This window comes from Quercus robur, chromosome 2, assembly GCF_932294415.1.
Source record: "Quercus robur chromosome 2, dhQueRobu3.1, whole genome shotgun sequence".
Lineage (NCBI taxonomy): Eukaryota > Viridiplantae > Streptophyta > Magnoliopsida > Fagales > Fagaceae > Quercus > Quercus robur.
This window is the reverse complement of record NC_065535.1, coordinates 80,960,830-81,022,614: the sequence shown is the minus strand read 5'-3', so window position 1 is coordinate 81,022,614 and position 61,785 is coordinate 80,960,830. Positions and strand designations below refer to the sequence as shown.

General features: G+C 34.0%; 3 protein-coding genes across 3 annotated transcripts; all 3 read right to left on the bottom strand.

Annotated features, from left to right (window-relative positions):
- Positions 1-27,673: 27,673 nt before the first annotated feature.
- LOC126715278 (uncharacterized) lies at positions 27,674-32,020 on the bottom strand. The gene is made up of 4 exons (XM_050415812.1): positions 30,744-32,020; positions 29,209-29,427; positions 28,943-29,034; positions 27,674-28,613 (listed from the first exon to the last, which is right to left on the bottom strand). Exons 1-4 carry the CDS (start codon positions 31,902-31,904, stop codon positions 27,929-27,931), a joined length of 2,157 nt encoding a protein of 718 aa, XP_050271769.1. The 5' UTR covers positions 31,905-32,020; the 3' UTR covers positions 27,674-27,928.
- A 3,743-nt stretch (positions 32,021-35,763) lies between these two features.
- LOC126715277 (glucan endo-1,3-beta-glucosidase 8) lies at positions 35,764-39,061 on the bottom strand. The gene is made up of 2 exons (XM_050415810.1): positions 38,554-39,061; positions 35,764-37,075 (listed from the first exon to the last, which is right to left on the bottom strand). The coding sequence occupies exons 1-2, from the start codon at positions 38,916-38,918 to the stop codon at positions 35,953-35,955; spliced, it is 1,488 nt and encodes a 495-aa protein (XP_050271767.1). The 5' UTR covers positions 38,919-39,061; the 3' UTR covers positions 35,764-35,952.
- Positions 39,062-51,875: 12,814 nt separating this feature from the next.
- Positions 51,876-57,098, bottom strand: LOC126715276 (tRNA (guanine(37)-N1)-methyltransferase 2). The gene is made up of 11 exons (XM_050415809.1): positions 56,762-57,098; positions 56,576-56,673; positions 55,903-56,007; positions 55,204-55,266; positions 54,947-55,020; positions 54,100-54,625; positions 53,892-54,011; positions 53,531-53,689; positions 53,118-53,224; positions 52,773-52,847; positions 51,876-52,385 (listed from the first exon to the last, which is right to left on the bottom strand). Exons 1-11 carry the CDS (start codon positions 56,854-56,856, stop codon positions 52,299-52,301), a joined length of 1,509 nt encoding a protein of 502 aa, XP_050271766.1. The 5' UTR covers positions 56,857-57,098; the 3' UTR covers positions 51,876-52,298.
- Positions 57,099-61,785: the final 4,687 nt, after the last annotated feature.

Below are 61,785 nucleotides of genomic sequence, written 5' to 3'. Positions count from 1 at the left end.
AAAATTTCCATCTTCCTTATATGAAAAGTGATTTTTTCATTTGATATTATTGTCATGGGAATTTTTGAACAATTGATTTGATTCATCATAATTTTTCTTCTTGATTTGATATATGAATATTTTCCTATTTTGGCTAAGCTATTGATTCATCTTAAATTAATGTGCCCCTTATTATGTAATGAGATATTATAAACCTTCTTGTGTATGTAATGATAATGCGTATTATTGGATTTTGAATTGATAATTTGATAAAACTATGCAATGAAGACTTAGGTATATTTATTATGTGTTATATATACAAGCTTGTAATCTCGTGCATATGCATGAATACACTTAAAGATATACAATAAGATGCATAGTATAGTTTCTATATCTATACTACTATTTAAATGGCTTCTCCTATTTGGACTGGACATTTTTTTGTTCCAAAATACCCCTACACCTGGACAAAATTGGAAGACAATCCAATAAAATTACATTTCTAACTTCATATCCGCTAAACCACTACTAAAATTCAAAATTGCTACAATCACTCATATTAAAATACAGCAACCAACACTCCTCTTCTTTTTTTCTTGTTTTTTTCTTCTTTTAAAAAAGCATATATTTCTTTTGCAAGATTTCCTTTTTTTTTTCCCCCTCTCCTTCACGTTAAGTTGGTTTCAAAAAAAAAAAATTAAAAAAAAAAAAAAACCTTACTTTTTTTTATGGGAAAAAACCCTTATCCTTATTCCTCTTTTTTTTTTCTTTATATATATATATATATATATATAATTAATTATTTTCTTTATCCCATCATACCAAAAAAAAAAAATCTTTTGCAAGATCTCCCTTTTTCCCCCTCTCCTTCACATTAAGTTGGTTTTTTTTTTTTTTTTAATGGGAAAAAACCCTTATCCTTATTCATTATCCCATCATCTCATGTAATTTTTTTTTAATAAGATTTTCCAATGTAGTTAAAAGAATATTCAATTATCCACCAACATTTCTCACTTATCTTAGTTAAAAAAAAAAATGTAAATCAAATCCCATGTTCACCCCATTTTCCTAAAATTTAGCATACCTCTTCAAAATTTAAAATTTATAATACTCACAACTTTTAAAATCTTTTCTTTTTACAATTTGTTTAGCAGAGGATTCTAATAGCCCAACCACAACTTCTCCTAAACTCTAATTATAGTTTTTTTTTTCTTTAGAAAAAACCCATGTATAAATAATAGCCTACTAACCACTTCTCCTAAACTCATTATCTCTAATTTATAGATTTCTCACACAATTTCTAAAAAGAAAAATATATCTCATACATGTTTGACACATCTTTTTCCTAAAAATTAGCATCACTATATCTATTTGAAAATATCTCATACGTTAGTTTCTCTGCATAGTTTTTTATATTGTCTCTCCATTTGTTCCCATCCTCATTTCTCTCTGTTGCCAAAATTGTGCTCTACAAAAGGAATCAAATTCTCTCTCTTTCTTTTTCTTTTTTTTTTTTTTTTTTTTCATGAAATTTACAATAGTGATTGCTGTATTTAATTATGGATTTTTTTCCTTCCTTTTTTAATTTAATTTTTATGAACAGGTTGTGAGTGGGATTGCATTGCCATTAGTTATTGTAGAATCGACGGAGAAGAGAAAGACGATCTACAAAGAGATGGTGATAGTGGTGGAACTGTTGTAGTGTTTGGATAGATGAACCAAATTGCTTCGTTTTGGTCACTGAGAAAAATATATAAGAGATTTTTTGATTCACTACGTAATCTATAATCTTCGTGAAGCTCTCTCTCTCAGGCAAAGGGTCCTACAACGCTCTCTTAGTTGTTGCGTTGTGTCTCTTTTTATTTGCGAGACTGTTGAGACTTGGGAGTTTGGGCTGGGCTTTGGCGAGTGAGTAAGCGTGCCACGTAGGTTGAGGGTAAATTTGGAATAATGAGACATTTCAAATAATAACAAAATTTCTCACCAAAATTTTCATATATATATATATTTTTTTTATTGAATGTGAATATTATCAAAATTTAATAAAAAGATAATTTTATGTCAAAGAAACTTAAATTATACAAAATCTAATAAAAAAAGAATATAAACACACACACACACACAAAATACATAAAGTCTTATAATTTTCTTTTATGAGTTTACTTATTTTGAAATTGTTACTTAATAGTCTTATTATTAATACTCCAAATTATATCTCTTTCAAAATTTTAATTAATAAATTTTTTCTTAGCTTTTTCATTTTGTTTGTAAGTGTCTATTATATTGTTAAGAAGACCAAAATTTAATGACAAAATTTAACTACAAACTTAAATTGCAACTCTCATTAAACAAATTAGCATTGTAAGGACTAAAATCGGATTGGACCCAAAATAGGATTGGGTTCCAGCCCAAGCAGCCCAAACAATAAATTTGTAGAGTGTGGATGAAAGAACTAGATCTACTCCAGAAAAAAAAAAAAACGATAAAATTTGATAATTTAAGACTGTTAGACACAAGTAGGATGAGAAAATCTGTCATCGGAGTAACTCGATGAGTTTATATTATTTTGTCTTGTTGAACAATAAAATTATATAAGAGTTCGCAGTCTCGTTCCCCAATTCTTTGATTTTTTTCCCCGATCCCTTTTTTAGTACATCTTCCCATATTATATACTACAATTTAAGTATCATCCCTACCACACACGTGTAGGTTAGATTCGGAGAACTCTTTCCTGTCCCATCCAGCACCTCCAGAACCATCAACCAGTAGCTGTAAGGCTGTTTGATCACTGTTCAGGCATCACTTCCACATTAATGCGGCCAGAGAGTTGGTTGAGAGACATTTAATGCGGAGGTAGTAGCTTTTGAAGATATTTGTTTGTCCTTTTCTTTTCTTACCCCTTGTGCAATGTCCAACCCTTAGTTGTGGTGTAACTTCGAAGAAGGTCCACGATGATATGACACTCTTACCGACCTCAGACACTTGTTACTGATATGGCTGTTCTCCTCGGACATTCGTTGGACTTATCTCTTATTATCTCTACTCTTCTCCTTACTCCGTTCCCCTTATAATTTCATCTGAACATCCTCGGATGGTTCAATGTCCTCGGATTGGGCCATAAGCCCAATTAGTACAGCCTAAACAGTACCTCCTAATTAAATGGCCCCTACAGGCATGACTACATATTTTGAAAATCTAACAGTTGAATCATGCCAATTATAAATTATTTGCTATTCAATCCATAAACTTATTTTTTATTTACAATTTTAGACTAAAAAACTCAAAATTTAAATATTTGATTGATGATATTGTTATTAATTTTTTATCTTCCTGAAACTTTGCAAATATGGAGGGTATAAAAAAAAAAATGTAATCCAAAGATGGATTTGTCAAAATTCAAATCCAATGAAAAAAAAAAAAAATATATATATATATATATATTGAGTGGACTTGTAGCTATAGTCCACAACAAAGTTTGATACAACCAAGTCTGTTGTCAGATTTTATTCAAAGTTTAATTATGTTGGACCTAAAAAAAAAATTAGGGTGGTCACAATTTTTTTTAAGGTTAAAAAAGTCATAAATTTTTTTATAATTAATATATAATAATTAATTTTTTCCAGGTTAGGGTGGACCACCCTAGCTACAATGTAGAGTCGCCCTGGTAGGAAAAATGAATTTTTGCACAACTTTATATTGGATGATGTAGGAGGTTTTCGGGGTTGGTTGGATAAAATGTGGAACGTCTTCTATTTTACATAGATGGGTGCAAATGCTCATTGTATTTTCTTATTATATCTTCTATACTTAAAAATTTTCAAGAAGATCAAAGATCAATTAACTATTTCATCAATTAAATGTTTAAATTTCAAATTTTTGTAATTTTAAATTATGATAAAACATAATAAGTTTATTAGTTGAATGGTAAATAACATCTAATTTAAATGAAATTTAACATGCATATTAAGAACTTGAAAAAAATACAATCCAATAATTATATTTTCAAAATATATAACTATGTTAATTTTTTAGTCCAATTTTTTAAAAAGTTTATTTTTAGTGAGAAGATTTCTCTCCAAACATTTTATATTTAAGATAATAGGTTAATCTTAAGAGGTTAGCTTAGTGGTTCCTAAGGTCTCATGATATTCATAAGATTTTAAGTTTGAAACATCTAGCCAATATCTTGGGGCTACTCATATAAGATTTTTTCTTGTAATAACCTAGTGCGTGTGAAACAAGAAGAACATACCCTCGTGGGAAGCGAAGATTTCTGGACACCTAATTTATTAAAAAAAAAAGAAAAGATAATGAGTTATAAAATTTTTTATTATAATAACCTAGTGCGTGTGAAACAAGAAAAGCATACCCTCAAGGGAACAAAGACTTCTGGACGCCTAGTTTGTTAAAAAAGAAAAGAATAGGATAATGGGTTGGATTTAGAATCTTAGATGGATCAGGATTCAGATGAGACAGAAAGGAGTGAGTATTTATGAGTGAGGGAAGGTGAGCCGTTGGATTTGATGGGAGCGTTACGATGTGGGGTTGGTTTGGTGTGGGTCCCATTAAGCTTGGTGGCAAGGCATTTTTATCGTGGTGGTGGCGGAGGTTACGTATGTATACAAAGAAAGTGGAATGAAAGTAAGGATTATTTGCGGGATGGGAGGACAATTGGCTAGCATGCCAAGCTTTGGACCCACCCTGACCCTGTGATATGAAACGCATGGTAACTGCCTCTTTTTTTCCATTTATGATTTGTTGGCCTCGTTGCGAAATTGGCAAATTTCCTGAAACGCTTTTCATCATTTTCCACGATATACAAACTAATTTATTTATTGAGATGACTCAAAAAAAATTTATTTATTGAGATCCTTTATTACATAAATAAATAATAACAAGCCTCATCATGAGTGCAACGAGGCTTTTGAATTTTTAGTGGTGGTAGAAAGAAAAATCTATGTTTATTTTTTTATTTTTTATATATAATTTTTATTTTGAGAATCTAATTTATAAGTGGATAAATAAATTTGAAAATTAACAAAAGAGTGACCCTATTTTTTAGGTAATGTTTTAGTGGAAGTTAAGGTTGTATTTTTACCGGATTGTCATTTAGTTTTGACTCTACTTAAACATAAGGATGTAGAGATATTTTAGCAAAAAAAAAAAAAAAAAATCTGGTCCAAACAGGAAAAACCCCTTAAATAGTAATATAGATAATAAAAGACTAAATCAAATACTACACCTCTATAGTTTTGAGTTGTTTTAATTTTATACTCTGAAGTTTTAAAATTTAAATTTTACCTCATCTATACTACTTTTTAAGGGGTTTCCCTTATTTGGACCAGATTTTTTTTATTCCAAAATACTCCATACACTCCTAGATTTAAGTAGAGACAAAACTAAAGGATAGTTTGGTAAAAATACATGTCTAACTTATACTAAAACATTGCCTACAAAATAAAAACACTCTCCCACTAACCCACTTCTTCAAAACAACTATACGTTTATTGTTTTTTTAATAGAAAAATAAATTAAACAACCTACGTTTCTAATATATACAAGTTTTTTTTTTTTTTTTTTGTTTAGATAAGTAGATACATCTTTAACTCCCACTAAAGTGTTGCCTACAAAATAGGACCACTCTCCTGATGGTTTTCAAATTGATTTATCTATTTATAAAAATAAATAAAATTAAAACAAACACACGTTTCTTTGTAAACACATCTATCATACTCATCACACCCCTAGTTTTTTTTTTTTTTTTTTTTTTTTTTTTTTTTTTTTTTTTATAATTGGAAAATGTAGTAATCCTAAATTATAATAAATCCTCTAAATTAACCTTTACCCAAAAAATAGAAGAGCCTCTGAGCACGCGCGTGTGTTCAAAGGCTAGTGAATTTTTATTCTGTTTGCATATGCAACTCCTCCATCCATATTTTTTGTTAATTGTCTCATAAACTTGTCGTGCGTGTTTAGTTTGTCCAATAAGATTGTGAAGTGGTGGGCCTTGCTTGTAGTGTTGGGCGGCTTCCTGTTGCACTAGGCTCAAGTTTTCTGGGTAAGGAAGTTGAGACCGGTCCAACTACAACTCAATTTGGTCCGACTTGCGCGCAAACTATGCCTTGTTTGCCAAAAACATGCTTGCGGCAGGCAGAGCTATTTCAGATAAGTTGTGGCAAACAGACATAATAATAACAAAATAAAATATCCTGGCTACTTTAATAGAAAATGACCAAATGATCCCTAAGAAACATAATCACAGTAATAATAATTACTTTTAGAAAAGAACAAAGGGAACAAATGGTAATATATATGGGTTAATCAAAAGATAAAGAAGTTAGATTAAAATCTGGTCCGCAGGAGCAAGACTAGAGAGGAAATAACGTTTCTTCTCAATGCAATTAATCTCCCAGGAAAGTCCAGCCATGGAAATTAATTACCTTGAGGGAAACGGACCTGAATGGTTGATGCACAAAGGACTCCTCTTGGTTTTGACAAAGAGTAGGATCTTGTGAGAGAGAAAGGGAATCAATTTATTGGTGCATGCCTGCCGTTCTAACTCTTTATTTTCTTTTTGATTGTTCTCTTTTCTTTCTTTCCCTCACACTCGTTTCTTTCTGTTTCCTAGTATATCTTTTTGAATTCCTATTCCTTAGTTATGGTTCCCGTTGTTGTTTCGTTTTTTGTTCACGACAAGCTTCTCTTTTTATAGTGCCTGCTGTGACTGGATTTTACTGTTTTAGTCCTTAACCTCTTTTGTCTGGTTTGGGTGTACTGGCCGACCACCATTGGTCCGTCTAAGTGCCACCCCACATTACCAGACAAAGAAGGGTATTTTGTTTATTTGTCTGCCGTGGCACCCTTTCCTGCTACGATCTAGGTTCTTTCTCTCTCCCTATCCCTTATGGCATGCACCTAGTGGTTCCAACTCAACTTGCTTCTTTTGGGTAGTATGTCATCCCAGCAAGACACTTCCCCCAAAAGAGCCTAAGCCGAAACCTCAAAAATAGATTTTTCCCCTCTCCCCACCACCAAACCATGTCCTCTTACCTCTAACCCACAACCTTACCATGCCCTGTATTGGCTAAGTACGGGCTGGTGGTGTCTGAGCCTTGCGCATGCCTCCCTTCCATGTGTATCCAAAATCTGCATGCTGCTCATTCGCCTGCTGTGGTCTGGAGGCTTGCCTGCATAATCTACCGTCCGTTTTCTTTGACCTTTTACGTGAGCTGCTTTTCGATTTCTCGTTCCCCTTAGGAGCTAGGCTTTATTTGATACTAGGCCTTACATTTCTTTCGGTCCATTTCTTGATTGCCCTCATTTCCTTCCATATTACTTTGTCAATCCTGCTGTAATGACTTAATCCTGCTGGGCCTCTTTAGGTCAACCGTTTACTCTTTCCCCCAGTGGCTTGGCATGACCATTGGTTTTCCTACTTATGGGCTCCTGTGTCTCTTTTGTCTTTCTCTTGGGCATCCTTGGCCCATTTACTTTCTTTGGGCTTTGTTGAGGGCCATTTGTAGAGGCCCAGACAGAAAGAAAGCCCAATAGTGAGGGTTGCAAAGAATTGACAAAATAGATAGCAAAAACCCATTAGGCCCAAGCGGCAGGAATAATGGATCACAGGCCCAACAAATAAATAAATGGGTCTTGAAGAGGCAAGTCGGCTCAAAGAAGTCAGGAAAGAAAGAAATAGCATCTCATGGGCAGTGTATGAGGTAGAAAAGTGAGAAAGGGTCATCGCAGGCCCAAGACAATGCAAACTAAGAGAGTAAGGGGTTTATGGCAGGCCCATGAACCCCAAAGATAAGAATAAGGTTATTGGGCCAGGGAAGCCCAATGAAGTTAGTAAAAAGCCCATGGGAGTGTGGAATTAGCAAACTGGCCAAGGAAACCCAACGAAAGCAATTGGGCCGTGGATGCTCAAAGGAAAGCCCAAAGGGACATAGGAGCCCATGAGTAAAAGCAAAACAATGCCCATGACAGGCCACTGAGAAAAGGGATAAGCGGCTGGCCCAAAAAGAGGTACAGTAGGATTAAGTTATTATGGCAGGAATAACAGTTCAACGTTGCAGGAAATAAAGAAAATCAAGAATGGACCAAAGAAATGTAAGGCCCATCACCATACAAAGTCCAGCTCCTGAATGGAGCGGGAAACCAAAGAAAAGTCCACATGAAAGGTCAGAAAACACAGATGGAGAGTCTCCAGATCACGGCAGACGCATGAGCAGCAGACAGACTCTTGGACATATCTGAAAGGAAAGCACGCGCAAGGCCCAGACACCACCAGCCTGTACCCAGCCAATATAGGACGTGGTGGGGCCATGGGCTAAAGGTAAGAGGTAAAGGGGGTATGGTTTGGTGGTGGGGAGAGGGGAAAAGATCTATTTTGCGGCTCCTGCCCAAGCCCTTTTGGGAGGTACGTCCTGCTGGGATGGCAGACCACCCAAAAGAGGCAAGTTTGAGGGGGAACCGTTGGGTGCATGCCTTGAGAGTAGAGAGAGAAAGCATTTATACCGTGGTAGGAAAGAAGTGTTACGGTAGACTGGGGAACGAAACAAACCTGCCTCTGTTTGGCAAGGGTGAATGTCGCACAGTTGGTGGTCGGCAAGTACGCCCAGACCAGACAGAGGCGGTTAAGGGGCAAAATGGTAAAAGATTGGTCACGGCAGGCACTATAAAAAGGCCATTGCCGTGCTCTGAAAAGGGGATCGAAAAACAGAGCATTTTTACAGAGTAGAAAGAAAAACAGAGTAAAAAGAAGAGAAAAAAGATAAGAAAGAAAATAGAGAAGAAAAGAGAGAAAATTAAGGAAGAAGGAGAGGTAATACAGTAGACATGCACCGATAGATCAGTTTCCCTCTCTCCCCCTTCAAATCTTACTTTCTTCCAAAACGTAAATAAGGACTCTTTCCTTTTGGGTAATAACCATTCAGATCCGACTCTCTCAAAGTCATTAATCCCCACAGCAAGATCTTTTTCCTAGGAGATTATTTGCATTGAGAAGAGGCGTTCTCCCCTCTTTGTCTTTACTTCGGCAGACTAAGTTTAAAACTTGATTTATGCCCATTTGATTAGCTCGTATTATTTTTTTCACTTTCTCTGTGATTGACATTATCATGACTGTAATCATGCTTTATAAGTAGGGATTATATAGCCATTTATTTAAATAATCAGAATACTCTGTTTTGGTTATTATTATTATATCTACCTGTCGTAACTCATCTGCAACAGTTCTGCTTGCCGTAAGTTTACTCCTGGCAGACAATGTATAAGTTTGTGCACAAACCGGCCCAAGTTGAGTTACAATTGGACCGACCCCAACTCCCTTATTCAGAAATATTCGGGCCCATTACCGCAGGAGGCAGCCCAGTCCAATGCACCATACATAAAAAAAAAGGCCCCTACAGGCTTCTTTGGCCCTTTTACTAACTTTGCATTCCCATGGGCTTTTACTAACTTCATTGGGTTTCCCTGACCCAATTACCTTATTCTTATCCTTGGGATTCATAGGCCTGCCATTAATCTCTTACTTTCTTTGTTTGCATTACTTTGGGCCTGCGGTGGCCCTTTCTCACTTTTCTATATCATATACTGCCCATGGATATGCTATTTCTCTCTTTCCGGACTCCTTTAAGCCCACTTGCCTCTTCAAGGTCCATTTGTTTATTTCATGGGCCTGTGATCCATTATTCCTACTGCTTGGGCCTAATGGTTTTGCTATCTGTTTGCCAATTCTTTGCTGCCCTTGTCGTTGGGCTTTCTTCTTTCTACTTAGATTCTAAAAAATGACCCTCAACAAAGATGATACTACATCATTTTCGTAGCCAAAAAAATTAAAAATGACATGACATAATAAAAAGGCACAATTGCACTTTTAGTCCCTACATTTTGACGTTTTTCCATTTTAGTCCCTACATTTTATTTTTTCCACTTTTAGTCCCTAAAACCAATTTACGCTTTCCGTTTTCGTCCTTTCCGTCAGTCAACCGACGGAAATAGCTGAGGTGGCAGCTGGAGACATTGAAATATTATAAAAAATGCCACATCACCTATGACACATCAGCATTTAAATTTAAAAAATTAATTTATTAATTTTAACTAAATAAAAAAAATAAAAACAGAATTAAAAATCAAAATTCAGCTTAATTAAGATTTAAAGAGTACAAACTCAAAAAAATCATACAAACCCAGAAATCAAACACAGAAAAACCAAATCCACATCATATTAAACATGAACAAGAAATTAAACATGAACACATTAAACATTTGAACAAGAAGACAAACACAGAAAATTTAAATCCCAAAAAATTAGCATTAGATCCACATCAACACAAAATTATACATGAACAAATCCGAAAAATCAAACCCCCACACCACCAAAGCATCAAACACAAAACTCAAACCCAGAATTTCTGGCCCCCAAACACAAAAACACTAAACTCTAAACCCAAATTTTCGGGCACCAAAGAAAATAGAAGAAAAGAAAGAGTATGATTCTCTTATCTTTTTGAGAAACCAACACAAAATCAACTTAAACCAACACAAAACTCAACAATCTGAAACCCAACGATCAACGACCCACCGATCTAAAACCCAACGATCTGAAACTCAACTCAAACCATCGATTCGAAACCTCCAAACACACCAGATCCACCACCTTTGATCTCTACTTCTGTTTCATTGCAAGGAACCCAGGCTGCCTCAAGCTTCAATCCTTCGTTGTTGACCACGACGCCACGAACGGCAATGAGTCCTTTCTGGGCTTGGTCTATGGGTTTCACATCAATGGACCTAGCCGATCCAAACCCAGAAAACCCAGATCTACCCAGAAAACTACCACCACAAACCCACCAACCACACCACCGCCGATCACCACCACATCATAACCCAGCAACCCAAATCAGCCAAAAGTCACGATCCCAGCCAAAACTAGATTCACGGCAGCCCACAGCCTGACCCACCAAGCCCACGACAGCCCACCGCCGCTGCATGTCCTTAACCCACAATTCATAGCCACCAAACCCGACCCACCACCAACATCAAGAGTAGGGGCCATTGAAGACGAAGGAATCGACCTCGGATCTGCCCAGAATGACTTGAACAATCGCTGGTCCACTCGTCGGTGGTGGAAGTACCATTAAGGCACTCGATGGAGAGGACCGTCGGAGAAAAATAAATAAGAGAAAGCCAAGAGAGGAGTTTGACCCGAGAGGGAGAGGGAGAGAGAGATTTGGGAAAATGAAAGATGAGTTTGGGTCTGAGTTTAGTGTTTATTGATGATTTTGTTTTGTTTGGTTGACAAGAAAATTTAAGAAAAATTGAGAAAGTTATTACAAGTTTTTTTTTTTTTCTTATTCTTTAAATCTTAATTAAGGTGAATTTTGATTTTTAATTCTGTTTTTATTTTTTTTATTTAGTTAAAATTAATAAATTAATTTTTTAAATTTAAATGCTGATGTGGCATTTTTTATAATATTTTAATGTCTCCGACTGCCACCTCAGCTATTTCCGTCGGTTGACTGACGGAAAGGATGAAAACGGAAAGCATAAATTGGTTTTAGGGACTAAAAGTGGAAAAAATAAAATGTAGGGACTAAAATGGAAAAACGTCAAAATGTAGGGACTAAAAGTGCAATTGTGCCTAATAAAAATTATCTATACTACTATTTAAGGGGCTTTCCTTGTTTGGACTAGATTTTTTTTTGTTCCAAAATTCCCCTACACTCCTAGATTTAAATAAAGACAAAACTAAAGGATAGTCTGGTAAAAATACATGTCTAACTTGCACTAAAACATTACCTACAAAATAGAAACACTCTCCCATTAACCCACTTCTTCAAAACAACTATACGTTTATTGTTTTTTTTTTTAACAGAAAAATAAATTAAACAACCTACGTTTCTGATATATACAAGTTTTTTTTTTTTAATAGATAAGTAGATACATCTTTAACTCCTACTAAAACGTTGCCTACATAACAGGACCACTCTCCTGATGGTTTTCAAATTGCTTTTATCTATTTATAAAAAATTGAAATTAAAACAAACACATGTTTCTTTGTAAACACATCTGCTATACTCATCACACCCCTAGGTTTTTTTTTTTTTTTTTTTTTTTTTTTTTTTTTTTTTTTTAATAATTGGAAAATGTAGTAATCCTAAATTATAATAAATCCCTAAATTAACCCTTACCCAAAAAATAGAAGAGCCTCTGAGCACTATTTTGTTTGCATACGCAACTCCTCCATTTATATTTTTTGTTAAGTGTCTCATAAACTTGTCATGTGTGTTTAATTTTTCCAATAAGACGATACTACATCATTTTCGTAACCTAAAAAATTAAAAATGACATGACATAATAAAAATGAGGTGGCATCATTTTATTGGATGAACTAAACATATTTGGCAATCTTATTTGGTACTTAACAAAAAATATAGATGGAGGAGATGCTGATGTAAATAGAATAGAACTTCAAGGGGAAAGATTTAAATTCTGAAATTTCTAAGTGTAAAATCCAAATAGCCCAAACTTTAGGGGTGTAGTTTGCAATTTAGCCCTCCAAAAAAAAATCTCTTCTTGAGCAAGGAAGACAATGAAGCGAGACCGGTCAAGTCATGAGTGTCCTATATCATCTCATCTATTCCTTTTAACATAAAGAAAAACAATAAAATTAGAGGCACAATAATTTCACAACAAAGCTTAGGAGGAAAATTGTTAATGGTAGTTAAAAAGGTGAATGTTAATAATAAAATCAAATGTTTCAAAAAATAAACTCAAATGAAAACCAATAACCGCTTACCACCTAGACTTTATTGTGAAAATGTTGTGCTCATAACTCTACGCTTAAATAAAAATGTACAAATTGGGACCAATCAAATCGAGGTGGTATGATTGTAAAGTGGTGGGCTGTGCTAGTAGTGTTGGGTTGCTTCCTGCTACACTAGGCCCAAGTTTTCTGGATAAAGGAGTTGGGACCGGTCTAACTGCAACTTAATTTGGTCCGGCTTGTGCGCAAACAATGCCTGGTTTGCCAGGAACGTGCTTGTGACAGGCAGAGCTGTTTTAGATAAGTTGTGGCAGACAGACATAATAACAAAAAAATAAAATATATGACTACTTAGTAGGAAATGACCAAATGATCCCCAAACACAATCACAGTAATAATAATTACTTTTACAAAAAGAAAAGAACAAAAAGGAGCAAACAGTAATATGTATGGGTTCATCAGAAGATGAAGAAATCAGCTTAAATCTAGTTCGCAGGAGCAAAACCAGAGAGAAAATAACGTTCATTCTCAATGCAATTAATCTCTCAGGAAAGTCATGTCGTGGAGATTAACTACCCTGAGGGAAACGGACCTGAATGGTTGATGCACAAAGGCTCCTTTTGGTTTTGAAAGAGAGCAGGATTTCGTGAGGGAGAGAGGGAATCAATCTACCGGTGCATGCCTGCTGTTCTAATTCTCCCTCTATTTTCTTTCTGGTTGTTTTCTTTCTTTCCCTCCCACTCGTTTCTTTTCTATTTTTTGGTATCTCTTTTCGAATTCCTATTTCTTAGTTATGGTTCCCATTGTTGCTTTGTTTTTTGTTCACGGCAAGGTTCTCTTTTTATAGTGCCTGCCGTGACCGGATTTTACTGTTTTAGCCCTTAACCTTCTTTGTCTGGTCTGGGTATACTGGCCGATCACCACTAGTCCGTTTGTGTGCCACCCCTCATCACCATACAAAGAAGGGTATTTTGTTTGTTTGTCTACCGTGGCACCCGTTCCTGCTACGGTCTAGGTTCTTTCTCTCTCCCTATCTCTCATGGCATGCACCTAGTGGTTCCAACTTAGCTTGCTGCTTTTGGGTAGTATGTCATTCCAGCAGGATATTTTCCCGAAAGAGCTTGAACTGGAACCTCAAAAATAGATTTTTCCCCTCTCCCCACCACCAAACCATGCCCTCTGAATCTCTGACCCACAACCTCACCATGCCTTGTATTGGCTGGGTACAGGCTGGTGGTGCCTGAGCCTTGCGTGTGCCTCCCTTCCATGTGTGTCTAAAATCTGCCTGCTGGTCATTCGCCTGTCGTGGTCTGGAGGCTTGCCTTCATAGTTTGCCGTCCGTTCCTTTTGACCTTTTATGTGAGCTGCTTTTTGGTTTCCCGCTCTCCTGAGGAGCTGGGCTTTATTTGATACTGAGTCTTACATTTCTTTCGGCCCATTTCTTGATTACTCTCATTTCCTGTCATATTATTCTGTCACTCTTGCTGTAATAACTTAATCCTGCTGGGCCTCCTTAGGCCAACCGTTTATTCTTTCCCCCCAGTGGCTTAGTATGGCTATTGGTTTTCCTACTTATGGGCTCATGTGTCCCTTTTGTCTTCCTCTTGGGCATTCTTGGCCCACTTGCTTTCTTTAGGCTTCCTTGGCCCTTTTACTAACTGAGTATTTTCAAGGGCTTTTACTAACTTCATTGGGCTTCCCTGGCCCAATTACCTTATTCTCATCATTGGGGTTCATGGGCTTGCCATTAACCTCTTACTTTCTTTGTTTGCATTACTTTGGGCCTGCGGTGGCCCTTTCTCACTTTTCTACATTATATACTGCCCATGGGTATGCTATTTCTCTCTTTCCGGGTTTCTTTAAGCCCACTTGCCTCTTCAAGGCCCATATGTTTATTTCATTGGTCTGTGATCCATTATTCCTGCCGGTTGGGCCTAATTGTTTTGCCATCTGTTTGCCAATTCTTTGCTGCCATTGTCGTTGGGCTTTCTTCTTTCTACTTGGATTCTCACAAATGACCCTCAACAATGACCAAGTTTAAAATTTTGTTCATTAAGGTTGAAATGGCAAGGAAATTTTGAACATGTTACTTAACTGATATAAATCACTCTTATATTCCACTTCATCCTAAATATATATATATATATATATATATATTTTTTTTTTCAGTCCATTCCGCTAAATTTTGATCTAGAACATGAACAAAATATCAACTTTTTTTCCTTTGTCCTTACTCCATATTTAAAATTTCCATCTTCCTTATATGAAATGTGATTTTTTCATTTGATATTATTGTCATGGGAATTTTTGAACAATTGATTTGATTCATCATAATTTTTCTTCTTGATTTGATATATGAAAATTTTCCTATTTTGGCTAAGCTATTGATTCATCTTAAATTAATGTGCCCCTTGTTATGTAATGAGATATTATAAACCTTCTTGTGTATGTAATGATAATGCGTATTATAGGATTTTGAATTGATAATTTGACAAAACTATGCAATGAACTTAGGTATATTTATTCTGTGTTATATATACAAGCTTGTAACCTCGTGCATATGCATGAATACACTTAAAGATATACAATAAGATGCACAGTATAATTTCTATATCTATACTACTATTTAAAGGGTTTCTCCTGTTTGGACTGGACATTTTTTTTGTTCCAAAATACCCCTATACCTGGACAAAATTGGAAGACAATCCAATAAAATTACATTTCTAACTTCATATCTGCTAAACCACTACTAAAATTCAAAATTGCTACAATCACTCATATTAAAATACGGCAATCAACACTCCTCTTCTTTTTTCTTTTTTTTTTTCTTCTTTTAAAAAAACATATATTTCTTTTGCAAGATTTCCTTTTTTTTCTCTCTCTCCTTCACGTTAAGTTGGTTTTTTTTTTTTTTTTTTTTTTTTTTTTTTTTTTGTTGATATATATATATATATAATTATTATCTTTATCCCATCATACCAAAAAAAAAAAAAAAAAAAAAAAAAACTTTTGCAAGATCTCCCTTTTTCCCCCTCTCCTTCACATTAAGTTGGTTTTTTTTTTTTAATAGAAAATACCTTTTTTTTTATGGGAAAAAACCCTTATCCTTATTCATTATCCCATCATCTCATGTAATTTTTTTTTTTAATAAGATTTTCCAATGTAGTTAAAAGAATATTCAATTATCCACCAACATTTCTCACTTATCTTAGTTAAAAAAAAAAAATGTAAATCAAATCCCACGTTCACCCCATTTTCCTAAAATTTAGCATACCTCTTCAAAATTTAAAATTTAAAATACTCACAACTTTTAAAATCTTTTCTTTTTACAATTTGTTTAGCAGAGGATTCTAATAGCCCAACCACAACTTCTCCTAAACTCTAATTGCAGTTTTTTTTTCTTTAAAAAAAACAAATGTATAAATAATAGCCTACTAACCACTTCTCCTAAACTCACTATCTCTAATTTATATATATCTCACACAATTTCTTAAAAGAAAAATATATCTCATACATGTTTGAAACATCTTTTTCCTAAAAATTAGCATACACTATATCTATTTGAAAATATCTCATACGTTAGTTTCTCTGCATAGTTTTTTATATTGTCTCTCCATTTGTTCCCATCCTCATTTCTCTCTGTTGCCAAAATTGTGTTCTACAAAAGGAATCAAATTCTCTCTCTCTCTCTCTCTTTTTTTTTCGTGAAATTTACAATAGTGATTGATGTATTTAATTATGGATTTTTTTCCTTCCTTTTTTAATTTAATTTTTATGAATAGGTTGTGAGTGGGATTGCGTTGCCATTGGAGTCTAATACAATACACCATCATCAAAATCCAATAAGAAGAAACTCTATTTACAAAAGCAAAAGACTTCTTTATCACAGCTACTAGCTGTTTGTCTTTTGGTGAGGATTTCGCAATTCACAGTTAGTTTTTGTTGAATATTCGTATTCACAGTTAGTTTTTGTTGAATATTCATACGTTAATTTTACAAAAGTATTCACATCATGTTATCAAATTTTGATATTTATCTATACTATTATTTAAGGGGCTTCCCCTATTTGGACTAGACATTTTTTTTTTGTTCCAAAATATCCCTACAGCCTAAATTTAAGTAGAGGTAAAGTTTGAAGACAACATAGTAAAAATACATCTTTAACTCCCACCTATAACCATGCTTACAAAATAAGCAATGTTTAACTCTCACGTTTAACTCCAATTGATTTTCAAACTAAGCATTACTCAATGTTTTCACTTTCCTTTTCCCTTTATCAAGACTTAACTCTCTCTCTCTCTCTCTTTTCTTTTCTTTTTTTGCATAACAAAAGACTTAACTTTTTTTTGAATACCTGGCTTTCCTTGCTCCTTAATCTCATCTCACATTTGGTTTTTTTTCCCCTCAAATCTCTTTGTTTTGATTTTGAAGAAAAAAAAAATTAAAAAGTAGAAATAAAATTTAAGGATAACATGCTAAAAATAATCTCTAACTCCCCCATATAAAACACTGTCTACAAAATAGGACAACTGTCACATTAGTTACTCAACTTCTTCAATTTATTTCTTCCTCAATTCTTCTTAGTTCTATGTTCTCTTTCTCTACACTATCATCGTCATATTTTCTAAATTCAAAATCCAAAAAAGAGAAAACTTTGCTTACAAAAATAAAAGTGCAGTTCTAATTGTTTCGGATCAACAGGTTTGTCAATGTACAATGCTCTTTATAAAGAAATCAACAACCTTCTAATTATTTGGACTTTGGATCTTCTTCATTTCTTTATTTTCTTATGATTATCCTTTTTTTTTTTTTTAATGCGCGTTTGTGTGTTAAAGCTTATTCATTGCTTTTCTTTGATTACAATAGTATGGTGCATTTTTTTAATTACTATTACAATAGAACACTGAATGAATATAGAACACAAACTGTGCAATTTGGATAAGTATTAAATTGTGTAAAAGAAACACAAAAAAAAAAACCTTTACCCAAAAATGTAGTTGTAAGGACATGTTTTGAAGCCCAAACCCAAAATATAAAGGGATATGGGCCTAGTGAGCCCAACACAATAAATTTGTAGAGAGTGGATTGGAGAATCAGGTCCTAATGAGTTAGACAACTGATAGAATAGATTTGAAAAGATAATCAAACAAAAACCAGAAGGATTAACCTAAATAAATCACTCTCGGCCCTGTTCGAGGAGGGAAGTTCTAGTGTATATTAGTTGGAAATAGTTACAAATACGATTTTGCTTACTACAGTGCTTTCTTCTCCCTTTTTCCGATCTCTAATCTATGGAGGATCCCTTACATTATATAGTTCATTTCTTTTTATCTTGACCCTACACTTGTTGATCATTTGAGCCACTACATGAGTGCGTGTCTCATCAGACACCTTCTTTGGCTTTCTGTGAGTTGCGGTAGCCAAGGTAGCACTGTTCAGGGGTCTTCTCCACATAAATGTGGCTAGAAAGTTAGCTGCAAGGCATTTAATGTGGTGGTAGCAGCTTTTCCTTAGATATTTCCTAGCTTCCACTCTTCCAGTACGTTCATGATGCACGTCATTCTCAACGAAATTTCCTAGAAGGTCACTTTGAGTAATAGAATATACGTTTGACCTGTGCTTTGTTTATCCGAGGAGACATTCCTCCTCGGACCACTATTCCTAACCTTTCTACTTGCATGTTACTTATGGGACTTTGAACTTAACACCCTCACTATTGTTTATTCATCCTTGGACTAAACAACGTCCTCGGCCAAAACTTAAAGCCCAATACACAATTTTTGGCCCTTATCCCTACAATAGTAATTTCAAATTATAATTGTTGCAAATTATTAAACATTTACCTAAAAAAATAGAAGAGCCTCTTAGCACGCGCATGCTCAGAAGCTAGTATATAATTTAAATACTATTGATAGCCATTTTTATATTTTGTTAACTCTTTAAAAAGTCTTTTTTTAAGGCTCTCTTGAAAAAAGTCTTATAAGAATGTTATTAGGTATAAAATGTAAACTATATACGTTTATATTTATTTATTACTTCTTAATTTTTGTTATTGTGAAACACTTTTTTTTTTTTTTTTTACAATTCATTTATTCTAGACTCTTTGGTTTTTGTATTCAATAACTCACTTAGATGAATATTTATGATATGGTCCCACATTTTATTCTAAAATTAGGGAATAAAACTCTCTAAAAATAAATAATTTAGGACACATGGCACAAAATTGGACCCTAATTTGAAATTCTAATTGGACTTTTTTTGAGCTTTTCCTATATATATGTATATATATTGGGTGGGGATAGAGTTAGATCTAGTATAATTTTTATCAATTTAAAATCATTTAATAATATTTTATTAGATGTGTATTTTTGACAAATCCACCTTTAGATCACATTATCTTCTTATACCCTACATGCATACAAAATATCAAAACCATCAAATATCAAAATTTCAATTTTTTGAACTTTATAATTATATACATAATATAAGTTTATGGATCAAAAAGTAAATCACATCCAACACACCAACCCAACCCATTTTGATGCCTTAGGTTGGTTTCATGGGTTTGTGGGTTGTATTGAGTTAGAATTCTTCTAGAGCCTTGGGCTGGGTCAAGTTCGAGTTAATATGTTTTTCAAATCATTTGACCTAACTTAACCCGACATATATAACTATATTTTTATTATCATTATTAAAAATAAAACAAAAAAGATTGATTGGATGAATTTTAAAAGTAATTTTGGCATATTATGAGAATTTTAAAATCTTAAAAAATGGATTAAATAGATAATAAAATCCTTTTTCTGATAAGATATAAAACATGTAAGCCTAACTCGTAGACCTTATCTAATCCATGTGAGTTTGGTTGGTCAAAAAATTCTTAATCCAACAAAACCAATCAAGTTGGATTCACACACGCACACACACTCAAATCCAATAAGACCGAGTTGGTCAAAAAATTCTTAATCCAACAAAACCAATCAAGTTGGATTCACACACGCACACACACTCAAATCCAATAAGACCGAGTTGCTCTCTCTCTCTCTCTCTCTCTCTGGGGGGCACTACGTTAGGACTAAAGGGGCCATGGCCCTCTAGCTCCAACAAATTCAAATAATCGTTAATAATTTATAAATATATAAATACAAAAAATTTAAGAGTTTGGTCTATATGTATGTATAAATTTCCTCCTAAAAAAAAAATTATTTTAAGGAACTTGTAGGAATGATATGCCCAGTAGTATATATTTATATATATGTTGGGCCGGGGGCTCAATCCGAGGACCTCTAGTAGTTCAAGAACGGGTAAACGCTGTTATGGAAGTCCGCATTAGTGAATGAAGAAAATGAGGTCTGGTTATGAGGGTCTAAGAAGGTGGTTCGAGGAGGAATGCATCCTCGGCTAAGTAAAGCGGAGGTTAGAAGGTGTGGTCTGCCATCTAGAGTAACGTTCCGGGAGATTCTATTAATAAGGAAACACATCATGAAAGCACAGGACAAAGGGGAGCTATGAAATATCTAAGAGAAAGCTGCTATCATCACATTGAATGCTCTGTAACTAACTCTCTGACCGCATTAATGTGGAAGTGATACCTAAACAGTAATTTTTAGCCTTACAGCTACTCCTAGAGACTTCAAGAAGGTGCTAATGGGATATGGATTAACGCCAGAAACCTGGTCTACACGTGGAGGGTAGAGATGAAAGAAGGAAGATAGTATAAAAGAGAAAGAATACCCTGAGGAGGGGGGATCGAGAAATTAAGGGAAAAACACTGTAACAATAGGAACTAGACTTGTAATCAAATTCAAAAGAGATATATATATATATATATATATATAAGAACACGTCTCCTCGGATTGTGCCAAGGACGATTTTCTTTGGATAAAACCTGTTTATCTTTGCTTTCAGGTCATCTAGACCCACCATAATTGTTGTCCAGTTTATTAGAGCCTAGTTTTTTGATCCACTCTCTACAAATTCATTGTATTGGGTTCTTTGGGCCAGGATCCTTTTGACTCTTGGGCTTAGGACTCAAATTGGGTCCTTACAGAACTTAAAAGAAAAGAAAATTTAAAAAATATTGTAGATTGTAATAAAAAATAATGTTACAAATTTTATAAAAGCTCACTAAAATTTTTTATTTTTGTGAAAAATAATTCATTATAATTTTATAGTTATTCTAATATGTTCTATTTAAGGGATGTTGTTATAGAAAGTTCTTTTATAAAACTCTTTTAAAGAGTTTTAGGTTATGCTTGGTAACAGTTTTTGTTTTCTATTTTTAAAAACTTGTTTTTAGGAATATAAAGAAAAAACAATTTTCTTGTATTTTTGAAATCAAAAACATGTTTGGTTAGTTGAAATTAAAAAAATAGTTTTTTGAAGAAAAAAATAGAAAATACTAAAATATGTTATTACTAGGATTTGAACTCTAATGCTAACTCATTAAATGAGACATATTTATTAAATTAAATGCATGTTTTTATTGACTTTTGAAAATTATAAACTGAAAAAAGCATTTTACATGTTTTTCTTCATAAATTGAGTTTTGAGAACCATTTTTGTTTTTTGTAAATTTTGGATTGTCAAACAAGTTTTTTAGTCTCAAAAATAAAAAATTGTTTTTAGAAACAGAAAATAAGAGGAAAAACAGTTACCAAACATACCCTTAGGTTTTATCAACCCAATTCTATCAATGCACTTTTCAAATTATGTGTTAAATATGCTTAGTTTTTGTTCTTTTTTTTAATACACAAATTTTTTCCTTTCCCAAGTATTATATTGAAATTTTGAACTTGAAAGAGTGCAAAATTACGTGAGATGTCAATCTTGAAATGAAATCAAGTTTTTTTTTAAAATTGTTTGGAATGATAATTTCCTAAAATGATGGGTGTATTACTTTGATATTTATGGGACAAATGTTATATATGCTAGGAATCTAGTATAATCCACAAGTTTTGTTGGTATTTCCATATTTGTAAGTGGTAAATAAGATTTTTGTTTTAAAAAAAATCAAAAATCAAATGTTTAAGAGGGTAAAAGTTTCAATAAAACAAAAATAAGCTCATAACATTTGAATAAGACTAAAATAAATACTTGTCGATGCCAGCGCCACTTGGAGGCATTGGTTCCAATTAGCTCTATTGGTAAAATTTTTGATGGTTGAATAAGTGATCTGGGATTCAATCCCCGCCTAGCGTCTTTCTCAAAAACTGATTGGTGCATTGGTTTGATGATAAAGAGCACAATTATCATAAGCAGATGTCATAGGTTGAAACTCTCTCTCTCTCTCTCTATATATATATATATATATATAAAAGACTAAAATATATCATCGATAGTTGATACTATATAAATGCTCAAATTTTATTTAATTTGTATAAAAAAAACTTATAGATATTTCAATTACTTAATAATACATGGCTTATTATATTATATTAAACACAATATTTAAACAAAATATATGATGTCAACAAATCTAAAATAGAATTGAATTGAGAATTTCACTATAATTTTAGTTTAGAACAAAATGTGAAATTTTCACTAACATTTTAAGGAAAATAGCAAACACATACATAATTGTACAAAGAGTGCGTGTGTGTGTGACTTGAGTTTCATATAATTTCATTTCATTATGGTCCTAAAGGTCTCCTCCTATCTCCCTTATGCGTGTGTGCATGCAGCATGTGTGTCTAAAAAAAAGGTCTCCTCGAAGAAAAAATTATAGATCCATCCATATTGCTATTAAGCTCCTTAAAGGCTTAAACACATTTTTTTAGAGGAAAAAAAAAAAAAAAAAAAAAAAAAACCCATAGCTATCAAAATAAAAATCATAGCCTACCCTCCTTGTGCTAAGTGAAGAAATCATATTATTTCATGAACCAAATGCGTGATTCAGCTTTTGAAACCACAAAGATTGTTATACCAATTTGTTTACTGTAGATTAAATCTTTAAGGAGGTGACTTGGAGTTGACTAAAAGGTTTCGGTTTGTTGAAGTGGAAGTGTCGTTCATGTGAGATCAATATATAGGAAGTTTAAATTTCTGAATATGTTTTGGTGACATCAATGAGTTATCTACTAAGCCTAGAGTCTAGGCATGAAGGTTTTGTGTCTATTTTGTAAAACTCATTCTTTTATAATGGATTGTCTTGGTTGGGATATGTTACCCCATAGTTGTTCCTAGACGTTCTCTATCAGTTTTTCACTTCATCACCAAATCATGTGTTTTCATCTTGCTTTATGATTTGGTGAATTCCTGATTTGTGGTCAATAATAATAAATTTTTTATTACATAATTGAGGTAATTCGATAATTGAATAATAATTTTGCTGAACCCTTGACCAAGTAATGTAAAAGAAATTAATTTAATGCAGCAAAGTCCTTACAGTATGGATACTTTTTGTTTTTGTTTGCGGCTGCTGAGCTAGGAAGGAGGGACACAGAGAGCATGAATGTAGCTTTGTTATTGATCTCCTTAATTCCTAGACGTTTCTCTCTTCTTCTTTTCTTTTTTTTTTTTTTTTTCCTTCTTCCTTGTCGTTCTCTGGTTTGTTTCATTTGGTTGTTGCTAAAATTTTAATTGCTTGCAATTCTTTTCTTTGAAACAGAAAAAAAAAAAATTTTCACCAATTTTTTATACCCCTTGTATATTGTTTTTCTGCAATAAAAATCTGTCACATTTTTTTTTAATATAAAAAAACTCTGTATTTCTCTATTCAATTAGTATTGCGCTCGCACTACATTGACCTTTAGAATTATATTTTCAACCTTTTTTGGTTTCATTGGCTAAAGAAAGGACAATAATAGTTTTTTTTTTTTTTTTTTAATGAAAAGGACAATAATAGTTATAATTTAACCTGTTCGTCAGATGGATTGATGACTAGAAACTTAGTCATTTGGTGGATAAAAAAAGACAAAAGAACATAAGATATAATCAAAGAAAGGTAAAAATATAGGTGCACCTTAAAAATGAATAAGCTTGACCCTCCTTTTTTTAATGTGTAGGTTAGGGTGGGAATGAAATAGTAGTATCATATCACGTAAACATTTTTTTAGTATGTGATTGAGCATTTCCTTACAAAGCCATAGGACATTAAAAAGAAAAAATAGTACAAAAACCAAATTCCAATTGTTGGCATGACTAAGAGCATCTCCAACAGGAGAGTTAAACACCAAATGCTCTCTACTTTATAGAGTAAACTCACAAAATAGACTACTGTTCATTCTCTAATGGATTCTCTATATCCTGAATTTTTTTTGGCTAATGAACAGTAGCTCATCAAGTCTGATGGACTACTGTTCATTCTTCAAATATTTTTTTATATTATAATAATAAGGTATTGAATAAAAAAATGTTGGAAGATGTGTAGTTGTTAAAAAAAGAATAAATAATGAATGAAGAAATAATATTTAAATGAGATAGAGAATCTGTTGGAAAGTGTATTTGAAAAAGTTGGTAGCTAAAAGGTAAAAGTCACTGTTCATTCTCCAAACAGTACAAAAATTTACCTAATCGGTTGGAAATGCTCTAACATTAGATAATTATTAAATCACATCAGCCAGAGAAAAGCAATGCTAAGGGACAGGTTGAGTGACTCTTCTTCGACTTCAGTTTAGGCACATAAGAATGTATAAACCTTCATTTGATTCAAATACTTGTATTAATTATTTTTAAAGACACATGAATTCCAATCACAAATGTAATAATTAAGTATGTAATGAATTTGGATGTGTATTTGGGTGTCTCTAGACTTACTCAACACGAGAAAAGTCCAGACACAACAAATTTGATAAAATTTTTGACACTTACAAATATGATAGATTATTAATGTAGGTAAAGAGGCAGTGTTAATGATTAGCCTACCATAGTTATCAGTGCAATCTTACCTACTCAGTAAAAAATGTCAAATTTTGTATCATTGTTCAATAGACAGCAACAGGTTTCCTCTGGGCCTGACATGGGCCAGCACGTGAAGAATTATCAGCCTACCTTAGTTATGTCTTATTATAGGCCTCTCATTCTTATCCTCGTGATTTGCGGGTCAATTTTGACTCTATGGAAGTGATACTCAATTACTCATGCCAAGGGTCCTCACCTCCCTCATAGGCTCATAGCATAAGCTCCCTAGAGAGGATTCGTGGTAAAAAGTGGGAAACAGACCGTCAAATTTGTAAGGCTGTCAGGGCCCAATTCACACCAACAAGTTTGAACTTTCACCCATATTGACTCTTACGCATGGAATCTCTAATGTCTCAATTGAGGTATTTCAACTTCCAAGTCAATTTCGAGTCTTCCTATAGGCACATCTATTTTGCACTTGTCTTTTTCATTTCCACCAGAGAAAAGCAATGCTAAGGGATAGGTTGAGTGACTCTTCGACTTCAATCTAGGTCCCAAAGAATGTGTAAACCTTAATTTAATTTGAATCCCCGTATTAATTATTTTTTTAAGACACTTATGGATAAGGACGGAGTCAGAACTTTGAGTTAGGAGGAGCGGTTTTACTGTTAGCTGTGTGCAGTGATTTCAACTTCTAATTCTGCTACTTGGCTGCTGAGTTTTTTTTTTTTTTGGAAGGTAAGAACAAAATTGTTTTTGTTTAGAATTTTTTTTTAAAAGGGTAGGGTTATTTATTTTGGATAAAATTAATTAATTGAGCTTAATTTTGTTTTTAATTTTACTCGTAATTTTTGTTGTTGAGCTATTTTTTTGGGCTTATATATTTTGTTTTAGATTTTAGATCTATAAATTTTTTAATGCTCACTAAAATGAGGAAAATGCTACAGCTGCAAGTTTTTTTTATAAATTACTTATGTAATAAGTGGTTACTAGTAAGTAAAAAAATGATGTGAGTGGTGTGCCTATATGCAAACCAATAAGAATTTGTTACCAAAAAGGTTTGTAAAAATGCTATAAGGAAGTTTGTGAGTATAACATTACTCTTAAAAGAATCAATGATATTGTTAAAGGGAAATAAATTGTAATTTTATAGAATAAAATTGCTAAAATTAATACACACACATATATGTATATATATAATAATATATTTTTAAAACAAATTTAGGGGGGGCAATGCAAGGGTAGCTTCGCCCCTGCTTATGGATTGCAATTATAAGATAACACTTAAAACATGTTATGAATTTGAGAATATACTTAGGTATGTTTCTAGACTTACTCGACATGAGAAAGTCTATGAACACAAAAAAAATTGACAAATTTTTTGACATATGCTAATATAGTAGGTAAATAAATGATGTTAGTGATAGATCCAAATGAGAACTAATACAAGTTTGCCAACTCAATCTGCCTAGTCTTGTGCCGGTTTTCTTATCCCGCAAAGGTGGTGGGGTGTGGATGCATTTCGCCATATAGGCTTTTTATCCCCATCCTGCCCCGCCCCACCCTACACCCATTCCCACCCCGCATTAATAAGGATTATAATTGTAAATTTAGTAAATCTTATATCACTAATATTTAAAGTGGAACACAAGACACAGGATAAATATTTTTTATTCCAATACTCACTAATGCTCTCTCTTCTCCAATCTTATTCAAATAATGGTTCTACCATAAGCCAATTAGCTATAGACTCCTCCACTCCAATGTTAGTTTTTAGATTCATCTCACTCACTATCTTTCCTTTTGTTTTTAGTATTTCTTTAATTAGTTTATTCAACTTAAATTTTGGTTTTTTCTTTCTATCTAAAATTGGAATGATTGTTTTTTGCTATTGAAGAATCATGGTTGGAAAGAGAGAAGGTACTGATCTCTTGGTGCTTCCAGTAGGTTTGTTTCTTATCATATTCTGAATGTTTCAATTTTTTTGCACATTGTTTCCTGTTTTTCAATCAAATGACTCTATATTTATTAAAGCCATAATTGTTTTTTCTTGGAAGTTTTTGATATATTTCGCCCCAAACTGGGATTTCATTATTTTTACTTGTATCTTTCTATCCAACTGTTTTTTCTTTATTATGTGATAGAGTTACCGTTTTTAAATTATTCGATTGATAATTATAAATACTTTATCTTTGTTAATGTGGTTATATTTATATCCTTCTATCCACATTATTTTTACCTTGAAATGTGTGAAAGCATCATAGTTATTGAAGTAGGAGGCACTATTTAATTTACTTGAATTTTTTTCATAAGTGATATATGTTTTTCTTTTTCATTGTTCTATTTTGTCTTTGTTGGAGATAGTTTGTCTTTCAGGGGAGTTGAGTATCACATATCTTACTTTCGTAAGAAGGAACCGACATAACGACGTGTCATAAAAAGGGGTACAACCCTGTCCTCACCTCATTTTATGGCAAAAGCTCCTTGGAGAGGATTTGAGGTAAAAAGTGGGAACAAAAAGGATGTTCCATCAAATTTGTATGGCTGTCAGGGCCCAAAGCAGACCAACAAGTTTGAACCTTCACCCATATGGCTCATACACCAGGAATCTAGAATGTCTCAATTGAGGCACCTCTAATTTGTAGGCACCTCCAAAGCAGAATGTCTCAATTTCAAGTCTTCCTATAGGCACCTCTGATTTGTACTAATCTTTTTTTGCGATCATACCTCCATTTTGTAATTAAGGGAATGGAACAAAAGGTATTGTACCATGGTGTATGGCCCTACAAACAAGAGAAAATGGCGAATAGCCACAATACCATTCTCTCTTCTGAGACTACAAAAGGCAATAATTATCTTCAGTTTCAAATGGGCAATGATTTGTTTTATCCCTTACTCCTAAAGTGACATTGAAGCTGATATCATTATTCCAAAGCTATAGTTTATCCTATAAAGTTGAAATGATTTCCAAATTCTATTCGCACTATAATCTTCCTTTATTTCCCCCTCTCACAAGGGAAGAGTGGGAGATAAGAAGAGCCCAAATTTTGCTTAGGAAGAGAATCAGGTAATACCACAATACTCTTGAAGTAAACATACTATACAATCTTCATTAGCAAGGAAGCATATATATTTTTTATAAAAGTCCAGATTTTGGAACCTGCTGAAAGCACTTTACAATGAATCAAGTCATAATTTTTCCTTGGAAAAAGAGACTCAAGCAATTTGATTTAAGAAGCATGTCTTGCTCATATAAACTTTAAACAAAAGATACAGAAGAACTAAATTAATCAAAGAAAAAAAAGAGAATATCAAGATGAAGCAAGGGGCAAGGATTTATCAATCAAACGTAGTTCCAACATGTTGGATGACAAACCCATAGATCTTTCGTTTCAACCGCTCAACCTTTTCTGTCAGTAGCTCATCCCCTTTTGAAATCACAAGGTCCAACCAATCATTGACTCGCTTCAACTGTGATAACACTACTGCAATGGAGCCACCATCAAGAGAGATTGTTTTACTCCCATCAGTAGCACTCTCTCTGAACACTCTAAATCCTGCTTCAAGTGACTCCTCGACAAATCTTAGAAACCAAATTTGCATTTCAGACAGCAACTTATTTGCAAGCTCAACTGTGTCTTTCATTCCATGTCCCCTTGTCCACACCCCATGACTAGGATTAGATTGTGGACATGAAGAAGTTTTTAGATGGTTCTTGGTAGGTGCATTGTGAGATTGTCTTTTTGACAAACTTTTCTGCAGAGTTGATGGAGGTTCAGGATCTTGGCTGGTAAGAAGAGAGACAATCTGAAGGTCCGTGGCCAAGGCAGCTTCTACCCAGAGAGAAATAGATTTTGATTTCTCTGAGGGAATAATATCATTAGGTGTATCAGCATTGTGGCTACTAGCTACTGATTCAGCAATCACAGTGAATTTCACAACATTGTTATAGATTGTGAAGAACCGATCAATGGTTGGCAGAGGATTTCCAGCCTTAGATTCAGAAGAGAGTTCTGAGAACATGCTGCAAAGGATAGGAGGAAAGTTATGTTCCATTCAACGATGACTAGAGAGTAAAAGCTAAGAACTTGAGACACAACATATCGTTACATATAACCTCAGTACTAAAGCACAAATGCTTTATATTATAAGGATGAGGATTATAACCACAGAACAGAACTTGATTTGAGAAGACGAAAAAACTCATTAGACTATAGTTTCAAGCTGCATCTCACACGCTATAATTTGTTAAATGGTGCCACTGCCACCCTCCTAAATGTTGTGTCATGAATATGATGCAAATGCACCTGCACTTAAGGAGAAAACAAGAGAGGGGGAGGGATGGAAAACTACCTTAAACTCCTCACAATAGACTCAGTAGCAAGGGCTTCCTCCAATGCTTCAGCTGCAGCTGCAGAAGCAAGAACTCTCCTTTGCATGGCCTCCTGCATTTAGTTTAAGTGCAAAATGTCAAACTTCTGTCTCCAATGTTTAATCAAAATTTAAGTGTTCTTTTAGTCTGTCGAGTAGATATGAAATCATCCTTGCTAAGCTCACTCAATTTAGTTCTGTTTCAGTGCGCAACTGATCAATTTCTAGTTCCTAATCTTGATGCATACCTTTCCAAGCCTAGCAAGATTTGAAGACACTGCATCCAATGGAACGCTACCATCAGTCCATTTCTTTTCATGAACAGCGATGCCAAGAGCTTCAAAGTTAGGTTTCTCCCCATTCAGATGACTGTCAGGAGAACTAGGTTTTGTTTTCTCATCAGTTGGAGAATCATCCGTATTAGGTCTTCGACCATTCACATCACTTATACGTCTAGCAATTGCAGCCTGAAAAGCAGCATATGCATGGAAAAAAGAAGCTTAGTATAGTTTATCATTGCAAACTCTTCAGTTCATGCAATTGAAACAGACTAAATCTTAAAAAGACTACTATTAACAAAGGAAAAGCGTAAGTGTGGAGTATCAATCACTGATTAACTTTTCACTGAACATTGGACTTCCCAACTAAAGGACACTATTGAACAGCATATCCGTGTTATTGGAACACTGACTGACGGAAATTCAGTGGGTTCAATCCAGAGGGGTTTTGTGTCTTACAGCAAGAGTTGGTTTTGCTGAATTATATGATCTCCATCTTTCAATTTATCATGTCATAACAATTGCCATTGCCAATCTTGGTTGAATCAAATATTAACAGGAAGGCTGATCAATGTGAAGCTATTCGTCCAAATTTTGTTTGCTTTTCCTTTTCTCCAAAACTCTGTTCAAAATCATGTATCATAACCAAAAGGGTGGGCACATCTCTAATGAAAAGTATTAAAGGCATCATCAATTTTACTATAACAAATTTACATATTGATATGACAATAAATATGATTGATGCCACATTAATAATATAATATAAATTTCTTAATTACTTTTTCAATTTTATGTTTAAAAAATTTGACACATCAATTGGCAAGGCTTACGTAATAAAATTTATAATATCTTTAACATCACTCCTAATTTCCTAACAAGTGATACTAGAGATGCTACAATTTTTACTAGAGATGTCAGAGATACTACAATTTTTACTATATAACACTTACAAAATGATTTGTTACCAATCATGAAAAAGTAATTTAAACATTCATTTATTATATTATTTAAGTGGCATCGATTATATTCTAGGCACATAATTGTAAGCTTCTTGTAGTAAAATTTATAATAGCTTTAGCATTTTCCTTTTGGTCCATAGTCTATACCGAAAACATGTGCTGATTGGTTTCTTCCCAAACTTGGACAGGAGTACTCAAGGTAAGAGTCAGTTAGACCAGGGTTTTTCTTTTGCTAGCCAAACATTGAGCAAAATATTTTCCAAAAAATAAAAGCAACAATGAAAATTAAAAAGAAGAAGATTTGCTTTATCCTTCAGAGGCATTCTATTACCAAGAAATCAAAAGATTCAAAACAAGTGCATTCTACTAACTAGTTTTCTGTACATTCAATTGTCATACATATATATGTAAAAAACAGTTTTAGAATCAAAAGCTTAACGCATAATGAATTGAAAAACAAAATGAGATTGAGACAACACAACATGGATGATGGAACACACGAACAAGTTAGATTAGTATAGTATAGAATACAGATATCAAATTTACCTGAGTCCGCAAAATTGCTTGCGGATCCGGTTTCTTCTTTGATACAGCCTTCTCTTTTGGCTCCACAGGGGCTGAGGTTGCTGCCGCGTCTGCCGCTGATGGCGGCGGCTCATCCCAGCTCTTCCTATTTGTCTTTGCAGAGCCAACAAGTGCTTCTGAGACTTTCGAAATTCCGGCCACAATACTCGCCATCTTCTTCTTACTGGTCGAATCCGCAGCGGCCACCATTGGCGAGAGCTTCACACCTGATAATCTCCTCCCCGGAGAAAGCGAAGTCCTGCGTGAATTAGGTGAAGCTTGTCTCCGCCCCGACGGAGACGCTTGCCGGTACCTCGACGGCACGACAATCGCCGGTTCCTTCGACGTTTTCCGATTCTCTTCGCGTGCTGCAATCAAGCTCGGAACCACGCATTTGGACGGCACCGGAGACGCCGATCTCTTTCCTTTTCCGGCCGGCGATGGATCTCTCTCCGCCGCAACACCGACATTCTTCTTCCCGACCGATACCGATCTTTTAGACGCCGCAGGGGATGAGAACCTCTGAGGCCGATCGGGAACTTTTGGTTCATCGGAATCTCCTCCTACATTTCCAATAGGCGCTAAAGCCCGCCTTGAACTTGATCTTCTTCCCTTTTCAGCTTTCGATTCACTTTTCATCGACTCCTTCCTCTCGCTTTCGCTATCGCTTCGAGACTCGTCTGATCTCCTGCTCGACAAGTAAACCGCAATCGGATCCGCCGACCGATCCGAATCGGCCGTCACGGGTTGAATCACGAACTCGCGCTTCGAGGCCGAAATACGCGCGACGAGAGGCTCGGGAGTTCCGACGAAGGCGTGGCGGCCGGCGATAGGGCGAATGCCGCACACGCGCGGGACAGGCGAGTCGAAGTCGAAGCGGTCGACGTAGACGAACTGGCCGAGCTGCAATCGGTTGGTTAAGATGAGCTCGTTGTCGCTTTCAGAGAGAGAAACGTAAGTAGAGTTGAGAGAATCGGAGAGCTGAACGTAGAAGCCGTGGTTGGGCCAGAGGTCAGAGCCGGCGAGTGCGGGGACTATGCCGATGACTTGGAGGAGAGCGGAGCGGTGGTCGCCGGTGACGCGAGACGTGGAGTTCATTGATTGGAGGAGCTTCAGGAGGATTCCTGGTGTGAGAGAAGCCATTGTACGTGTGAGAGAGAGAGAGAGAGAGAGAGAAGGAGGTGGTGGAGTTGAAGTGGGAAGAGAGAGTGCTACTGAAATCGAGTAAAAGGAGAGGACAAGTTAGATTTGTCCGTTACATGATTCAAATTCAAAATCCCGCTATTTTCTAATCTTTTGTTTTGTTTGAATTCTTGGGTATAACGGTGGGGGTGAGGAGAGAGAGGGGCTACGTTACCGTTACGTTATAAAGGAATGGAACAGGAAAAAGATATCCTGTATAACATTAACACAACGTCCACGTGCCAGGGATTAATCATTTCACGTGAGGGTTGTTAAGAAGATACGCCAATATTTTTATTTTTATTTTTAAGTTTTGAAAAACCAAAAAAAAATATTATTTTTATCTCCTTCAGCTTCACAAAAGAAAATAATGGATGACATTCACCAATTTAATAAATTTATTTTTTATTTACTTCTAAGTTCTAACTTTTGTGTTTAAAGTTTTTTTTTTTATTTAAAAAAATTTGTGTTTAAAAGTTAGACCCGTTTTGAAGATTTATATACTACTAAGATTTGTAATGTTTTTACCATTACTCATTAAAAATGTATGTTCTCTATCATTTGGTGTACTCTTATCAACTTATCTCAGGTGTAACAAATGTTCAGGTGACGTAATTTTTCTTCTTAAAAAAAAAGTGACATTATTTAATATTATTTTATATGACGTAAATGTGATAAATCATGCCACATGTCGTATTAACTTATTTATTTATTTATTTAAATTTAGTGCTCCACATCAAATTAAAAAATTAAACTAATTGGTATCTTAGTCTGATAATAAAGAGTGGACGCAATAGGTTGAAATTCTCTTAAAAAAAAATTGTATTAATTAGCCATTTTCGTTAAACACATAGTACATTAATAGTTTGGGGCCTTTAAGCAAAAAAAGAAGAACTCTTGGGTATAGTACATTTATGGTAATATCATATTAACTTATTTATTTATTGTTTCTCAAAAAAGAAGAACTCCTGGCGTATGGTACATTTATTGTTTCTCAATGGCGTCACATTGTTCGCAAAAAAAAAAAAAATGGCTTCTTCAGCCTCTTTGCAATGTTCAAACTCCAGCGTCTGATCCCAATACGATGATTGAGCCGATTATGTGTACATTTTCTATGATTTCACAATTTTTTGTAAATTTACAAGTACTATCAATTTCAACTCCTATATAACAAGCAGAAAAATAAAATAAAATAAAGAATAACATGATCTATATTATATACACATATATGTACATATTTGTGTTGTGGTAATTTAACTAATAATGGCAGGATTTGACTTCTGAGTACCTAGCCTGCCTTAGGAATGGTCAGCTTGAGGGCATTGGGTGGTGATTTAGGAGCTCTGGTTTTTTTTATTCTTTAGATATACGACCTGTCAATTCATGTATTCTTACCTAAACATGATTTATGGGTAGTCCCCATTTGGAATGGCCTCTTTGTTATTGAGAAATAATATTAATTTTTTTTTTAAACACTATAGGACTTGAAATCTATAGAGTCTATTTTATGATAATAGTTCCTACTATCAGGTCAATTATCTAAAATGTTTCTTTTGGTGTATGTGAGAATTGAATCTACTTAATTGACAACAAGTAAGGGTTTCTATAAGTTGGGTTTAGTTGGATTTCACACCAACCCGCCATTTGACTTGGTTGAGCCTAAAAGCCCATAATTGATGTTGAACGAATTGAGCCACAGTATAGACCAAATTTTAAGTCAAGTTGGTAGTGGAAACTGATCAGATAGTCGGGTTGTCTATTTGAGGGTGCAAATTTAGCAAAAGATGGCGGCTAACTTGGAGATGTGGTGAACGACGACAGCAAAGGAGACGCATGACAACAAAGCAACCCAATCCAGCACAGAAATGACAACACCAAAGAAAACGAGTTGTGATAAAAAATGCAAATAAGAGATGATGGTGGGTGGGAGTTTGCAAAGGACATGGTTGAACAAAGGAAGGGTTTGGCCGATCAAGTGAAGCAGGTTGCAGGGAAAGGAATTAATGTTTGACTTGAAATACTAGGTCTATGGATGACAAACCTGCTTTCGATTGATTTAGTGGGAAAAACTAATTGAAATGGGTTAGATATGCTTGATTAGACAAGTGGGTCCTAACAGTAAGAGATTTCATTAGTTGAGTAAATTGTGAGTGGGTAACTGTGTATGTATATAAAATCCTTTTATCAATAGTTTTAGGTTTAAATCACACATATAGTCCTAAACCTTTGGCCTATGTTTCAAAATGGTTTCTATCCCTTCGTAATATTTCATTTTAATCCTTATAATATAAGTTTGCGTCAAAAGTCATTACCATTAATTCTTACTTTGATTTTGAGTTGAGATTGTTTAGTGAAGTCTCATGGATTTTGATGACAATAAAGGAGGGAAGAGATTGTTTATTCAAATACTTTGTTTGCTTATTTTACATCTACTTAGAGATAGAGAAAATCAAAGTAATTGTTAATGTTAGGGACGTTTTTGACATAAACTTAAAGTACAAGGACTATAATAAAACATTTCAAAGGATGATGACCATTTCGAAATATGAGACAAAAGTTGAGGGCTAAACGTGTAACTAAAAGTCTAAAACATAATTTGACAAATAAGAATGCTCTTTGTTTAATTATGAAATTGATGGAATTCATTTCTCAGAAAAGATTGAATTATCTTTATATTCTAATAATAGCACTGCTCTTACTTTTATAAAGTTATCTTTTTAATTAAAATTTCCACATTTTACGAATATTAAGACATCCACAAGCATTATAATTATTAGGAATTTAGATGACTTTCTTCATCACGAAATATTAGAAATCAAAATATTTGGGTAGTGAAGGAACACAATAGAAAGGAATAGGAGAGAATATTAGAGGCTGTTTGGATGCAAAAATTTCATCACTCAATTTCCATAACTCATCACTTAATTTTTCACATCCGTTTGGCACCATTACTCACTTTTCATCACTCAATATTTTTCACACTATTTGTGGGTCCCATACCTATCACTCGGTGCAATTTTTTTTTTTTTTTTTTTTAGTACTCAAACTCACCGAACCCAGTAAAAAAGAAAAGAAAAGAATTGAACCCAGAAAAACCCAGCCAAAAAAAGAATCCAGTGACACACTATTTGTGGGTCCCATACCTATCACTCGGTGCAGTTTTTTTTTTTAAAATTTTTTTTTAGTACTCAAACTCACCGAACCCAATAAAAAAAAAAAAAAAAAGAAAAAGAAAAGAATTGAACCCAGAAAAACCCAGCCAAAAAAAGAATCCAGTTGAAGAACCAAAAAAAAAAAAAAGAAAGAACTGAACCCAGAAAAACCCAGCCAAAAAAAGAACCTAGTGAAAGAACAAAAAAAAAAAAAAAAAAAGAGAGAGAGAAAGAACTGAACCCAGTGAAGAACATGAAGAAGCCACTAGTGTGAAAGGAAAAAGAAAAAAAAGAACATGAAGAACGCACGCATCGAACCCAGTGAAGGAAAAAAAAAAAAAAAAGATAGTCAAAAGTTGCGACTGTGACTGACATTGGGTCCCTCAATGTAATGTTATTTACGGAAATGCCATTGAGTTATGAGTTATGGAAACTGAAAACAGTTAAAATGTGCTTTCAATTTTCATAACTCGTAACTCAAAAATCAAAAAATTGAATAATGGAAATAGAGTTATCGTGCGCCAAACGTATATTGAGCTATGAGTCCCACAATTTTTAAGTTATGAGTTATGGAAACTGAGAATTGAGTTAAAGAAACAGGTCATTCAAACAGCCTCTTATTGCTTCTTTTTTACAGAATTTGCATACCAGGACATAAACTCAAAATATCATATATAAAATTTTGTGAGAGGTTTCATAAATGAATGCACTACATGACATTTAAAAGTGTAAATAAAATGAGAACATGCATATTCATAGGCTACAAGTAATATCAACGTACTAGGCTACAGAAAACTATGCCTACGCTAGAAGCGTAAAACTAATTGAAGTACAAACAGGTATAGGCCTATTACTTATCAGTTTAGCAGAATCAAAAACAACACAAATCCCTCAATGATTCTTATAAATGCATCTGAAAGTCCACTATGCAGCAGCAACGGAGAACCATAAGAAATCATCACTGGGAACTGGCAGTCCTCTTCAGACGGATCATCATTAGTCACAATAGCCAAACCAGAAAAATCACAAGAATAATCATTCTGGTTATTGACTTGATAGTACATGTTGAAAGCATAAGAGGCATTCTCTTCCACGCTTCTTAGATGATTACACGAAGATCCATAGCCCAAAGCAGTGCAATCTGATCGGCTACAAGCATAGTCAATACTGTCTGGCAGGTCCTCTATATCATTAGCCTGGCGATTCATAACACACCACCTTTTGGGCATGTATTTCACATCTTCTGCTGGAACTAGACCTTTATCCTCTCCCAAGCCCAACAAATCTAGTTCATACTTTGGCTTCCCATCAAACTCAAATATCCCCCAATGCCTTTCAAAGCCACCAGGAGCAATGCTTTTAGCATTCTCATCAAGAAGGCTGAATAAATATATGTCAATTTTACCTTTCCGAGCTGGGGTTCCCTTTCCACTCAAAACATGTTGGAGCAATTTCTGGTTGAATTTCTTTGCATTTTGGACATTTGCATTTATATCACCATCAGTTGGCCACCCAATTTCTCCAACTATGATTGGCATATCAGCATAACCAGCTTTAAATAAAGCCCAGACTAGAGTGTCGAAATTTGCATCAAAAGCATTGGTGTATTGTTTATCACCATCTTTAACAGGTTTGCTTGTTCCATCAAAGAATGCATAGTCGAAGGGGAAATATTTGTTGCCATAAAGACTGAGGAAGGGGTAGATGTTGACAGTGAAAGGCGCATTATTTCTGTATAGGTATTGGATTATTTCAATTGTGCGGTCTCGGAGTTGAGCCCTGAAGTCACCAGCAGATGGCACCGGGTTTGAGTCTGGTGAGAAGTAGATGTCTGCATTAAAGGGGATTGTGGCTTTGACCTTGGACCCCAAACCAGCTTTGTTGAGTGCGTCCTGGATATTTCTGAGGGCTGGTAGTGTGCATTCTAGATAGGTTCCATTGTAAGATTCAAGGAAAGGTTCATTGCCTACAGCAACATACCTACAAAACAAATCGTTTCACACCCACACATAAAGAATAGTAATTATCTTATTCATCGGATATAAACACCCTCCATTTCACGGAGTTTCGTAGTTGTGTATAACTTACAAACGGTGAAAAGGAGAATGCATATATTCAATGGATGATATATCTTTTCGGCACATATAAAACATCATATACTTTTTTTTTGTATGCCTTTTGACATACAATAAAAACATTATTAATGAATAATGTAAAATACCAAACTAGTATAAAAAATGCAGGATAATGAAGATGATATTTTATAAGCCATATATAGATACTAAAAGAAAATATGAGTTTGGTTGCTGACACCGACACTTTTGCCAGATGCCAAATCCAGGCATGAAGGTCCAGGTTATTGGATTTCCACCTATTAAAGTCGGATATGTGTTGGTGTAACATGGTCAGCTAAACATGTGTTCCATCAAAATTAGAGTTGGGCCACTTTATATTAAAACTGAAGGATTTAGGCTCAAAGTATCCAACAGACCAAAACCAAAAGGAAATAGACAAAAAACCTGACTGAATATTCCTTGAAAGAATCATGGAAATGATTTATATACCTAGTTTCAAAGAGAAGATCAAAAGAAGCTAGAGAAAGAACGTCGAGACAGGGAAATGACACAAAATCTGGAAAAACAAAACCCACAATAATAGTTAGTTTTATTGAGGAAAACTAGAAGAACATGAAGGTAGACCATTTCCAGAATTAAAAACCCATTCTTGGAAGGAAGAGAAAACTAAGAAGCGAGGTAACACTACTTCAGAAGACGATCACTGCTTATAACGGCTGCTAAAAATGTAGAAACTACCACCATTTTTGTTACTTATTACTAACAAGAACCAGACAATGACAGCAAGGTACAAGATTTTTAGCAAAAAAGCATCAATCGATCACAGCTGGAAGACAGAGAATAGTAAACAGAAACAAGAATTTTGGCAGCATGGGGGAAAAATCCAAACTCCATGGTTGTAAAATAATAGAACACTTATCGATCATAAAAGCAAAACCATCTAAAAGAAAAGGAAATTAATTAAATGGGTTTTGTGTGTGAGTCAATCTGATATGGACTCCACCAGTTGCATGGGAAAAAAAGAAACTACAGAGTGTAAAGTAATAGAACACACTTCATCAAAACGTCAACAACCAAGTTTTAGTCCAAAAGTTTTGGAATTGGATAAAATAATAGAACCTTTATGAAACATAAAGCCATTATAAAGGGAAAGCAAAAGGAAGAGACATTAAATGGGTTTGTGTATAACTCAACTTGACATGGACTACACCAATTGCATGAGAAAAAAAAAAAAAAAAAAAACACTCCAGGGTGTAAAATAATAGAACACTTTATTATGGAACAAATATAAATGGGTTTTCAAAAGGGGAAGTAAATAAACATTATAAAATGGTTTTTTTTTTTTTCAATAAAAAAAAAAATCAAGAAAGTGTGTGACTCAACTGGACATGGACTCCACCAGTGTAGGAATAACTAGTGACATTGGCATCCACCCATGAAGCTGCAGCACCAGGATCCTCACACATCATCTGCAACATGTTATTGGGTATTCCTAGCATCACTTCAATTTCAGTCCCTATCAGAGCCCCCAAAATCCTCTCATCTGCCTCAAAAAGCTTCAATTTTTTAAACCCATTTTCCCTCAGCATTTTCACCACCGTATCAGGTGGGAGTTTCTGTGTGGCCTGGGTTCCCCAGTTCACCCCAACACTCAAGCAACTATGCAACATGCCCATGAAAACAAGAAAAAACAACAATATTGAACAATAACTGATAGACTCTAGTACTAGTACTCTTGTTTGTGCCATTTTTTTTTTCTTGGATGAATCAGTGAAAAGAGAGCAGAAATGAATGGGATTTAAGAATTTAAAGGAAGCTAGAGAGTCGGAGAGTGTAAGGGAATTGCTAGGTTGGAAGGTTGATGTATTTATAGTGTAAATGTAAAGAGTAGTGTTTGGCTTTCGAGAGAAAGCTTCATGGGGAAGGATAAAATCTAGTGGGGTGGTTTTTGTATAAATTTTAATAGAGAGGTTGAAAAGGAGAAAGATTGAGAAAGATTCGTTCCTTAATTCAGTTATTCGGTTATGGTGCCAGCCCATGCTGACACGCGTCTCCACAATTGTTAGATAATCGAAGATGATTCTATTATTCCAATTATTTATGCCATAAAAAAAAAAAAATGGAATGGGAGTGTTTGTTACACAATGGTAATACATCCAATTTTTTGAACTCAAATAATGTTTCCGGCTGACGAAAAATATAAAATATTTTCTGGAAAATTGCATTCTTGAAAATATATAAAAAATATTTGATGCGCTCTTGGAAGTGTTATGGAAAATAAATTTTTTACTATTTTTCTCACATTTTCTTATCTTTGAAGCACATACAATATAAAAAAAATGAAAATTTTAGATTAAAAAAAAATGTGATCGGGGACAAGTGGTAGGGGCGGCCACCGATGACGATAGTTTGGCCATTGGAGACCGGGAACATTAGTAGGGGGCGGTGGTTGCAAGTGGCAGATGGTTATGAGGGGTGGAGGTTCGGTTGATAAGCTTTTGGTAAGGTGGAAAATAGTTTACGGAAAGTAAAAGTGTAAACCAACTTCTGTCATAAGCGTTTTTATTTTACGGTTAACCAGAAAATAGTTTCCAGTTGACCAACATTTTATGTCACACTAAACACCTGTAAATACATAAATTTTTTTTCAAGAATCAATTTTCGTCGAACCAAATACAACTCACGATTTCAATTCAAAAAATGTATATATAACATGGTGTGTGTGTGTGTGTGACAATTTTTATCCAAAATGAAAATCCTGCTAGTTCAGTTTCAAAAAGAAATAATAGTAAGTGGTTGTTCACTTTTTCTTTTTTTCTTTTTGGAGAGAGGGAGATTCCCCTCTCCACCAATTTTTTTTTTTTTGGAGGGACCTCCCCGCCAAGTTGTTAAGTCCTAAACTTACGTATAATTTCTTTTAGTATTATGCCTTAAATTCTTTAATTAAATTCAAACATATTGCATTATCCATAATACAACAGTATCACTATCATCTTTCTCAAGTTAAATAAAAATAATAGTAATTCAACCAATATTTGAATCTAATTAGCTAGAAACATTATGATACAATACCTAAAAAAGTAGAGCTTAACAAGGGGGTGTTCTTTTTATTTTTATTTTTCTTTTTTTGGGCATCAAGCACGAGCAGCATTTGTTTTTATATATATATTGGATCCAACTCTGGAGGCCTATGGAGATAGAATTGAGTACAAACATACAATGCAAACTATAAAAACCTTTTAGGCTAAACTTTTCCGTCCTTTTCTTCTACTAACTTTGCTTTCCTTCTTTCTTTCTTATAGAAACTTTTCTCACATGAAGTAAGAAAACCATTTTTTTATGGCAAAAGTGAGTAATATTAGTATGGGAAAAACTTAGGTAAGTTGTCTAATTAAATTCTAAGATATAGCTGTATTGATAGCATAATATATATAAACTTTGTTAAGGATAATATATGAAATTCTATTTCAGTCAGTATTTGAATATAATTTAAGAACATAAGATATAACATTTAAGAAACTATACCTATGTTTTTATTCTATCGCTACACCATGAGGCCTTAGCATGGAAGAGTGAGAAAATTACAACTTCACAAGGCCATAGCTTATTTTTAGAGTGAGACTATAGAGATAGATCCCAACATGCCAACGTAGTTGGCAACCAGTGATATGCAACATTAGAGAATCAAACATCATCATCTAATGATAAATATTAAAGTACATCAATAATCTCACTCTTTACGACCAAAAAGAAAAAACTCTCACTTGATTATTAAAGCAAAAAAAAGGAGAAAAGTATCACGTAGTTATTAAAAAAAGGAGGAAACTATCACTTAATTGCAAAGATTAGTGGTAAGGACCAAGGAGTACTAAAAGGACAAATGAAATAACTGGTAGGAAATGGAAACGCAAGACCTGCTATCGTTGCTCAAGTCAAGTTGAACACCATTGACCACTGCATGACAAGAATTAAAGACAATCCTCCAAAAAATTGCATTGACAACACATCAAAGCTTGTTGATTTTGTGAGAGTATAAAATTTTGATTTGGTTTTCAAATCCGTTGTTAATTGATGTTGTAAATAAATTAAAGGTCAATAAGAAGAAATTTCATGCTACAATATCTCAAGCATATAAGTTTCAGAGTTGGATCAAGTAATTGAAATATTCAAAATATCTTTTTAATTGGAGTGGAAGATTTCAGTTCCCAACAAAAGCTCGAGGTTGAGTTTTATTCAAGTGGAGGGGTGTAATGTGGGACAATATATAAGATTTAATTTTTATGTTTGTTAATTTTTGAATTTTTATGTAATTTTCATTATTTTAGTATTTAAGATTTGTTTAAGGCTTCCCTAGTCAAATTAGAGTTTTATTATGGTATATCAATTATGATAATTTTTGACTTGCATGATAAGTTTCCTTGAGCCTTTAATAGATAGGCCTTCAATATGTAGAACAAACATTCTTAATTCAGAGTTTCAGACTTAAGAATATCAATAATATTTCTAAAGAGGTTTTTTTCCCTAGTGGATTCCAAGTTTTTCTTGTGGATTCAAGAAAAGCTTATGAATATAAGGGTTTTGTAAAGCTAGAATAAGATATAGTCTCTTATTGTGTTTCCGTTATGCATCAATAATACAATATAAACATCATATCATTATCTTTTTCAAGTACAATTAAATTATATTCAATCAATATTTCAATTTAGTTAGAAAACTTATGATACATCATCTAAAGACGTTTAGGTTAATTTATCTTATAACTAAACAACACCTAAGAAATATATATGGCAACTCTGACTAATCTGTTGAGTATTCATAGTTAACAAAATAAAAAATAAAATTGGAACTAAAGATTATATTTTTTTGTTATTGTTGCACTTGTACCAAACCACAACACCTTAGCTTATTTCGGAGAGGGAAAACACAACTTTAGCTTATTTTAGAGTGGGATACTAACGGGGTTTTCGCAACCCCTAATATGCACCGTTAGTGGAGCAAATACCATCACCTAATGATGAAAATTTAAGTCATATTTTCCAAGCACATCAATATTCTCACTCTTTCAAAGACAGAGAAGTCTAGATTACTAAAATAAAAAAAGGTAATACAGCTAGTTCAGTTTGTGTAATCAATGTGTGGTTGTTATTTATTTATTTTTTTTGCATCAAGCACAAGCAACATACAATGAAACAAAGCACAAACATACAATGTAAACTTTACAAACTTTTTAGTTTTTAGGCTAAACTCTTTCCTCTTTTTCTTCTACTAACTTTGCCTCTCTTCTTTCCTTCTTCCTTCTAACTTTCTTAGAGAAGTAACAAAACCAAATTCTCCATTATGAGAAAATTGAGTAATATTAGTATGCCAAAACTTAGGTATAATTGTTTAGATATTGTATCATAAGTTTTCTAATTAAGTTTAAAAATATAGTTGCATTGACAACACAAACGGATGATTAAATTCAATTTCAGTTGGTATTTGAATATAATTTAAGAAAATAAAATACAACACTTAAAAAACTGTACCTATGTTTTATCTTATCACTACACCACAAGGCCTTAACTTAGAAGAGTGGGAGAATTACAAGTTCACAAGGCCTCAGCTTATTTTCAAAGTGAGACTATAGAGATAGATCCCAACATACCAACGTAGTTTCAACCAGTGATATGCACCGTTAGTGGATCAAACATCAATAATCTCACTCTTTACAAAGAAAGAAAAACTCTATCACTTGATTATTAAAACAAAGAAAAAAGAAAGGAGAAAAGTATCACGTAGTCATTAAAAGAAATGGAGAAACTATCACTTAATTGCAAAGATTAGTGGTAAGGAGTATGAAAAAAAATGAAGATGATTCTATTATTCCAATTATTTATACAATTAAAAAAAAAAGAAAGAAAAGGAATGGGAGCGTTTGTTACACAATGGTAATACATCCAATTTTTTGAACTCAAATAATGTTTCCGGCTGATGAAAAATATAAAATATTTTCTGGAGAATTGCATTCTTGAAAATATATAAAAAATATTTGATGCGCTCTTGGAAGTGTTATGGAAAATAAATTTTTTACTATTTTTCTCACATTTTCTTAGCTTTGAAGCACATACAATATAAAAAAATGAAAATTTTAGATTAAAAAAAAATGTGATCGGGGACAAGTGGTAGGGGCGGCCACCGATGACAATAGTTTGGCCATTGGAGATCGGGAACATTAGTAGGGGGCGGTGGTTGCAAGTGGCAAATGGTGATGAGGGGTGGAGGTTCGGTTGATAAGCTTTTGGTAAGGTGGAAAATAGTTTACGAAAAGTAAAAGTGTAAACCAATTTCTGTCATAAGCGTTTTTATTTTACGGTTAATTAGAAAACAATTTCCAGTTGACCAACATTTTCTGTCCCACTAATCACCCATAAATACATAAATTTTTTTTCCAAGAATCAATTTTCGTTGAACCAAAAACAACTCACAATTTCAATTCAAAAAATGTGTATATAACATGGGGTGTGTGTGTGTGTGTCAGGTTTTATCCAAAATGAAAATTCTGCTAGTTTAGTCTCAAAAAGAAATAATAATAAGTGGTTGTTCACTTTTTCTTTTTATCTTTTTAGAGAGAGGAAGATTCCCCTCTCCACCAATTTTTTTTTTAGGGACCTCCCCGTCAAGTTATTAAGTCCTAAACTTATGTATAATTTTTTTTAGTATTATGCTTTAAATTCTTTAATTAAATTCAAACATATCGCATTATCAATAATACAACAGTATCACTATCATTTTTCTCAAGTTAATTAAAAAATAATAATTCAACCAATATTTGAATCTAATTAGCTAGAAACATTAAGATACAACACCTAAAAATGTAGAGCTTAACAAGGGGGTGCTCTTTTTTTTTTCTTTTTCTTTTTTTGGCATCAAGCACAATAGCAGCATTTGTTTTTATAGAACATAGAATTGAATACAAACATACAATGCAAACTACAAAAACCTTTTAGGCTAAACTTTTCCGTCCTTTTCTTCTACTAACTTTGCTTCCTTCCTTCCTTCTTTCTTTCTTTCTTATAGAAACTTTTCTCACAAGAAGTAAGAAAACCATTTTTTATGGCAAAAGTGAGTAATATTAGTATGGGAAAAACTTAGGTAAGTTGTCTAATTAAATTCTAAGATATAGCTGTATTGATAGCATAATATAAACTTTGTTAAGGATAATATATGAAATTCTATTTCAGTCAGTATTTGAATATAATTTAAGAACATAAGATATAACACTTAAGAAATTATACCTATATTTTTATTCTATCGCTACACCACGAGGCCTTAGCATGGAAGAGTGAGAAAATTAAAACTTCACAAGGCCTTAGCTTATTTTTAGAGTGAGACTATAGAGATAGATCCCAACATGCAAACGTAGTTGGCAATCGGTGATATGCAACATTAGAGAATCAAACATCATCATCTAATGATAAATATTGAAGTACATCAATAATCTCACTCTTTATGACCAAAAAGAAAAAACTCTCACTTGATTATTAAAGCAAAAAAAGGAGAAAAGTATCACGTAGTTATTAAAAAAAGGAGGAAACTATCACTTAATTGCAAAGATTAGTGGTAAGGACCAAGGAGTACTAAAAGGACAAATGAAATAACTGGTAGGAAATGGAAACGGAAGACTTGCTATCGTTGCTCAAGTCAAGTTGAAACACGTACCATTGACCACTGCATGATGAGAATTAAAGAGAATCCTCCAAAAAATTGCATTGACAACACATCAAAGCCTATTGATTTTGTGAGAGTATAAAATTTTGATTTGGTTTTCAAATCCGTTGTTAATTGATGTTGTAAATAAATTAAAGGTCAATAAGAAGAAATTTCATGCTACAATATCTCAAGGATATAAGTTTCAAAGTTGGATCAAGTTATTGAAATATTCAAAATATCTTTTTAATTGGAGTGGAAGATTTTAGTTAAGGTTGTCCATGGGTCAGGCCGGGTCAATTTTGGACCCAACTCGGACTCGACCCGCCGGCGTCGGGTGGAGGAACCCGGACTCGACCCGTTGGAAAAATCGGTCGAGTCAGTTTTGGGTGAGGTGAATGTCAGTCGGGTCGGGCAGGTCGCTAGAATAAAGAAAGCATCAAAATTTGAAAAAAAAAGTCGCCGGAATCTGGAAATATTCGCCGGATTCTACATTTTCTTGCAGGATTTTGCATTTTTTGGCTAAAAATTGCTGGGATTTGGCCGGATCTACTCGAATCTAAGCTTGATATCGCCGGATCTCCTTGAATCTAAGCTCGATCTTACCAAATACGGTCGAGGTCTTGCCAGATCTCCTCGAATCTAAGCTTGATCTTGCCGGAGTTGGCCAGATTTGTAAATAACATCGGTCGGGTCGGGTGGCTCGAGTTTTGGAGAAGAAAACCGCCACTCAACCCACTGGCGTTGGGTCTTGGGCGCGGAAACCCATAACCGACTGATAGGAGCGTCGGTTCTGGCTGAAATCAGGTGGACATCGGGCGATTTGGTCAGTCCGGCAGGTGTGGGTCGGGTCTGGACACCCCTAATTTCAGTTCCCAGCAAAAGCTTGAAGTTGAGTTTTATTCAAGTGGAGGGGTGTGATGTGGGACAATATATAAGATTTAATTTTTATGTTTGTTAATTTTTGTATTTTTATGTAATTTTCATTATTTTAGTATTTAAGATTTGTTTAAGGCTTCCCTAGTCAAATTAGAGTTTTATTATGGTATATCAATTATGATAATTTTTTACTTGCAAAATAAGTTTCCTTGAGCCTTTAATAGATAGGCCTTCAATATGTAGAATAAATGTTCATAATTCAGAGTTTCAAACTTAAGAATATCAATAATATTTTCTAAAGAGGTTTTTCTTCCTAGTGGATTCTAAGTTTTTCTTGTGGATTCAAGAAAAGCTTATGGATTTAAGGGTTTTGTAAAGCTAGAGTAAGATATAGTCTCTTATTGTGTTTCTGTTATGCATCAAGAATACAATATAAACATCATATCATTATCTTTCTCAAGTACAATTAAATTATATTCAATCAATATTTCAATTTAGTTAGAAAACTTATGATACATCATCTAAAGACGTCTAGGTTAATTTACCTTATAACTAAACAACACCTAAGAAATATATATGGTAACTCTTACTAATCTATTGAAAAATAAAAGGAACTAAAGATTATGTTGTTTTGTTATTGTTGCACTTGTATCAAACCAAAGCACCTTAGCTTATTTCGGAGAGGGAAAACACAACTTTAGCTTATTTTAAAGTGGGATACTAATGGGGTTTTGGCAACCCCGTGATATGCACCGTTAGTGGAGCAAACATCATAACCTAATGATGAAAACTTAAGTCATATTTTCCAAGCACATCAGTAATCTCACTCTTTCAAAGATAGTGAAGTCTAGATTATTAAAATAAAGGAAAATGTTAACGTATGCCTTTAGGGATTGATTAACAATCCATTTTAGGAAAGTTTTGACATAACTTTTATGGAAAATGAAAAAAACTATCAAAATATTAATTGCTTTTTTTCTTTTCCCATAAAAACTTTTTTTAACCGAATTGTTAATCAATACTCTAAGAGCACTCGTTAACATAACCCTAAAATAAAAAAGGTAATACGGCTAGTTCACTTTGTGTAATCAATACATGGTTGTTAATTTTTTTTTTTTTTTTTTTGGCAACAAGCACAAGTAGCATACAATGAAACAAAGAATTGAGCACAAACATACAATGTAAACTTTACAAACTTTTTAGTTTTTAGGCTAAACTCTTTCCTCTTTTTCTTCTACTAACTTTGCCTCCCTTCTTTCCTTTTTCCTTCTAACTTTCTTAGAGAAGTAACAAAACCAAATTCTCCATTATGAGAAAATTGAGTAATATTAGTATGCCAAAACTTAGGTATAATTGTTTAGATATTGTATCATAAGTTTTCTAATTAAGTTTAAAAATATAGTTGCATTGACAACACAAACGGATGATTAAATTCAATTTCAGTTAGTATTTGAATATAATTTAAGAAAATAAAATACAACACTTAAAAAACTGTACTTATGTTTTATCTTATCACTACATCACAAGGCCTTAACTTAGAAGAGTGAGAGAATTACAAGTTCACAAGGCCTTAGCTTATTTTCAGAGTGAGACTATAGAGATAGACCCCAACATATCAACGTAGTTTCAACCAGTGATATGCGCCGTTAGTGGATCAAATATCAACCAGTGATATGCGCCGTTAGTGGCCTTAACTCTATCACTTGATTATTAAAACAAAGAAAAAAGAAAGGAGAAAAGCATCACGTAGTCATTAAAAGAAATGGAGAAACTATCACTTAATTGCAAAGATTAGTGGTAAGGAGTATGAAAAGGACAAATCACGAAACTCGTAGGAAAATGGAAACGCAAGACTGGAAGTTGCTATCGTTGCTCAACTCAACTCAAGTTGAAACACCAATGACCAACCACTGCATGACGAGCATTAAAGACAATCATCCAAAAAAGCCCAACTTTCCAACCCCAAATCCACGTGTCTCATTCTTATTTGCCCGTGAGCTCACTACTTTTTATTTTTTTATTTTAACAAAGTGAGCTTACCACTTTTATTATCTTCACAAAAAATAGGCATCTCAGCTGTAGTGCAATACAAAGAAAAAGGATACTGGATAAGCTCTAAATTAAAGGAAATGCTACATTCACAGCTTGCATTTCGTGCTTCCCAAGTTTCTATTTGTGCATAGATGCCACATAATAAGCCAAAATAAATTTGGGTTGAGATCTGATATCCATGAAAGTTGCCTCTTTTGAGTGGACAAAAATAAAGTTAGTGTACTTTGATAATCCACAAAACAAATTTGAATCGACTCCTACTTATTAGGGAAGTGTCCTTACTCATTTCGTAGGAACCTGCAAGGAACCAAAAAGAAAAGTGGAAAAAAGATGATAGATATTCTGCTGCATTATCCAAAAGTTAATTGGTTCTTTAAGATCAATATTTATTGTTATTGCGTTCACATGACTGAGGCCACTTATAAAGCACATCCGCGTGTAACTCTTGGTCAAACAGTCAAACTATATACAGTTTGATAAGGGCGGCTTTACATTAAGGCCAGGGGGTTCACAGGGGGTTCAAATGAACCCCCTGACCTGGCCCAAACAAAAATTTTATATATAAATTTTTTTTTTTTTTTTTTCATTTTGACCCTTAAAATAAAAATTTGAACACCCTAATCCTAAATTTTGTTTCAACTCAATTGAAAAAAGTTCGAAACTTGAATATGATCATCTTAATTTTAATTTCACAATATTTTTACAATAATATGAGGCAAATTGTAACTGCTTTTTATCTGGATCCACAGTAAACAAATTTTTTTTAATCTACTTTTAACAATTGACCACCTAGATTTTGTTGTGGAATTTTTTTGAAAGTATTGTGTCAGTTTCAAAAATTTTGCTTATTCATTAAAAAAAATTATATATATATGAATATTCTTTCCATGATTTTGGCTTACTTTACAGTTAATAACGAAGTAAAGTTGTTTTTCCTTACACTTTTCTTCTTTATTAATAAAAAAAATTACACCACTGTTACAACCAACACATCTGTACAAATTTATATCTATATCTGTAATTTTTTCCTCATTTTCTTTATCTCAGTTTCTCCCTTCTATTTTTTTCTTAGTTTTTCTTTTTATCTCCAATTCAAAGAGAGAAACTATGTCTATGTGTATGTTTAAGAAGTCATCCACTTCAAACGCAAAAACTTATATCAATTACTATTTTATTTTTTTAGTTTCACATTTACTCCTAGTCCTACTCCTAAGTGTGTTACTAGTCTTCTCCTTCTTTATCATATATTTTTATATAATTGATATTACATATAAATATAATAAGTTATTATTAACTTGACAAAAATGTATGATTAGTAATTTAATTATATAAGTTTATGCATTCAATAGTTGTTGTCTTACCTATTTTATAACAGTTTTATACTATTGTATAATATAGTAATATTGTATACTAAATTATATTTAGAATATTATTTTAAATTATTGTATATAATATGGAAGTTTATCTATACAAAAAAAGATTAATCATTTAATTTTTTACTCACTCCTCATGACAAATGACAAATTCCTAACTTTGCCATTGCTGACCCACTAGAAAAAAATCCTGGAGTCACCACTGTTGATAATCAATCACTGACCAAAAATATAGATTATAGATCCCCACTTGATTTGAATAATTAACAGTTCTATTTTAGCTTCGCAGACAAAGCAAATGGCCTTTAAGGACTATTACGAAGAAGAAAAAGGGGTACAAGTGAAAGACTCTTATAGGTCATATCGATGTTTTTATAAACTTTTTTTTTGTAACAAGTTGCATCTATATATGGAAATATTTTTTCTTTTCTCTCTCTTTTTTAATGTCTTGTGTGACACAACAATGTATTCTTAGCAATTTAGAAAAGCAGTTTCAATCAAACCACACCTTTTTAAAAAATATATCTGTGGGGCCAGAGAATTTGTGACCCCGGCCCACTAGGCATTAGGGCCCAAGGCCCGCGCCGAGGAGAGACGTTGCCGAGAACATGCAACGAAAGTCCAAACGGCCTAGAAATGCAGCCGAGGACAATCCTGTCCTCGGCATTCCGAAACCTAGAAGGGAAGAATGGCACGCCATCAAAGGCAGCCCCCAAAGCGCTCCCAGAAGAAAGGACGAGTACAATAGGACTCGCATGGGGGTACAGTGTGGGAGCGGTTTAAGGAAAAACTGTCACCTCCGCATTGAATGCACCAACAAACGTCCTGGCCACATTAATGGGAAAAGACCCCTGTATAGTGTGGTTTCGGTTATTGCAACTAACAGAAAGTGGAGGAAGGCGGTTGATGGGACAAGCACTTGAGTAGCTACCTGACTGATCAACAGATGGAAGGTCAGGATCAACTGAGAGGGACTATATAATGTAAGAATTCGTCCACAGGAAGGGAAGGGGAAGAAACCTAGCACAAAAGGGGTAATAAGAATATTAAACTCCTTGGACGAGGTCCAATGACCGGAGCCACTCAGGTCGTGCCAAAGAGAAAGTCTTCTTGGACAAGCTCAGTTCATCTTTGTGCAATCATCATGAACACCATAACTAACTACTGTCTAAGAACCAAGGCCTAGCCTTTTAGCCCACTCTCTATAAATTTATTGTTTGGACATTTTAACGTTCGAACCCAATAAACCAATTTGGGGTCGTTACCAATTGAGTCCTTATAATATCTTTTAATTTTTTTTATTAAGTGCAAATTTTTTTTTTTTTTTTTCAGAAAGCTCATTTTCAAAAAGTTAAAAAAACAAGTGGTAAACATATACTTACTTGTAGATCACCATAGAACAAACACCCCATATTCAAAATTACCGATCATAAAAAATAATTACTTATTATTAATTTATACCAACTGCACATCTTATCAGATATTTTATCATCTTTCTTTAAAGGAGAAAAAGGAAATAGTGTTTCTTTAAAGGGGAAAAATGATCCAGTGTTTTCACTACACGCAGTAGGGCACTCACAACATGGGGAGCCTCTACTCTCTAAGATACCCTCTCCTTTATAGGATTGGAATTGAAAGACAAGGTTCTTGCTATCATTTACACCATAATTACTTCAAAGACCCCCTCCACATTGGATTTATTCGTTATTATATTTTTCTATTTTGGCAAACATAATTTTTGGTCCTTAAAGTTTGTTCCATTTTTCGATTTGATCATAGAACTTTTGAGTAACTATCAAATCGCTGATGTTTGTTAAATAATCCAATTTGATCCTTAAAAGTGTCTTATTCCCAAATTTGTTAACCTAGAATTTCAAAATTTTATAAAATGATTACCCCATTTCTTTTCTTTTTATATTCTTATATTTTTCCAACATTTTCTCGTCAATAAACATAGAATATAGAAAAATACAACAAATTCTTTTCTATTTTTCTTGAAGAATAAGGCAAAGCAAGTAGCTTTACAAAATGATTGCCTCTCTTTTAAGTTTTCGGGTGTGTTTGAATACCATTTATTTGCTAAAAACTGAAAATTTATTACTGAAAACACTGTAGTAAAATAATTTTTAAAAGTGTGAATAGTGCCGTTAAACCCAAAAATGCATTGGTATGCGCATTTTTGTGTTTTTTACTGGGTCGTGAATAGTACCGTAAAACCCAACAAAAAACGCAAACGTTGGAAACGCCCACTAGCCGCTATCCAAACTCACGCTTAATTTGGTGAGCAATGCATGGGGAAGTTTCCTTTCCTTGGGCCACACTACATGCTCCATTAGCTCTGCCTTTTGGGCAAGCATTCTTTTATCTTATTTTATTTTGCAGAGGCAAGCCTACAAGCTCCTACTTTTCAGCCTTTTCGGCAAAGTCTACTTGCTGCTTGATTAGAAAGCAACAAGGGTTCTGTTGATAAAAAAAGAAAGAAAGCAACAAGGGGTGCATAATTCAAGTCCGTACCTAAAAACCCCATTGCTTCAGTAGTTGGATATCCTCAACTAATTACATGGCCATATTGGGGGGAATGAAATCTCTCCGAACTCTATGGCTGCGACCAGTGCAGGTCACGTGAATATCTTCAGAAGTTTTAATTGCTAATTTGAAACTTTAGGGACCACCAGTACTGTTTCCATTCTTTTTCTCCTCTAATGGATCCATTCATCCCAACAACAAAATAAACTTTTTAAGATATAGACTACATAATCCTGCTTTAAGGCTAGAGAACAACGAGCTACTTTGCCCCAAAGAATGAAAAGATTAATTGGACTCAGTCGACCTAGGTTTGAACTTGGTCATTCTTTGCCCACCCGATTGCATGTCCCATAAGACCTAATTTTTACAATGAAAAACATGAATTTTAATCTATCAACCAAGTGCATCATACTGCTTCAAACTTTGGACTCGGGAACGCTGCATATCTCAGATCATGCTTGGCTTTCCCTGCTGTTCAATTTTTCCTCTAATTCTTCCTTTGTATGTTAGGTTAGAGCTCTAAATCATGCCCCATTAAAGCTGGTGGACAAATATTTGGTCTAATGACTCTAATCCAACCAAGAAGCCTCTGCATTATATGAGAGCTTATCACTATCCAGCAGCGGAATGAATGATAGTATCAGTGTCATCTTCATTGAAGCAAGCTTCTGGCAGCCTAAAACTTAGGCAAAACATTGCCTGCATGGTAAAGCAATGTATGTAAGAAAATAAAAATAACCTTCCTTTGTTTACCCCAAAAATAAATAAATAAATAAAATAGAGGGGAAAAAAGGGACATGAAGGCATGATTGTGTTAATGGAGTAAAAAAAAAAAGTTGATATAAAAATGGGATAAAACATAAGTACTATTACTTAGCTGTTATACCTCAGGTTTCCCAATCAAATTTAATCATGTGACCGCTTTGACAAATACAGCACAAACAGTGTCATCTTCTCTCAAGGACAATAAAATTCAAGAATGTGGCTCATTGTCAAAACAACCACATGGTTGAATTTAATTTAGGAACCTAGGCTACAGTGCCTAAGAAGCTGTACCTAATTTTAGTCCTAAAAAAATATTGATACCTTGTTTGGAGCCACATCCCTAACCCTATGAAATATTGGATCTTGTATACTGGCATTCAAGGCAGACTCTGCCTCCTGCAACATAGTTGTAAAATCATTTAAATCATAATACAAAAGTGTTAAAAAAATAATGAGAACTTAAACTGAAATGGAAATGTTCAGTGGGATCTAGATAAAATAGCGGATTGGGAGAGCCCAATGTGATAAGAGCAGTGCCCCTAGGGCCCCACTCCAACCACATCATGGAATACCGTATGTCTAACCATCAGAAGGTCAGAGAACTTGATATTACCAAGCGAAAAGACTTAACAGGAATTAACAGTAGTCAATCCAGAAAAAACTTACTGAAACTATAAATTCTTCAGATTCATTTGCCCGCATGAAGCAATAGCAGTGAATCCAAGGAAGAGGCCCATTCCAAAATTTCCTCTTGATTATGCCACTAAATACATCTAAAGGAAAATCCAAAGTCAGTTAATAAATCTTACTGGCTATGAAACAAAATTCAAGAGAATGAATACAAAGAAATATATAACAAAGTTCTAACAATAGAAATGTCTGAAATGACAAAAATAAAGCTGTATCTAGCATTTGATAGCATTTATACTCTGGTCTTCTAAATTCTAAGAATGAAGACGACAAAATGATATGCCGAAAAATATACCAATCAAACCAAAAAAGGATATTTAGTTATTTACCCAATAGAACAAACGGTCAAATGATCCATTATAGAGATGATTGGTGCAAGGGAATCTTACCTAGAAATTGGAGAGCAGAAGCAGGTAGGTTCATAATCACATGATCAATATGCTCCCAAGGCTTGGCATTTGACATCTCAGAGCCCCTCATCCTCTTATTTGTGCTTCCTTTTCTTCGACCAGCTCCAGAGGTACCAGTTCCATCAGCACTCCCATTCACTGTGGAAGAAAATACAAAGTAAAAACATAGCTATTAAATATATAGATTGCTGACATATTAATAAAGGCCTTTTCATTTTTTTGGCTAGGCAACAGGTAAATTGCATATGCATCTAGCTCCAGCATTGAAGATACATGAAACAATGAGAGACTACAATGCATCAAATTTAGTAATGGCCCAAAGCCATAGAGTATATGATACCTTCTTGACTATTACTTGAAGGTCTTTTTACTGCAGATACAGGTGTATCTGCTTTCCTACTTGAACCTTGTGCACACTCCAGATTACTTGTAACATTATCTGGTACTTCCTTCGCCTCAACTGCAGGAAGTAGAAGATATGAGTAAAACCATATAGTAACACGGCACACCTACAGGGAGATTGAAAATATATTTTACACAAACAGCACCAGTTCGCTGCCCATTTTCTGACTTTGATTCTTCGTTTGCCTGTATCTCATATTCCTCACAAGTTCTCCCCTGGGGAACATCAAGTTCGGTGTTAAACTCACTATCTGGCACTGCCATCATTTGTAAAATAAAATTTCTTGCATCCATATTGTATGCACGAACAAGATCATCAACTTTGTTGATTTCTGCATTGATCTTCAGATAACGAACGCTATCTGGATTTAAGTCATTTGCAAACACTACACATCCTTTCTGTGCTGCTGGAATAGCAAAGGGACCAACACCAGCAAACATGTCACAAATTGCCTCCCCTGCTCGGAACTGAGAAACCAGCCTCATGTGTTCGTGTTCCAACCTTGAATTCCAATAGACCAATCCATAGTCAAGCTTAAAAGTTGCCCCATATTGCTTCACTTCAGTAACCATATCATTTTGTCCCGCAAGAATTTCAAACTTTGGCACACGGAACTCATTTGTAATTGTACCAACTTTATTGACAACAGTTTTGATTCTTGGACAATTTTTCTGCAGATACATATCATTGATTAAAATATTAAAAAATACAGACACAAAGTCTCAGGTGAAAACTACAAATGGTTGAATGAAAAATACTGAAAATTTTCACAACTACGATGACATACAAAAAAAAATGGTTGCCCAATGAGAGACAACAAGAATAAACAAAGGAAAAATAAAAACTGACAACGTTAAATGCAGAAGCATTTCAAAGGGACAAAGAATCCTCTAAAATAAAGAAAATGCCAAATCCATTGTATGGATTCAACAGCAGTCCATGAATAAAGAACAAAAGCAAAGTCTATTTAAAGTCCAGAAGTGAAAACATACATCATAGATAACCCTTGCAATAACATCCTTGTAAGGAAGTAATTCCTCGTGTATATTCAGATGAGCAATGTGACCTGTATAGGTATGAAGAGATACGTTCATCTTCAGTGATCAGAAAAGGAGTAAACAGGAAATATATGATTAGCAAGACAAACCAAGCAGTGTGTTGAATGCAGTAAGGTAACTAGTAAGCGACATCGACGACCACATATAATGACTAGCAAAAAAATAAATTATGACATAAACTGAATACTTACCTATTGTTTCAAATGATGAAGGCACCTCCACTCCAGGAGGTAGAATCTGCTTTAATACATGATCTATAAGCAAAAGAACAAGTCAGAAAGTTGTTCATTAGTCAACACACTGTATAAAGTTGGAATGGAAAAAAAAATCAATATTATGAAGATCTCCAAGTAGTTTAATACATAATCCTCAGTGCCTAAGCCTACACAGAGACACGGTTTCTGACTTATTAAAAACATAAATAAAGATATAGTGTACCAAACACAGTTTCCCTTGCCCAAATTTTGGACATGTGGATGTCCTTAAATATGTGTTCATGAGAATTTAACAGGTTTGAAATATTCATCAGAACATACATTTGATTTTGCCCACACATGAGAAGGACCCATAGACAGTTAAAAGAAATGTAACCATTCCCGAACAGAGAATACTTTATATTCTCAAGAATCACATTGAAAATATTGATTTACCAGATATTGCTTTATTTTCTTAAAAATATATATTTTAAAAAATAATTATAATATAGTCCTTTGGAAGCTTGCATTTGCAAATTGCAAACAATATTTGCAGTAGTAAGGCTTATTAATTTAATTTTAGATTCTCCAGCCAATCTCTCAAGGTTTAAGTACTGAAATTGATCAAAAAAGAGATAAATAACAAAGAAGGGGAAAAAAACAATATTTCCGTATATTTTGCACAAAATTACACACCTGCACTCCAATAGGAATACCCAAGTGTCAGCGAATAGGGAACTACTTCAATCTTGCACGAACTTTTCAGTTCATCAAGTTTACTGTCTGGAATATCACATAAATCTGCCCCATAGGAGAAAAAGGTTCTATCATTAACAGATAAGCAAGTCCAGTTAAACACTACACATTACATAGTCTCCTAACATAAGTGACTAAATACCAAAGGACCACAAGTCCATTACTAAATTCAGGCTCATCTTCATAAATTCAAGCTATAAAAAAAAAAAAACAAAAAAAAAAACCCAGAAACAAGAACTGGAGGGACACACTTCAAGAACACGATGGCCTACCAGTCAGGCTTTGTAACTCCTCATGCCAACACACACAAATGTGTTTGTAAAAGTTAGTACACTTGGCTACTAAGCGAAAGCAAAATCAAGGCATCTTCGTATATTGAAGCTCAACTAAACTCCTTTACCATAAAGGTTCTACCATATGATATAAACACATTTGATATACAAAAATACTAGGCAAGCATATAAAATTTCAACATCCTAGTCTTCTAAACTTCACAGCAGAACACTATTATCATTTGCTCTAATGTAAAAGTACGAATTGTTCCATCAATATTCACAAAAACTCAAAATCGAGACCAATTCATTAAATTTCACCGTTTCTTAAATATTCTTACCAGGATTCTGAACCTTTTCAGACAATATGAGGTAACGGTTTTTGTCACAAGTTGGATCTTCCGTAATAGGTTTAATTCGAGCCTTGTCAAGCAAATACCTGCCATAACAACATTTTTTTACAAATCCAAATCCCCAACCAAAACAAAAATGGTAAAAAATATATAGTAGTAGCAGAGAAGGCATACCCGTTTAGAATTCGAGTGGCCACTTTGCAAAGCTCGCGAGGGATTCGAAGTGCCCATAGATTCAGGTGCACATCAAACTTGCTTTCATCCAACATTTGCTTTGCGTTATAAGATCGAATAAAATGAGAGTGAATATAAAACCCTGATAAAACCCTAAACCCTAGGGGTTACAATGTAAAGCTTGAAATTAAAAAGTAATAATAAATGCAAGTGCGGAACTTGATAAGAGGACCGACAGGATACGAGGATTAGCAACTATTGCAGCAGCTAGAGATTTTGCAAATGGAGAGGATCCGTTATTCCTCTATAACGTGGTGTGCGGCTTTTCTAGTTAACGGTTTAAACACACAACTTCTGCATTTTGTGTGAAGAAAATTAGAGAATGAATTGGGCTAAATTCTAATCTAAGCCCAATAATCAATTTCAAGCCCATTTAATAGTAGTGGGTTAATTACTTAATTCTGCTTATTCAAGCTTGGATTAAAAGCCCAATTTTGTTATAAGGGAATGAATTTGAAAAATGTGGCAATTATAGTCCTCTTTAAAAAATCTATTTTATAATACAGATTAAAATAAAATAAATAAAAAAATTTATGTGACACTACCTCACTATAAATTTTTTTTTTTATTTGCATTTTCCTAGTTAAGATAGATTTTCTATGGCTATCATAAGTAGGTCTAGAAATGAACCACAACATAAACAGCTCAACTCAATAAATAGATCGTTTATGTTTTTTTTTTTTTTTTAAACCCAAACTTGAACCTTAAACAAACCAACTTAAATAGCTCGGCTTATTTAATAAACGAGACATGCCCAAAAAAAATCATGAACAAACTCGTTAACAATAGGGCTCAATAAAAACAAACCAAGTCTATACTTGTTTATGTTTGTTTGTTTAAAGACAAGCCAAGTCAGCACCTTAGATTTAGGCTTATTTAATAAACAAGCCAAGCCTAAGCATAAAAAGTCTAACCTATCTTCACCCTGCCCTGTAGTGCAGGGCTAAAATCTCGCCGCATCCCCACCCTATGACCTTTGCGGGGTAGGGAAAACCCGTGCAGGGCAAAGTGGGGAGAGGCGGGGCAAAATTGCTGTCCCTATTGGCATATGAGACCCACATTTTATTTATTTATTTATGAGAAGAAAGTGTAGTATACCCGATATGTGGAATAATTCCACTATTTTTTAAACCTAATGTATTTAAAATAGCACCATCAATATTAATCCGATAGCATCTTTCAAGATGGTGAAATTATTTATTGCGTCTAGTGGACTACACTCTACTCTTGCATAAAGGTATCCCCACATGTGGGTCCCATACATGGAACCTACATTTCTTGTAAATCTAATTAGATTTTAACTATTTATTTACCCTGTTAATACTGTTTTTTTCTTTTTCTTTTTTGCTAACTACTCCATTAATACTATTAAGTATATAATTAATTTTGTCATAAAATGATTAAGTGGAGTAAAATGGAATACTTTGTGCCATTGTACATTTATTTTATGGTGCCTTTTTTTCTTAATCAAAATAATGATAATTGCCCCCCTCTACCCATTTTTTTGTTATAAAAAAAAATAGTTATAAATAGGGCAAAACTTAGGTCCAGACGGTCAAGTAACTTAGGAATTATCCTTGGTGTTAGTCCTTAAGATATTCGATTTTTGATTTGAGGAAGTAAACAAGGTGGACCAACAAAATCAATGTGTCCCTAGAGTCTAGACGTTCTAGCTGCATTAGCCAAGACTTTCACAAGCTTTGTAGTCTCCTTAGAAAAACACGCAAAACTTATTATACTGGAACAATCTGCTAAGACTTTTCACTTTTATATTGTGTATATGACCAGCTCCCATGTTAAGGTATTCCTCGGTCTGCAATTTGCATTGCTGTGAGAGTTATGATGATGTATTCGGAGATCCTCATATTTGGGATTTACAAAACTGAACCCGTGCTTAGTGGAAAGATCAAAATGGTAGCGTTTCTCTTCTGTGTCATGAATGTATAGATTTTTCTCAAATCTCTGTTTATTAATACTCTTCAGGACAACGTTTTGATCTTTACCGTTGGAATAGAATCATCTTCTTCAACACTGAGACTCTCTTCTACACTGCACCGGCGCTTTCAATTTATTTTTTTTTTAAAACTATTAAAATAAAACGACAGATTATAGACAAAAGTTTGCTAGTGACTTTCATAGTCCTCTTAAAAAGTCTATTTTTTAATACAGATTAATTTTTAAAAAAAAAAATATTGTATGTGATGCCACCTCACTATTAATTTTGTTTTTTATTTGCATTTTCTTAGTTAAGATAGATTTTCTATGGCTATCACAAGTAGGACTGTAAATAAATCATACCGTTCATAAACAACTCGAGTTTGACTAAATAGATATCGTTTTATTTTTTTAAAAAAACCCCCAAACTTGAACCTTAAACAAACCAAACTTAAATAGCTCGGCTTATTTTATAAACAAGACAAACCCAAAAAAAAAAAAAAAATCATGAACAAGCTAATTAACAATAGGGCTCGATAAAAACAAACCTAGTTTATTCTCGTATATGTTTGTTTGTTTAAAGACAAGCCAAGTTAGAACCTTAGTTTTAGGCTTATTTAATAAACGAGCCAAGCCTAAGTAAAAAAAAATATGTATATATATTGTTCATGAACAAGCTCGTGAATGATAGAACTTGATAAAAAAATTTTAAAAAACTGAATCTAGACTTGTTTGTGTTAGGGGTGTGCAAAAAACTGATGAATCGAAAAAATCGGCCCAACTGAGTTCATTTTTTCTGTTCAGTTTTGGTTTGAATTTATTGAAACGGAAATATTTCGGTTTTTGTTTCAGTGCTAGATTTTTTCACCCCAAAATCGACCGATATATATATATATATATATATATGTAAGTTTAAAACATATCAGAGTAAGCAGCTTATTGGAAAATCGCGCATGCATTAGCCACTTGTTCACTAGTTTGAGCCTTCACCTCTCCATTTTGAGTTAAAAAAAAAAAAAAAAAATTAGCCCTAGAATCTTATATATAACTTATAACCTTAGCTGCCCCTCATAACTTTTAACTCTAGTCGCCCCTCACCCAATTTTTTTAACTCTAGTCGCCCCTCACCCAATTTTCGCTCCCTCTCACAAACACATACCCTGCATCTTTTTCTTTTTTTGATATCCACATACATCTTATTTTTCTGATTTCTTCCAGCATCGATTCGGTCTCTTCGTTTCTTGCTATGGTATGTCTTCTTCTTGATTTTGTTTCTCTCATCCCAAATCACCCATGCTTCTACTGGGATTCCATGGGTTTTGTGTCATCCCGTGATGTTTGTTTTAAAGAAACTTTGTAGTTGCTAATCTTAGTTTGTGTTTTATGGTTTTTAATGTGTTGCTCTGTATTTTGTGTGAAAATAGGGTCTGTGTTTTTACTGTGTTACTCTGTATTTTTGTGTTGAAAATTTCAATAATATCTCCATTTGATGCAAAAAAATCTTTCTCAATAACAATCTCTTTGGAAAACCAAAAACTGACCAAAATCGACTGAAATCGAAATACACCGAAACCGATTGATTTCCAGCCATTTCAGTCGATTTCGATTGAGAATTTCACAAACCGAAATATTCGGTTTTGGTTGGCCATACCCATAAAAACCGACTGAAACCGAACCAAGCACACCCCTAGTTTGTGTTTGCTTGTTTGTTTAAAAACAAATCAAGCTTTGATCTTAATTTTAGGCTTATTTAATATACAAGCCAAGCGCAAGGGAAAAAAAAGTGTTCTCGAAGAAGCTCTTGAACAATAGAGCTCGATAAAAAACAAACCTAATCTAAACTCGTTTATGGGCTTGGTAATAACTTTGATATATGCTTGATAATTTACTTATGTTGGATCTTGAGCTCAAGAGCTTGATATTGAGCTCGAGTTTAAGCTTGATATTGAGATTAATTTCAGCTTAACTAATGAATCAAACCGAGTCAAGTCGAGCTTAAACTTTTGGATTTTTTAACAAGCTGAGTTCAAACATTATTTGTAGCATTGGTTTGAGCTTGAGTCGAGTTTTGAATATTCAGTACTCGAAAATCTTGACTCGTTTACAACTCTAAATTTACAAGTATCAAAAGAACTGATACATCATGTAGGAGTCATTACTTTGTATTTGAGACCACATTTTTTTAAATTTAAAATACCTTTTTAAAATTAACAAACGAGTGCAAAATAATCAGTCATGGAAAAATATTCCAGAAGCTTAGAGGCCTAATGAATATCTGCTTCTTTTTTTCTTTCTAATTATTCATTATTATTATCATAATGAACATCTAATGAAAAAGTGTATATCCCCTCTAACTTTATGGGATTAGGAATATATATACATATATGCCTATAAAATAAGGGATTTATTTTTTTAACAAGGAGATAGTTGAAGGTGGGGGGATTTGACTTGGATATTTCTATTGGGGACACTAAAATGTGCTAGTTGAGTTACAAAACTCTTAACAAATGATAATACTTTTATTATCTAGATATATGTAGGGACAGACTCAAAATCATGTAGTGGGCTTTGGGCCTCACTCGAGACAATTGGCAAATCCGAGGAGAAGCAAATGATCGCAAAAGGGACTCAAGATTAAAGTCCCATAAACAGGAAATGCATGAGAGATGATCCGAGGAGGAATACCTCCTCGGACGCAATCGATGTGGCTCAAATGCATAACTCTAGAAATTAGAAGGCCCCTTCGAAAGGCCCTAGTGATGGGAATGCGCCATGTAAACATACGGGGAAGAAGGAAACGCAAAATATCTAAAGAAAAGCTGCTACTACCGCATTAAATGCAATGCAGCTACTTTTCTGGCCGCATTTATGTGGAGAGAACCTCTAAACAGTATTGTCTTGACTACCACAACTCACAGAAAGCTGAAGGGAGGTGTCTGATGGGACGGGCACTCAAGTGAGAATTTGGATGATCAACAAGTGTAGGATCAAGATGGCTCCACGAAGGCTATATAATGTAAGAAATCCCC

What these genes read in the sequence shown, in the direction of transcription:
- LOC126715278 (XM_050415812.1), bottom strand. Translation starts at nt 31,904, where the DNA reads ATGGCTTCTCTCACACCAGGAATCCTCCTGAAGCTCCTCCAATCAATG. An exon ending in ATCTTGCTAGGCTTGGAAAG is followed by an intron (nt 29,035 to 29,208) that starts GTATGCATCAAG and finishes AACTAAATGCAG; the next exon opens with GAGGCCATGCAAAGGAGAGT. An exon ending in TCTATTGTGAGGAGTTTAAG is followed by an intron (nt 28,614 to 28,942) that starts GTAGTTTTCCAT and finishes TATCCTTTGCAG; the next exon opens with CATGTTCTCAGAACTCTCTT.
- LOC126715277 (XM_050415810.1), bottom strand. Translation starts at nt 38,918, where the DNA reads ATGGCACAAACAAGAGTACTAGTACTAGAGTCTATCAGTTATTGTTCA. An exon ending in ACTGGTGGAGTCCATGTCCA is followed by an intron (nt 37,076 to 38,553) that starts GTTGAGTCACAC and finishes TTTGTTTTGTAG; the next exon opens with GTATGTTGCTGTAGGCAATG.
- LOC126715276 (XM_050415809.1), bottom strand. Translation starts at nt 56,856, where the DNA reads ATGTTGGATGAAAGCAAGTTTGATGTGCACCTGAATCTATGGGCACTT. An exon ending in TGAAAAGGTTCAGAATCCTG is followed by an intron (nt 56,008 to 56,575) that starts GTAAGAATATTT and finishes CCTATGGGGCAG; the next exon opens with ATTTATGTGATATTCCAGAC. An exon ending in TTCATCATTTGAAACAATAG is followed by an intron (nt 55,021 to 55,203) that starts GTAAGTATTCAG and finishes ATACCTATACAG; the next exon opens with GTCACATTGCTCATCTGAAT.